The sequence below is a fragment of the Euprymna scolopes genome, chromosome 18 (genome assembly GCF_053919585.1).
Source record: "Euprymna scolopes isolate OS-2025 chromosome 18, ASM5391958v1, whole genome shotgun sequence".
NCBI lineage: Eukaryota > Metazoa > Mollusca > Cephalopoda > Sepiida > Sepiolidae > Euprymna > Euprymna scolopes.
Genome location: NC_136499.1, coordinates 27,348,280 through 27,420,368, shown reverse-complemented (window position 1 = coordinate 27,420,368; position 72,089 = coordinate 27,348,280). Strand labels below are relative to the sequence as shown.

The window sequence follows — 72,089 nt, the reverse complement described above, 5'->3', positions numbered from 1 at the left end:
TGTTGGAAAGAGGTTGCAGAGAATACAAAAAGGCATAGCCTACTAGATTACGAAGTCTGTTTTAATTCTGTCAAGGCAGGATAGTGTACTCCGAGCAGCTCCTGCCATATATGGCAACATTACTTCATTCTAGGACGTACTATCGTTCATATAATCCCATGGATGAAAATATAGGGATTAATGTCCAGTTAAGCCCATTCAAATTCGAACCTATTGATGAGACGATCATCAAACTTTCCTCGTATATGATTGAACAGTGATAAAAATAAAGACTGTTGGGAGGTATTTATTTGCTTCCCTACTGAGCAAATTAGGCACAAGGCTGTTTTTAATGGGGAAAGATTGGGGAAAGCGGGACCAGCTCCCTGGGGAGTGGGGGAGCTGGATAGTGACAATTGGTATTAAGGGTTTCCCCTACATTGACCAATAACTGATTGCTACAAGAGCAATGGTCTTATATGTGGGGTTGCCCCCACATAAGGTCTTTGATTGCAGCATCTGCCGGAACAGATACTATACTTTGATCTTGGCCTGAAGGCCAAACCCTTGTTGGGCATTCATGGACAAGTCGAGCATAGACTGAGGTTTGTTAAATTAAATAAGGTTGGATTTCCGAAATGAATGTGAATTTTATGAACGATTTCAAGGCTGGCATTTTTCGGGGTGGGGTAGTTACCGCTTTGTAATTATAGGCCTCGTATTTTCTGGTTCCTCTCAATTTAGTGGGAATGTTGAAGAGAAAGCTGAATCGTATTTGTAAATTACCATAACCATCGAAACGCGTGTTTTTTCCGCCCCCACATTAAATTGACCTTGTGTCAAATTTGAACTGAGTGGAAAGAGGGGGATTAAATATCGACAATTGACAATGGACAATCGTTTCTAAAATTGGAAATGACTCTATCATTAAGTTTCCCTTATTATGTTTTTCATTTCTGTTATTTTGTTTTTTAGTCATTTCTTTTTATGTCTCATCCTCATGGTTGGCTCGTTTAGTTGGCTGTCTGGAATGCGTTGCTTTCAGCTCGGTGTAGACATACGTGCAACCGGTTTTTAAATCTGATAGGTTTAATAATATTCGGTTAATATCAATCCCGGTAAACTGATAGGAAGAGGGAGAAATAGAATAGGAGAAAGAAAGAAAGAGAGATAATGTAAGAGAGAATAGAAGAGAAAGGGAGAGGAGAAAGAACTAGGGAGATAATGAGCGAGAAAGAGAGAGATTATGAAAGAGAAAGAGCGATAGAGAGGATAGAAGAGAAGGAGAGAAAAGAAGAGAAAGATAGAGACAATGAAAAGGGAAAGAAAGAGAAAGAAAGCGAGAGATGCTGAAAGAGAAAGAGAGAGCGAGAATAAGAGATAGAAAAAGAGAAAGAAATAGAGATGAAGTGTATGAGAGAATAAAAACGAAAATGAGGGAAAGAAGGGAGAAAAAAAAGAGAACGTATACGTGTGTGAGAGACAAAAAATAGAGAGGAGGAGGAAGAGGAGGGGGAGAAAGATACTTCAGCCTAACCTCAACCACATTTTCTTCTGTGTATATGAATAACATCTTCATTGTATTGATGCAAATAAACACCTTTGAAATTAAAACACAAAATACGAAGCCTTCTTCTGAGTTTACTTAACATTTACAAAGTAAAAACAGTAATCATATCTTCCCTCCAACATATTTCCGTGTGCATAAACACACCAGCATCATTGCATTGACATAAACAACTTAAAATCAAAACTGATTTAAATCTAATTGAAATGAGGGGTAAAAAAAAATATTTAGTTGAAAATATTCGGATATTCCATTGTTGACACATTTCATAAGAAAACACAAATAAATATGATCCCTTTCAGGCAATATACATATGTGATCTGTATTATATTCCTTTTAATCTGTCTGCCTGTTTGTCTGTCTGTCCGTTACACTGTTACTCGGAAACTACTGATCCGATCTAGCATAAATTTTGATTTAACCTTTATTATGATAAGGTGTAACGAACTTAGTATTATGGTATCCGTTCGATGCATAGTTAGGAATTATTAAAGACAAGGCTGGGTGCCCGGCGTTGCCCGGGTGTGTTGAGGTGTATGTAAGGGGGTTGATTGAGTAACCAAAGCCATAAAAAGTGAATTAAAACAAATCAAAATAGTAGCGAGTGCCCGTGCGAGCGCAAAAAAAAAAAAAAAATAGGAGTAGTAGGTAAGCTCGAACCCGTAATGCGAAAGAGAAAAGGGGGTGAAAAAAGAAAACGGTCTTATTGATGCGCCCACAGCGGTTGTGACGTCACGCGCGTTCAAAACAACCTCTTTTATGCGACGTCGTCCACGCGAGGCTTTAATAACTTGAAAAAATGTCGATGGAAAAACTGATCACTCTTTGTAAAAAATGATCCAGTTGAAGGTGAAAAAATGAATGTTTTTGGTCAAGTTTTGGATATTATTCACCCGAGAGACTGAGATTTCAAACGATACCAATTTTGTCAGTGTTGGTCGCGTGTGTTGAAAGTTTTAGCGAGACATACAAACATACATTCGAACAGATATTTGAGATTTATATAATAGACTAGCCTGGGTGCCGTGCGTTGCCCGAGTGTTTGGTAAGGACCCCCGGGCGGAGGAGGGGGGTAAAAACAACAGTAGCGGGAGTGCCCAGGTGCGTGTAGGTGGTGTAGTAAGGAACCCCGTAGGGTGTAAAAAAAGTGGTACTAGCTGGGCGAAGGGAATCAAACCAACAGAAGGCGGAGGTGTTCAAAAAGTGGTAGTAGACAGGCAGGCTTGAACCCGTAACGCGAAGGAGGAAAAAAAACTTGACGTCTTAGTCGATGTCTCCATGGTGCGACCGGAAGTCACGAATGTCAGAATTAAGCATAGTCAATCGAAAATGGAACGATGACTTGCCAAAAATGGCGACGCAAAAGTCGACCCCTCCTGTAATCAATATTTGGTACAAATATAATTCATACCTGACTTGTTCAACAAGTTCCTGTTATAAATATTCAACAGTCTTTATTGTCGCTCAATGATAAGCTCATCAGGAAATGACGTACAAAGTTTTTTCAATAATTCTGAGAAACTTCTCTCTTGTCACTGCCATGGTTTTAAGCTGTGATGTCCTCTTCACTTCAAATGTGAGGATTGTTTTGATAGACATTATTCATTATTTGAAATAATCCCGTCGATAAGATATAATTGTTAGTCTTATGGATGTGAAGTCCATAACAAATAAAACAACAGTCTTATATATATATATATATATATATATATATATATATATATATATATATATATATATATATATATAGGGTGTCCCAATAACATGCATATACTCTTTAAATGATCATAAAACCAACATTTATTATAAGATAGAAACGTTTCATATATCAAAATACTGTGAACAAATATAGAAACCAGTTAATTATCGAAAGTGTTCAAATTATTGGCCGTTGTGGTTCATGAACAGCTGACATTGCTCACTGATTGAACCGAAAACGTTCCTAATCAATTCAATTGGTACGTTGATTGATCTTCCTTCAATGTTGGTTTTCAACTCATTCATTGTAGCTCGTTTTGTGGTGTGAACCTTGTGTTTAGCATGACCCTACCCCACCCCCTAAAAAGAGAAAAATCTATTGGGGGGCCAAATCCGGTGAGCGTGGACAGTACTCGATACTTCCTCTTCGTCCTAACTATCTATTTCGCAGGTGACTATCAAGATATGTTCTTACGTCATGATGATAGTGGGGAAGTGCTCCATTCTGCTGGAAATGCCATTCTTTATTCCCAAACATCTCTTGGGAACGTGGTATAGCGTATTCAAGCAGCAAGTTGAGATAGTTTAAAGAGTGCAACCATTTTATTGAGACACCCTATATATATATATATACATATATATATATATATGTATATATATATATATATATATATATGTATATATATATATGTGTGTGTGTGTGTGTGTGTGTAAAGAGAGAGGGAGAGAGACAGATACCATGTAAAAGGTATTCAAAAGTGATAACATACGAATTTAACAAGGTTATTAAAAGTGCTAAATAAAAAAAAGAGCAAGGTATATTTTTATTAATATAAACAAATTTACATGGTCGCGACACTGAACATGCTAATGTTCCGGACAAATGGTCGATTAAAATCAGAAGTCCTCGTCGGGTTACTTAATAATATCATTTTTGTTTTAGAAGATTGGTTTCTTCAGCGGAAAGCAACCATTTATTAAGAGCCTGACGATGACTTCTCATTTTAATCAACAATTTGTTCGAAACATTAGCGTGTCCAGTTTCGCGATCATGTAAATTTGGACAGGCTCTTTCACTGTATCGCAGATTTTCAGTATGGCTAGACTAGCACCCATCCCGGACCGGAGTTCAAACTTACAACCATCACATTGATAGTCGACAGTTGTATCCTCTGGCCTATGGGATCTCTGCCCGCGAGCGACCTCCTCAAATATCTATATATTAAACATTTGACTTCCGCTCTTTAAAGTGCTGGATTTGTGTGTTTATTTACAAACAGCTTTTGCGTGATGCCAAGCAAGAAGCGGGTGAAATCGCTTACGACAGTGCTCTACCCAAGGAGGTGGAGCTTATATATAATACATAATAGTAGTCGTCAACAAACAGATTGTTTCACTGTATCTGAGTTCGAACCTACAACCATTGATAGCCGACAGTTTATATATATATATATATATATATATATATATATATATATATATGTATGTATATATATATATATATGTGTGTGTGTGTGTGTGTGTAATTCTTGATAAAAAATATTCAATAGCAACCAATGAATTTTACGAGGTACACACACACACACACATATATATATATTGAGTAATACGATTCCTAATTTTGTATTAAAAATCAGTTTCAAAAGGAAAAACAAAATCAAATAGATTGTACGATCGTTTCCGAAACGATGTTGATTTTATTTAAATTGACAATAAGTATTGAAAATAATTTGACAAAGTTTTGTCCTTTAAAAACAAAGTCTCCTCGTCAGCAAAAATGAGAGGGGGCAGTTAAAGACACCACAATAAAACTAGCATTTTAGTCGTGCGTAAGGCAGATATTCAGTTTTATCTCCATTATAAAATCTGTTTCAATTTGAGTCAGTCTATCATTTGGCATGCTGTTATATATATAACAGCATGCCAAAAGATAGACGAGAAGACTTCGTTTTTAAAGGACAAAACTTTTGTCAAATTATTTTCAATATTTATTGTCAATTTCAATAAAATGAACATCATTTCGGAAACGATCCTACAATCTAGTGGATTTTGTTTGTTGTCCTTTTAAAACTGATTTTTAATTCTTATATATACACACACACACACACACACACACACACACACATATATATATATATATATATATATATATATATATATATATATATATATATATATATATATATATATATATACTAGCAGGCCTCCTGGCGTTGTCTAGTCGTAAAATACGCATAAATATTATTTAATTTAATTATTTAATTCATGCAAAAATTTAGACATGTGCATGCGAGTATTGTGTTTTTTCTAAACAGTTTACTTTTTATAAGAAAAAAAGACTCGAGCTGAAGTCGAAACCCAAACCTTAAGCCATTAAGTCAAGTACAATAACAATTAGACCAGCTTGTCACGTCTTTAAAAAGTGTTTTTTAACCTACTTATTCTTAACATAAGTAAGCTGCCATGTGAACGATTCGTACATGCGCAGTCATGAAACAGTTGACAAACATAAAAATTTGGTTAACCCAAGAATCAATTTTTTAATTTTGACCCTTTGACAGACCTTTTTCCAGAGGGAAATATATTGAGAAGTTTTCCAGGTGCCTGAATACCCTATATACCAAATTTCAAGTCTGTACATCAAAAGTTCGTTGAGTATATAAGTTGAGAGTTGTTCTCATACACACACATTCTCACCTTATATATATATACACACACAAGTAAATGGTAGTTTGCTTGAAGTATTGTTGGTAAAGAAATATGAGGAAGTTTATAAAAACCAAGACCAGTGCAGAAATACCGAAAAGCAAAAGGAAAGAAAAGAAAAACAAACAAACAAACAAACAAATAAACGGGTATTAAAAAACGAACAAATAAATAAACAAAATACATTATCACAATAAGATAATAAATTTTACCATAATAATATTTTCTGGCAAAAAAAAGAAAGAAAATAAAGAAAAAATAACATTATAAATAATAAAATATAGCCAAAAAGTAATAATAAATAAAATTATCCCCAGTTACCTATACAAAAACTAATCACATCGGACTGCGGTACTAGCCTCTTACTGCGGTCCTAGTAACTTTCACCATTTTGGATAATACTCTTGATTTCTTTTCGAAAAGGAGAGGTGTTTTCTCCCTAAATTAATTTAAGTTCTACACCACTAACGGACTCTATATACTCCGGACGTGTCAGCAACTTGGTTTGCTAATGATTATATAGTGAGAGGAGGAATGATAAATGAATAAATATTTATAAATTCCTATACTCGAACATATCCGTCTATTTGTTTGTTTGTTTGTTTATTTTTCCTTTCTTTCCTTTTGCTTCTCCGGTATTTCCGCATTCTTCTCGGCTTTTATAAACTTGTCTTTTACATAGGAGTCACCATTTATTAAGGCCCAGAGACCAATCGAGGATAAGGGTTAGCGTGACCAGCAGTCAACGGGACAATATCATAGTAATCGTTAGTAGTGTAAATTTGCTAATTTGCAGTACTTAAGGGGAACGACTCATCAAGAACTTGTTTATATTGGACTTGAAAACGACTATAATGTAGCCAGCTGGAAAGCAGGCAAACGGAAGATAGTTCCACATGTGTGCAGTTCTAAGAAAAAAAGCATTGTTCATGGAATCTACGTCTAGGTTAAGGCACAGATAAAGAGTAAAGTAAACTATTTATAGTGTTTTCAGCGATATAAGTGTTCTTCGTGAAAGTTTGGTGAGGGGGGACCATAGATTGGAGCTCAGACTAGCATTTGCCATGAAAATAACGATAAAGCAGTGACAGGATCGCAACGTTTCATCTGTGAGATAGAGGTTGCAGGAAAGAGAGAAGAGCATCCCCTACGAGGCTACTAAATGTATTTTGAACTTTGTCAAGGCAATATAAGGTATTTCTAGCAGCTCCTGCCCAGATGTGGCAACCATACTCCATTCTTGGACGTATTTGGCTTTTATATAGATAGAGAATTTAATCAGCAGTGAGATATCTACTGAAGCGGTAAAAGGATCCACCATTTCTCCAGTGACCTTGGCAACGGATTTGATGCACGTGTTCCATTTCAGATCAGGAGTAATGATAAAACCATGGAGCCCCCCCCCCCCCAAGACGATAGTTATTCATCTCAATTGATGTGAGATGGGGATCAGAGCGTTGATGATGTAAAGACGGAAGCTTGGTTTTAGATGCATTAAAAGTAACCAACCACTTCTTTCCCCATCGTACCACGTGCTCAAGATCAGAGGAGAGAGAATCAGAGAGAACTTGGTCGTTTACGGACTTTGATATGCTGCCATAGATGGTAGTGTCGTCAGCATAAATGTCTGTGAACGATCTAAGGATGTGATTTAGAAGATCATTGATGTAGATTAGAAAGAGAGTTCCTATTTACAATGCCTCCCCACGGGACAGAGTTAGACACCAGGGTCGTTTTTTAACGTGGAGAAAAGGAACAAAAATAAAAATTGTCTCAGTCGTGAAGGATTTCTCCTTCACTGACAGAGAACAAGAAATTGAAGTGCAGCATCTGAAGAACAGATACTACACTTTGATCTTGTCCTGAAGGCAGATTAGAAAGAGAGTTGGACCCAACTATATATATATATATATATATATATATATATATATATATATATATATATATATATATATATATATATATATCGACGTTTAATCGACTTGTTATACACTTTTAACCCCCAGTCACTCGATACAATTCATCGTGTATTTTCTTTTTACTTTTCTACTTTCCATTTTTATTCAGCATTACCCTATCAACTCCGTGAATTCCACCTGAAGATGCTTCACAGTCGAATTGAAAACGCTCGTGATAACAGTAGAACTGTCATCTATATCATTTAATTGAATCCGCCCTTATTTCCTACTCTAGAAATACAATAAAACGAAAGAAATGCTTCTATCATATCTTACCCCACTTATCAAAAACTATCATTAATGAAAATAGTTTGAATACCGATTAATTCGAAATTTGTACCTAATATATATATATATTCAAGTCCAACATAAACAAACTCCTGACAAACCTCCTCCTTAAGTAAGACACTCTATCAAAACCCCCAATGCTAATGATTACTACGATACTATCTCATTGATTACTGTACACGCAATAACCCTTATCCCTGAGTGGCCTTCGGGCCTTGATAAGTGGTGACCCCCATGTAAAATATATATATATATATATATATATATGTGTGTGTGTGTGTGTGTGTGTATGTGTGTGTGCGTGTGTGTTGTATATATTGCAAATTCGAACATATTGTATATATTTACACTAATATACATAAATTGAGATATGTTATTCTCCCCTTTAGCATATTCCTAAAAATAATTGACTCTCGTCATGGATGATTTTTAATCGTAACACTCTTGAAAAATCCCGGGTAATATGAGCTAAACGTCGAGCATTTAGGTTTTCCATCTTTATTTTTAAATCACATCGTCGGATTTTTATCCTCCACACACACACACACACACACACACACACACACACACACACACACACACACACACACACACACACACACACACACACGCACACACACACACATGCATATATGTATATATATACGTATATATATATATATATATATATATATATATATATATATATATATACATACACTCACACAAATAAGCGAGTAATATTTATTTATAAATGTGTTCCAGAAAATCATCGGTACCGTCCAAATCGGTACCGTGGTTTCAAATCGAATCGCCTATGTCGGACTTTCTTTAGCCCATGTTTATATTTGATAAATAAGAAATGTTGAAGAAAGTCTGACACAAGCGACCAAATATAGGTATCCTTTGTTTGAATTTGAAACCGCCGGTACTGTTCGTTTTCTGATTTTCTGTAATTATATATATATACTAGCATTGGTACTCAGCGTTGCCTAGGTTGACATGAAGTTTTGTTTGAAACACCGGTATACTAATTATTTTCATCATGGGCAACGTGGATACCCCTACAACAAAAATAAAAAAAACGGATGAAAACATGTAAATATAATCGCTCTAAAATAGAAGTATGTGATACCCTCTCCACCAGATATTTCGGCAGAAGCGCTACAAAGAGAAGAAACTATTCTTCGGATATTGAGCACTGGAAAGACCCTCCCCCCAAAGAAAAGATAATTAAAAATAAATCATTACAACTTTTGTTTCAATAAAAATAGCAGTGAATGCCCGTGCGATCGCAAAAAAAAAGAAAGATCTACCAAAAATTAATTCCAAAAACAATTAAATGACATTTTTCGTCATTTTATATTTCTAATATAACGCCCCCCCCCCCCCCCGAAAAAATTGAATTTGTCATATTTTGGGGTTCGTTCTGCTTATAAAATTGTTAGGTGAAAGTACAGAATGGTTTCATAAAAATTAATTAAATTTATCATTGTTTTATGTTTCATATGTGATTCCCGCCCCTCACCACGACAAAAAAACTAAAAAAAATTTGTATTTGTCATGTTTTGTCCTCTCCCTCCCCTCGAGCGCCAAACTTGAAAAAAAATGGCATGTCTGACATGTCTAGTTGAATGCTTTGTGGCCAAACAGTGGGTGCTCATTTTACGTTAAATTTATATAGAAAAGTTATCCCCTACGCTAAAATTTTAATTTTTTTTCTTTCATATTATTTATAAAGACTATTTAAACGTATTAGGTCACAAAAAACAGGTCTTAATTTTTGGGGTCAATGTCAATTTTTTTCCAACTCCCTCAAAAACTTTAAACTGACGACTTTTAATGGTTTTCGGTGGTGCTGAAAACGAATATTACGTTTAAATTTGGGGCAGATAAGTAGTTTTCATGATATTTATATAAATTTAACGTAAAATGAGCACCCACTTTCTGGTCACCTTGTAATTTCTTCATATCATAAAACAAATTTAACTGTGATATTCGTTTTCAACATCCCCCGAAAATTGGTGTTTTTTTTTTTTAACTAAGGGATGCGTTCATTTTTTCATCTCATAATTTAGGACGCAAATTATGCTGTTAGTAAGATTACAAATGCATACTTTTGTTTTTCGTTCTTTTTTCATTATACAACTTGTATAGTTGTTAACAGGTTCCTCTACAGTTTAACATTTCACAAAAATTCTGTTTACTTTAGGAGGCGGTTAAGTAAACTACAGAAGCACCTGGTAAAAACTGTACAAATTCTATAATAGAATAACCACCTAAAAAAAAAATATATTTTTTTTTGTAAACCGACCGCTCATGTAAGCTTACTGACAGCATTATTTACGTCATAAATTATGAAAAAATAAACGAAACTCTTAGTAAAAAACAGCGCCGGTTTTCGGTAGTGCTGAAAACGAATATCACAGTTAAATTTGTTTTATGATATGAAGAAATTATTAGGTGGTTAGAAAGTGGGTGTCCATTTTACGTTAAATATATATAGGAAAGTGATATCCCACTTTTTGAAAAGTAATTTTTCATATTATGAAAACTACTTATCTTCCCCAAATTTAAGTGTGACATTCGTTTTCAGCTCCATCGAAAACCATTAGAAGTCGTCATTTTCAAGTTTTTTAAGGAGTTGGAAAGAAACTTTACTTTGACCATTTTTTTCTAGGGGTTAAACGACACTGGCTCACGTCGTAAAAATTGACCATTTTTAATTTAAGATATCGCAGGCAATTAAACACACTTGCTATGGTATAATTATTATAATAAATCCTGGCCAACACCGATTAAATTTTATAAACAAACAAAAATAAAAGAGCAGGGATGAGGGATTTTGTTCACATGTGTCTCTGACTAACTCTGCCCTCGTGAGGATGCAAGTAAATGAGGACATTAGTTTTATTTTTCTCTAACAAATAAAAAGGTTACTTAAAAATTAAGAATAAGCGAAAAAAATTTCCTCCGAATTAAAAATAAAAATAATAATTCAGCTTAGAATAATATTTCGAAATGAAAACAAAAACAGGAAATATTTAGTAACGTAATTTTTCAATTAAACAATCACAGTTATTTTACCTTTTGGTTGGATAATAAAACGGTTTCAGATTTCAGATATAATAAGTTAAATCAAATATAACTTTAAATTTAAATAAACTAAATAATGAAAAATGTTTTATTTAGTACAGTTGAAACAAAGCTATTATGTCGAATAAGTAATGTCATCGAGGTAATTATTTAAATAGATTTCACTTAATGTGATATGTTAATGACCGTAACTCAATAATGTAAAATTGGTTTGAAGAATCCTATATATTGAAAGTACATATAGAATATAATGTCTCCTAACAGAGGCATTAATATTTAATCACAAGGAGAGGTGTACACACACACTTTATATTCCTTTGGTCATTGGTAGTTGTACACACAGACGCTACTACTTTATATATATATATATATATATATATATATATATATATATATAATTTATTTATACAACCATTGATGGCTACATATGTGCATACATGTTTCTGTAATCACCCGTTATTGAGGAGATTACGTCTTCAGGCCAAGAATTACCTTCGAAAACTGAGGTAAGTTTTCGAGGGAAATTCTTGGCCTGAAGACGTAATCTCCCCAACGCGGGTGATTACAGAAACATGTATGCACATATGTAGTCATTAATGTTTGTATAAATAAATTTAATATACCTACTCTGTTTACTCATTGAGCACTTTTTGGTAGACACATGTTGTTTCACTGTATGTACTTCTAGGAAAATTAAACTCTACTGCCATAATATATATAAATATATTTGTAGTCATCGACATACACTCCTGTTTCGTTGTATCACAAATCAGTGCCGCTAGACTATATATATATATATATATACATATATATATATAAGCAATCGTTAAATGCTACCGTGTTTTAGTATAACAGACAAAGGTCGATGTTTGTCCTTGATTAACGTACAATATTTTAAAAAATGTGATATATTACATGTTAAGCCAGACTTATAGTGACGTGTCGAAAAGTTTATTTTATAGGATACAAAGCGTATATTTCTATTATATATTTACATTGATCATTGAAACAAAAACTGTGTTACTTTACTTCTTGAAACCTCGTACTGTTATTACAATCAAAGTTATTTATATGAAACAAGCACTAGAATTCTTGAAATTATCCCTTATTTTGAATACAACCAGTGTAAATTTTTGTGTAAGATTTTAGAGGAAACTGGTTAGCTGTTTAATGTTAATCAACGATAAAACAAACAAACGAGTATTAAATAGTTTAAATGTATTTAATATCATTCAATTATATAAAATAATAGCATTTGATTAAATAAAATAATATCATTCAATGAAATAAAATATCATTCATTAAATAAAAATGGTGGTTGAAACACGAAATATTAAAGGGAGATAACCACAGCCAATTTTTGTAGATTTTTTTTTTTTAGATTCCAAAATGAATATTAAAAAAAAATGAACGCTCTCGATGATAAACATTTTGCAATTAAGAAAATCGGATATGGTAACGTAACATGCAAAAATATTGTTTGAAGATCCGGTGCAGTTAAAAATCTGATCAACATTTTAGATGCACAATTGATTTTATATATATATATATATATATATATATATATATATATATATATATATATATATATATATATATATATATATATATATATGAGTTAATCTAGATTATAATGAAGACACCTTCTACAATTTTGTAATTCTAAATTATAACATCGAAGTTAGAATTAAAAATCCTATTCACCTTTGAAGTCTGATCTGTCATAGAGGTTTACACAAAAGCGTTATTTTGAAATGCATCTACGTTTTTGAAAAAAAAATGTTGGTATTTTCTGAACCGGGTCTTTAAATAATACAGAAAAATCAAAATCAAAAACAAAAATAAAAAAATTAAAAATTAAAACAACAAAACAAAACATGGTCGCCATAGTAGGTTTGTATAGTAAAATCCATCGTCCAAATTCTTCTGGTCGCATTGCCGGTTATGTTATGAGCCTAAAATCATTAATGGTTTCAGGTCTAACATATTGCCATTCTTCATAGCCAATCAAACGTTAAAAAAAGAAGAAAATGGCCGCCGTAGTAGCGTAGTCATTTGTTAGATACCGCTGTGGTTTCGTTTTTTTTTTTTACAAGGAAAGTGAAGGCACTTATAAAAAGTTCTTTTAGATTTGTTCTTTGTTGTTCTTGTGGGCGAAGTTCGTACTAGAAAAGAGATCAACGGTCAAAATGGCTTTTTTTATGAAGAAATGGCAAAGAGACAGATTTTTTCCTGAAGTGGAACCACTTCAAAAAGGATTTCTTGTTTTTAAGATGCGCCCAAGCATCTAAAAGAGTCCCTGTCCGTCAACCGCTAGGTCACGCTAAAGTTTGAAATAGCATGTTTAGATGCATCCACACTTTTCTATAAGAGGTTCTGTCCGTCTATTTGTCTATCCGTTGGTCCGACACATTTAAGTTTGTAAGTAAAATTTTCGTCAGCCTGTCACACTTAAGTATGAAATTACATTTATAGATCTGTCTAAGTATGTCTGTAAGAGGTTATGTCTGTCGGTCGGTCATTGGTCGTTCGTTCACGCTCAATTTACGATAGCATTTTTCATCACCAAACGCGCAAATTAAGTGGACGCAGATCATCATCATCATCATTATTATTATTATTATTATTATTATTATTATTATTATTATTATTATTATTATTATACTGTTGTTCTGGGCGATTTCAAGTTCATCCACACATGGCTTGACCTTTGAAAGAGGTCAAAGGTCAAAGTGATGTTTCACGAACAGATAATGAAAAAAAAAAAAAATAATGACTGGGAGATTAAAGATGACACACATATATATCGATCAAATCTACCATGATAATCAAACATCCACATTATTCAGCGTTTTTTCTTGTTACACATGTAGAGAAAGTAAGCAGTCGAAAAAAGCAAACAGCTTGATAATTACCTATTTTAGTTTGATGAACAGGAAAGGGGGGCGCTATGTAGGCGATATCTACAGAGAGGCCTGGACTCAAGTCCACGACTAGAGGCGGCCATGTTGGAAACCCTCAATTACGACTAAGTACCGAGAACATTTTTAGCAAGTGACTTGTTAGTATTATCTAGCAATCAGTTGATTGGCAACTATACCTATTATTAGGAAACACCTTACAAATGTAACAGTTAATGCCTTATTTTCATAAAGCAAAATGTACAAATAAAATTAAAAAAAACTAACCTAGTTTAATTAAAAAAAACTAAATAAACAGAAATCACATTGTTCATTATGAATTAGAGACATCATCTTTTTTTCAGATGGCATTACCAAAATAAGTTTGTTTATATTGGCAAATATATTAGAAGTATTACATTGAGCAATATCGGACACGTGATGGTGGTGAAATCATATTAAAAACTGGAAATTTCCACATCAGGTTAGATTAAGCAGAAAAATGGAAAATTTCTCTAAAAGTTAAAAATCAGGATTAATAATACGTGTCTGAATATGACGTCATGGATCAGTAACAGCTTTCTCTTTGGTCAACGAACTGGCGGGTTCGGATGTCTTTTTCAAAGCTCTTTCTCCGATCCCAAGGGAAGCGAATGAGAAACAACTTATGGGATACTTTAGAATATCTTAAACAGACTTATATTATTACTCAATAATGAATTTGTTCTATGATCATTTAATAGCTGTATAATAATAGACTTGTTTCAATGTTTGTATGTACATTATTATTTTTCAGACACATTTAAAATGATATGGTTATTAGAGTATTTGGTTTGGTTATTTTGTTTTACGGCATATCAACCTTTTTTTTTAGCTATTTAATGTCGAATCCGATAATTTTGGTAAAAAGTTTTATACAAGTCCTTTATATCGTCAAATATTTACTCCTGGTGTTTGGTTTAGTTTTTTTGTAGAATAAAATTGTTTTCTTTTCTGCTTTGTTTGTTTTTCGCTTTGCAGAACACGATTAAGTTGTGCAATGAGAAAAATAAAATCAATGGTTAGTGCATTTTAGGTCAGGAAGCCGGTATCTTCAGACGGCCTGATCTGGTAGCACCAGAACTCATCAGAGTAAAGTAATTGAAAAATATTTGATGTCGTCGTTTAGATTTTGCCTATTCTAAAATGAGTTGTTACAAAATTGAATACGTCAATTTTGTTGTTCCATTGACTTAAAAAGCTTTTGTTGTTGTTAATCTGCTCCTTACATTTTTTTATTCGAACAAAATTATAATAAACTTGTTACAGTTTTAAATAAATTAATTTTTAAAAGTGAATTTGCTGTATTTGTTTTGTCTTGCTTCATTTTTACGATCATCTTTGCAAATTCTGTGATTTTTGTTACATGCAAAGATGTTTGCCATTTTCGCACAAAAGATGAAGAAAATATGTACTTCACTATTATAGAATAATCCTGTACGCATAGTTGCCAGGCCTCTTATAGGCATCGCCTTGAGTTGTATACACTCTACTGTATATATTCGAGTTTGTCGATGTCATATGTTGGCTAGGCTTCTATTTTATAGGGAGATATGATCAAATAGGGAAATAGTTTCATTGTTTTTTTGTTTTTTTTATTTCAAAGTTCGTATGCATAAGTTGAACTCTACCAAATTTAAGGCTGACAGTCTTTCTTTTTTTAAGACGATATTTTGGTTCAGGAACATAAATGAACAATAATACTTGACTTGTGTATATATAAACATTAATTCAATCTAGAAATTAATTTCCGTTTTATCACTTTATTAATGGTATTCGAATTTTAGAGAGTCAGAAAGTAAACGGATATCACTCATTTTAAATTTATTTAATAATAAAGAAAAATGGCTGACTTGTGCATATACCATCGTGGTTCTTTTGCATTGCTTTTTATTTTTCAGATGAATGAGAAATTTGTCGAATAGAGCATTAACAGTAAAACAGCTTCGCTTATGCGCGTACATAATAGTATGTTGCGATTTATGGGAAATATTGTTGAAATTTGAAAATGGATCTTTCAGTTAGTTTAAATTAATGTTTAATGTTTAAATTGAATGGCTATGGTTCATTTGTGACCTTAAATCGAAAAAAAAACACGGAATGTCGTAATTTCTCTTGTCATATGAAAAACATATTCTCAAATATCTACCTATACATGTGTAAACACTGATATACTCGATATTTTATGTCACTCTGCACGCAGTGTCTAACACTGCCCGTAATCAGTATTCACAAACAAAACGAACACACACAAAAGCCCAGATGATTCGAATTTTGATAAAACTGCAACGTTTAATGTTGGTGCTTGTATAGATTGTTACTAATGGCTGTCATTAGTATCTCAATAATAGCCAGTAACGATGTATAATAACAACAACAGCAACAACAACAACAGCAACAATAACAACGGCAAAGCAATGACAAAAATTAAAAAAAATGTGGTTCAAGAAATGGAACGCAAAGAACAATGTTTGATTTACTTACACATTTAAATTTAATTATATATATATATATATATATATATATATATATATATATATATATATTAATTAGCAATTAGTACTTAAATGTAAGAAAATCAGTATTTATTTTATTTGCTCCGTTGCTTTCTGTTTTATGATGTCTTTCGATTGTTGTCGTAACTCGTTACCGGATTTTACTGATTCAATATTGTCTACCAACCATAGATATGTACAAGTCTCTGGTGTTAATATTGGTAAAGTAGAGGCGTTGTAGCAGACGTTCTGCAAAGATTGTGATACATAAGGAGTTATGGTATATTATTCAGATGAAATCTCTTGTGATGATTTTAATACCGGTATACACACGGATTGATAGATAAGATTGTTTACCATAATCCAATCAACATGTTTCTAGGGCGATGCAATTTTCTTTTAGTCATTCTATCTATCTATCTATCTATCTATCTATCAAAATAACTGAGCACTTTCTCAAGAGAACAAGACGAAATAGGATTTGAAGTACTTTGTGACTACATTGCTGAACATAGATTTATAATAATAATGATAATAATAATAATAATAATAATAATAATAATAATAATAATTGCAGTCAAGGAGGATGGAAAGACCGAGGAGAGAAAGCACTAACCAGACCTACACTTGATGAGTATAAAGAGAACTGGAACCTTTGGGAGACTTATTGCCACCCAAATTTCAGTGAAGGCCAATAATCGGTACGCGCGAGGAATCAATGGTAAACGGCTGTTGCGATAAAGTAAAATCATTTGTATAGGTTGTCGAAAGGCGGGCAAAGCATTGGAAATCTGTGGAGACTTGTTGTCACCTAGACTCCAAAGAACACAACAGGTTGTTGACAGAGATAAATCTTTGATGATAAACCGTGTGAAAACTCCAAGCAAGTATAACATAATGATGATGATAATGATGTAGAACAATTCTACTTAACATAGAACTACTTTCCACTTCGGATTCATACAATTCTCGAAGATCTATCGTATTTTGATTTTCAAAATTCATTATTATTTGACTAATCATATTTAGGCACATTATTGAAATTTTCTTAGCCAATCAGCTTCTTTAACTGGTCGATTGTGTTACTATACATACGCAAGAAGCATGAGTTGACTTTTAAATTTAGACAGAAACAGAGTTGGAGATTCACCCCCCCCGCTCGCTCTCTCTTTCTCTCTCTCTGTAATATATATATATATATATATATATATATATATATATATATATATATATATATATATATATATCCAAGCAACACCGCAATTCACACAAACCATGGCAATTACAGACCGGAAGTCCTAGACTACGTTTAGCCCTCCTTTGGGTTTATCACTAGAACATATCATAACTCAGGATTAGAAACTCTAGTCACTTGCATGCGAGGCGGGTACTCTAGCATCTGAGTGACCAGTTTTTAATTTCCGGTTTGCGACTTCCATGTTTTGTGTGAATTGCGGTGTTGTCTGATTGTGGAAATAATATATATATATCATCTCATATTAAAAAGAAATATATATACATAGTATATTTTAGTTTGTAAATAGTCTGTATCCCATTCCAAAGAGCTCGATACTCTAAGGAGTAGAGCAATTGTAGAAACAACATTATCAATCTTATATCAATATGTCAATGTCTTATCAAGAACAAAACGAATTTACCAAGTATTATTACACAGCATCGCAAACGATCATATATATATATATATATATATATATATATATATACTTTTTATACACTCGCACTATCCATATATATATATATATATATATATATATATATATATATATATATATATATATATAAGCAGTACATTCCAATAGAAACAAATATCTTTGTTATTCGTTTCCGTGATAACCAATTCCACATCAGCAGTTGGTAAGTAATCCTGGTTGGTTTCTAAGTTTGAGATTTGAAGGATGATCGTTGGTTTTCTTTCCGTCTTTATGTTCGAGGACGACGTCTCCTGGCAAAATAGTTTGATTGCAGCATTCATAAACAAATCTCCCCAACTTCCTACGTCTTTTACGTCCATTTAATTTCAAGTTGATGCATTTGAAACCGTTGTATTTGTAGTCTTTGATTTCTTCATACTTTCGGGAACCGACCTGCTCTTGCTTGCTAAGGCGGATGGCTTGAAGGTGACCTTTCTTCAATATCACACCATAGCTTTCATGCTTAGGATGCATGTAGCGTTTGTCCTTGTATACAACGTCACTTTCCTTGCTTGGCTGGGACAATTGTTTCTTCGCACTTAGAACTGTCTTTTTAACAGCAGTGCTTTCCAAGGATTTTGGAGCTGACCTATCTACTGGAATGGATTTTGAAACCTTATCTTTGCCTGGTTGTGGTGATTTTACAGGTTCTGTTATCTTGGTGGGTTTGGAAATTTTAGTCGGTTCTGTGGTCTTGATGGGTTGTGGAATCTTGGCGGGTTGTGAAGGTTTGATAGGTTGTGGAGCCTTAGTGGGTGTTGGAACCTTCGTGGATGCTTTAGCCTTGACTAATTCTGGAACCTTGGCAGGTTCTTCAGCCTTTACTGGTACTGGTGGTGTAACAGGTTCTGGAGTCAATGGCGATTCGGGTGTTTTAACGGGCTCTATAACTTTAACTGTTTCTGAAACATTCAAAGGTTCTGATGGTTTAATCTGATTCGAGACCATGGCTGGTATCGTTGTGCTGGTCGGTTTTGGTGTTTTGATTGGTCCTTTTGCTTTGATGGGTTCTGGAACATTCACAGTTTCTGGAGTCTTCACAGGATTTGGAGTTTTTACAGGTTCTGGGGATTTAACTGGTTCTAGAGTTGTAATTAAGTCTGGAGTCTTGTCTGGTTTTGGAGACTTAATAGGCTCTGGTGTAATTAGAGACACTGGTGATTTAATGGGATCAGAAGATTTAATAGGCTCCATTACTACGATGGGCTCTGGTACTTTTTTCGATTCTGAAGATTTGATTGGTTCCGGAGAATTAACAAGCTCTGGTGTCATGACAGGTTCAGGTGATTTAATGGGACCAGGAGACTCCACAGGCTCTGTGACTTCGATGAGCTCTGGTACCTTGTTCGCTTCTGGAGACTTGACTGGTTCTGGAGACTTGACTGGTTCCGGAGACTTGACTGGTTCTGGAGACTTGGCAGGCTCTGGTGGCATGACAAGTTCTGGTGATTTGACAGAATCAGGAGACTTCACAGGCTCTGTTACTATGATGGGTTCTGGTATCTTGCTTGCTTCCGGAGACTTGACTGGTTCTGGAGACTTGACTGGTTCTGGAGACTTGACTGGTTCCAGAGACTTGACTGGTTCTGGAGACTTGACTGGTTCCGGAGACTTGACTGGTTCCAGAGACTTGACTGGTTCTGGAGACTTGACTGGTTCCGGAGACTTGACTGGTTCTGGAGACTTGACTGATTCCGGAGACTTGACAGGTTCCGGAGACTTGACTGGTTCCGGAGACTTGACTGGTTCTGGAGACTTGACTGGTTCCGGAGACTTGACTGGTTCTGGAGACTTGACTGGTTCCGGAGACTTGACTGGTTCTGGAGACTTAACAGGCTCTGGTGTCATGACAAGTTCAGGTGATTTGACAGAATCAGGAGACTTCACAGGCTCTGTTTTTATGATGGGCTCTGGTATCTTGTTTGCTTCCGGAGACTTGACTGGTTCTGGAGACTTGACTGGTTCCGGAGACTTGACTGGTTCTGGAGACTTGACAGACTCTGGTGTCATGACAAGTTCCGGTGATTTGATGGGACCAGGAGACTTCACAGGCTCTGTTATTACAATGGGCTCTGGTACCTTGTTTGCTTCCGGAGACTTGACAGGTTCTGGAGACTTGACTGGTTCTGGAGACTTGACTGGTTCTGGAGACTTGACAGGTTCTGGAGACTTGACAGGTTCTGGTGTCATTAGAGGATCTGGTGATTTTATCGGACCAGGAGACTTTATCAGATCTGGTACTACGGTGGGTTCTGGTACTTTGTTCGCTTCTGAGATTTCAATCAGTTCCGGTACCTTGGTGTACTCTGGAAACTTAAACATTTGTGTAGGTTTAACTGATTCTGGAGATTTAACAGGCTCAAGAGATTTGAGCTCTGGGTTTTTGATAGACTGTATATCCTCGGCTGGTTTTGGAGATTTGTCAGGTTCGTGACCATTGATTGGTTCAGATATTTTTATAGGGTCTAGAGAAATGTTAGAGTTTGGAGTTTCAGTGGGCGAGAGGCACGTGACTGGCTCTGCTGATTTAATTGGCTCTGAGGCCCTAACTGGTTCTGGAGATTTAATGCATTCTGATTCTGTGATAGATCCTTCATCCTGAACTGAGTCAAGAGTCTTCATGGGCTCCGGAGATTTCTGTAATTCTGAAGCCTTTGTCCGCTCTAGATCTTTAACAGGCTCAGGAACTTTGATAGGATCTGGGGCGTTAATTGGCCCTAACGTTTTGATTGGCTCTGGAAACATGAGTGCTTCTGAGGTTTTTATAACCTCTGGAGCCTTTATTATTATTGGCGGTATTTTTTCCTCTAAGGCATTAGATACTGGAAATTCCATTGGCGCTGGAGGCATTACTGTTTCTGGTACATTCACAACTTCTGGTGATTGACAGGACTCAAATACAGTAGTGCTGTAATTGTTCACTGTTGGCATTTTTATTTCACGTTCATCGTTTAAGTTTTCATTCGTTTCCAATACAAGCGCGGCCCCTTCAATAGTCACTTCTTCTGCTAAATCATCGCTAACTTTTGAGACAATTCCTACAACTTCCGGTTCTGTAGAGCCTGTGTTTGGGGCAAACCCAGTCAATGCGCTTCCGTTCTGCATCGCCATTTTCGTAATCATTCCTGGGAGTTTGGTGATTCCTGTCTCCGGTGTTGGAAGCAGAAGAGGCTCCGACTTTGCAACGCCATCGTTTATACTCCCTGCCGATGAAACCGGTGCCGTATGATCGAAATCGTCATCAATTAAAATATTCTTCTTTGGCATCAAAACATTTCCATCCAAAATGTCATGTCCTGTTCGTGGTGGAATGTTCGACTTTGATTCTCCGAAACTTGGGATTCTTGGTCTTGGCATTACGGGCATGGCGGGAGAAGGAGGCGGAGGAGGAGTTGCAGCTTCCGTGGGTATTTCTGGTTCTGAAGGATTGTTGGTCGGAGAGTTAAGAATAACGGTGTTAGTCGAAGTATCGACGCTTAATCCTTGGGGCAAGTGCGTGTTATTGTTCAATCCAGCTGCAAGTAGTCGATCCATTATTGGTAGATTGCTTAAAGAATTTTTTTATGAGTACACATTTATTTAAATTTTCCAAAAGAATAGATGAAACCTTTTATTGTTGTTTTTATCAGCGCATGTAACTTTTTTCTTATATATCTTCTGATCTGCAGATCCTAAAATAAAAATAAAAAATAGGCACAAGATTAACTAAAGTTACAATAAAATTGAATTGAAAGCAAATTCATTTTTTAATATAAACTTCACAAATGAGGACACATGCATAAATACATACATTTTCAAATAATAAGAACATATAATTAAAAAACGGTTTGATGCTTATAGATATACAACTGTTAACAACAAAATATGGGACTAAATGATCTAATGAGATTTGTGATGGAAACGCGATTAGGTTAATGTCATAATTCAAAATACATATTAATTAGCATTATAATTAGACGTTTCGCCCTTTAAAAACAAAAGTTGTAGTCAGTTAACTTAGAATGAGTGCTATATGCCAAATTGATGCTTGAATATGGTAAAATTTATGCTCATTTTACATTAAATACTAATCCCTATTAATCCTATTAATACTGAACTGTGTATCGAACGTATACCATAATGCATAGTTCGCTACACTTAATCATAACAAAAGCACTACAAAATTTCAACCAAATCGGCTCATTAGTTTTTGAGAAAACTTCTAGAGTAAATGAGGTGACTAATTTCTATTAATCCCTAACTGTTCATCGAACGGATACCATAATACTTAGTTCGCTGCAACTTCTCGTGACAAAGATCTATACAAAATTTAAGCCAGATCAGACCAGTAATTTTCGAAAAAAGTGGATCAGACAGACACATAGACAGACAAAGAGAACTATAATATAGATGTTCTACTATGCATTATGCAAAATTGTTTGGAATGCATAAGTGTTTTTATTTTATGGAGGTGGAAGCAATAGAAAAATATTAAAGTACATAAAATACGAGAACTTATACATAAATGCAGACATATAAAATATGAGCTGGCAACCCGGCGTTGCCCGGTCGTATAATACGTTTAAACATGATATTTTAATTTATGCAGATTGCGTATGAATTATTGTGGAATCAATCCTCTATTGATTATTATATATTACAAGAAATAATTTGCCCGGTGGACTAATTCGGAAAAAAAATTAAAATTAAAAATAATAATGATAATGTCGTTCATCAAATTCCGTCTGTGTTTGTTTACAATATGACGTCAGCTAATATTTAGGTTTGATGATGAATGCCCTGGAAAAGTCATTTCTGATTAATGTTTAGTTTTAAAATATGCAAACTAAGAAATGATTTGCGGCGATTTTAAATAGTTCCTCTTCTATCGTAAATTGATTTCATTAATAAGAAAAAATTAAAATAAAATATAACCTGAACATAGGGGTCATTCGATCTGCAGTCGATTGCTCTACCACTAATCAATATTTCCAAATTGCAAACAATTTGGGTTTTTTTTAAGAAGAAATTAGTTTGCTACGATTTTATTGTCTTCTTTTGCCGGTGTAAGGGAAAATATTCCCCTGTCAAATTATTCTTTTTTATCTATAAAAGAGAAAAGTTATTTGTAAGATCGCATTTTTTTTTTTTGTTAAATTTCCGATAGTTATCAGATGAATTTCTGTACAAAACATATCTAAAAACACTGCCAGACATATAAATTACCTTTGTGTGAAATTTGCTAAGGATAGGCTTAGTTGTTTCGGAACCTACGAGGAAAGAACTCACACACACATTCACACACACATTCACACACACATTCACACACACAAAGTGACTTATATATAATAGTAGAGATATTTGCTTTTGGATTTAAGGTCCAATTAAATAAACAAATCTTCTACGCTGCATCTAACATGTTGCATAGCTTCCGTAAAATATGACCGTACTTGTAGTCGTACGTATAAATAAAAATCTGTCGTCACGTGAATAAGTATTGTTCATTTTTCAAATTTACATTTCTGTTGATATCAGTTGAAAAAATGTCCGCAGGATGTGCAGAAAAGAATACATATATATTAGATACCATCTTTTAAGTTACTGCGCTATTTTATCCCAATTCAATTATTTCTAATTTAAAAATTAAAAAAAAACAAAAAAAAAACGATTCTTTCGTAATCTCGTGTCATTTTATTTATTTAATCTATCACCGCTATACTTCCAAACACAATTTTTAATCTCTACGATATTTTATCTTTTAGACGTAATCCACTACACTAGTTTACTCTAATTAGTTCTTCTCTCATAAAATGTATATACATGTATATATGACATCTAATTTACATAAGGAAAACACGCTGCTCTCCCCCATCATTATATATAGCCCCAATCCTCCGACTCTCTCGTCAATGACCATCCCTCTTGAAGAAGCCCGCATAAATCGGGCGAAACGTTGAGTATCCAGGTCCTTCCACCTCCATTTTATTTCATACATATATATATATATATATATATATATATATATATATATATATATTTAGTGGAAATGGTAATTAATAAAAACTGAAGAAAGTGCTCAATACTGTTGTAGAGCAAATATGCGTTTTATTTTTTATTACCGCATCTTTCTGTTAAGTTACATTATTGTTTCAGCTACCCGGCCGGTGTTTTTTTTTTGCCGTCTGTAGCTTCCTCAGACTTTTACAGAAATGTTCGTTATTATGGCATATATCTGCACGCCAGGGCGGGGATGTATGTGTACATGTGACCGTTTCTTTTAAGTATATATGTGAGTGCGTGCGCATGTGTGTACCCGTGCCCGCGGCCGCTAGCTAACCCTCTCCAAACAATTAACAACAAAATAAAAACTAAAGAGATAAATAAACCTAATCATAGCCTCCCCCGCCTCCAAACATAAGCGAACACCCAACAGGTCAAGACATACTTACCAAGAAATCATCTCACCAACGAGACGCAAAAAACTTAACATTAAGACTCGAATTTTAAAGTAACCCCCTCCTCTGCCCCCACATATTCCCCTTCCCCTCCATGTACCCTATGCCTTCAGCCACACCAGAAATGAACTTCCCAGACCCTCCCCCACAAGTTCCTTAAACCCCAAAACTAAAACATTACCGACATACCAAGCGCTCCCTCCCACCTTCCCCCTTGTTCCCTTCCTCTCTTTCTTCTGCCCTCCTCGCACCCCCCTGACCTCATTAACTCTTTCACTCTTTCATCCCATAATAACGAATATTTCTGTAAAAGTCTGAGGAAGCTACAGACGGCCAAAAAAAACGGCCGGGTAGCTGAAACAATAATGTAACTTAACAGAAAGATACGGTAATAAAAAATAAGACGTATATATATATATATATATATATATATATATATATATATATATATATATATATATATATATAGGGGGGTCGTTCAATCTGTGATAGACTATGGATACGCACGAAGGGGTGCTTGCGCGTGAAATTGCTGTGACAGGAGGTGCGCAATCTCCAACCACACCTCTCCTTAGTCAACATTGTTTATATATATATATATATATATATATATATATATATATATATATATATATATATATATAATCAAACACGTCTGATTGAACACGACATAATTCTTCTTTTTTCCGATTTTGTTGGATATCTTTTCGATTCGCCGAGTAGTCTTTTTTTTTTAATTTCGGCGTGCATGTTGCATATTATGGCAATCTTTTAATGGCATATTGCATATTATACCAATATTTTAATGGTATGTTGCATATTATGGCAATCATTTAATGGCATGTTGCATATTATACCAATCTTTTAATTTATGAAGCTCGATGTAACTACAGAGCATATACAAGTAAATGACAAAAGCGTCTATTCCAAATTTCAAAGTGTTGTCCATCTTACCATTTATATCTTAAGCAAGGACGTAAGATGGAGTAACTAAAAGAAAACAAAATTGCAACTTCATTTCAGATTTTCGGATTTTGTAATACTGTTCATATTCCCTTAGTTTCTTTGAAAGCTGATACGTTTCTTTTCTTCTGATAAGTAAAGTGCGCAATAAATTTAAAAATTTGACATTATTATTACATGAATGATGTTGCGCAACGTCAAGCATTGAGCATTTCAACATGATTAAAAAATAAACGGTAAGATGTGGGCAAGATCTTGAAATCTGGAATATAGACTTTTGTATATATATATATATATATATATATATATATATATATATATATATATATATATATATATATATGCATATAATCATCCACATACAGTACTGTTTCGCTGTTTGACAGCTCATCAGTGCGGCTAGACTGGCAACTACCACAAGCCAGGATTGAACCCCGACCCCCTGTATGACAGTCAAGGTTCCTAACCATTATGCTAATCGGCGGCTGTTGTGCGGGGCGTGAATTAACGATGTTTTGATATCGTCCGAAATACCTAAGCTCGATTTGTTTACACAAAGAGCATCGCTTTATACGCTAAAATAATTCGTGTATTACTTCTCAATATGTTCAACTCAAGCTATATATATATATATATATATATATATATATATATATATATATATATTTTTTTTTTTTTTTTACATTTTCACCCCAAACAAGGCAAATTGCCACTTTGGTGTATGGGGCTACTATCAGGGGCAACAACTACTGGGGTACTATGTAGGGATTTGGGCAGCAAGGTGTCGGTTCACGTTACACTTGAACTTCTGCACGTCAGTACTGTTGGGGAAGCAGGGTACTGGAATGGAATTCCAGAGTCTAGCGGTTCTGGTGAAGAAACTATTGGAGTAAAAAGATCTTTTACATCTAGGGATCTCTACAGTGTGGGGGTGGGATTTAGCAGCCTGTCGAGTTTGTCGAGGGTGCTCACGTCGTGGGGGCACAAGTGATTGCAGTTCGTCAGAGCATTCACCACTAAAATACTTGTAGAAAAGGCAGAGGGATGCAACATTTCGTCGATGGGACAGAGGCTGAAGCTTAGATGCCAGTTCAGGGCCTATCAGGTTTGCGACTCTCTTTTGAACCTTGTCAAGGAGCAAGAGACTAGTAGCAGATGCACCAGCCCAGATGTGGCAGCAATACTCCATACATGGGCGAATGGTTGCCTTATAGAGGTACAGGATACTTTCGGGTGTTAGTAGTTTTCTAGCACGGTAGAGAGAGCCCACCTTTCTTGCAGCGGCCCTGGCAATGCCTTCAATGTAATTGTTCCAACTCATGTTTCCTGTGAACGTTAGGCCAAGGAGTTTGAAAGATGTACTCTCAGATAAAGAGTCGTTGGCCATTGCTATGGGTGGTAGAGAGGGTTTCTTGTAATTATTGAATGAAACTAGTTTAGTCTTGGCAGCATTGAATGCGACCAACCATTTTTGTCCCCATTCCACTACAGATTGGAGGTCTTCCTCTAGTGTTTCTGCCATTTCTTTAGAAATGTGTTCATTCGTCTTCCTGTCGTGCCTGCCATAGAGTGTAGTGTCATCAGCATATATACCCATCTCAGAGGCAATGTTGTCGGGGAGGTCATTTATGAATATCAGGAACAATAGAGGTCCAAGGATAGAACCCTGGGGCACCCCCGCATTTATATCATATTGTTTAGATGTACGACCGTCGAGGACAACCTGGATTTTTCTCTTATCTAAGAAGGATTTAATTATGTTAAGTATTCTACCAGTGATACCGTATGATCTGATTTTACTGAGGAGACCCTCATGCCATACCCTGTCAAAAGCCTTAGATATATCTAGAGCTACCGCTCTGCCCTCCCCCGCTTTGTCCAGTGAATGGTATATACGTTCAATACTAGCGGAGGAGGTGGAAGCGCACTGCTTTGCCAAGTCTCCAAAATACGCTTAAATATAATATTTTAAATTGTCCAGATTTCGTATATATTATTATAGAATCTTGACTTCAAAAGTACAAAAAAAAAGTATTTGGGTGTCATCAGCTACAATCGAAACCGAAAGCAAAACTGTAGCATTTAAAGCTGGTGACGTTACCACTGTAGCAAAGTGATACTGATATGAACTGATTAAAACTAAACTAAGATGAATTTACAAAATGTATACCGATTTTTTTAAATTTTGACCCCTTTTTGACCATTTAAAACCTATTTTAACCGGCTATAGACCCATAATAGAACAGCCCATAAAAAATCCAATCAATTGAGGTCCCTAGCGTCGCTCTGCGACTTCTACTTTCGGGAAAGATAGAGTTTGAAAATATGGAGACAGACAGACAGACAGACAGCCATATAGCCTTTTATATATTAGACTAGCTCGGTAGAAAATACGCTTAAATATGATATATAAATTTGTCTGGATTTCTTATATATATTGTTATAGTGTTGTGATTTCAAAAGTAAAAATAGCATTTGAGTGCCATCAGTGCTTCCATATTTTTAAACTCTGTCTCTCTTTAGCTTTCAGGGCCTCAAATGATTTGATGTTTTATGGACCGTTCTTTTAAGGTTCTTTAGCCGGTTAAAATAGTTCTTAAGAGGTCAAAAAATGGTCAAAATTGAAAAAAACTGTAATACATTTTATACATTAATCTTAGTTTATTTTTAATCAGTTCATATACGTGTCACGTTGTACAGTGGTAACGTCATGAGCTTTGGATGCTACAGTTTTACTTTCGGTTTCGATTCCAGCTGATGGCAACCAAATACTTTTTTGTTTTTGAAATCAGGACTCTATAATAATATATACGTAATCTGGACAAATTAAAATATCATATTTAAGCGTATTTTACGATAATCGCCCCCAACTAGTATAATCTATCTATCTATCTATCTATCTATCTATCTTTCTATCTATCTAGCGCTATATATATATATATATATATATATATATATATATATATATATATATATATATATATATATATATATATATATATATATTGGCAGCAAGTAATTATTCAAGAACGTCTGATTGAACACGACGGAGTTATTCTTTTTTCCGATTTTGTTGGATATCTTTTCAATTCGCCGAGTGTTTTTTTTTTTTTATTTCAGCTGGCATATTATATATATTATGGCGCCTAAAAGTTGTTTGTTCAGCCATATTCGTCTTAAGCGCTTTCTATTGGTTCAACCGATCATCGTCAAATTGCTGTTATTGGCGTTTTCTTTTCCTTTTTCTTTTTCTTTGATGCTTGGTGTATTTATAGTTCGTTTTTTTTATTTTTATTTATTTATTTATTTATTTATTTTCATTGGTGATAAAGGTGGGTGCAGGATGGGTAGGGGCGAATTATTTTATTTTTAATTTCGATTTTCTTATTTTATATTTTACTAGCAAAAGTATCGGTCGTTGACTGAGTTCAAAAACAGCCTACACAAAATGAACTCTGATTTATGAAAGTATGATAGATTATGAAAAGGAAGGGTTGTAAATTTGCGTTGAATTTGGGGGTATTAAAACCAAAACAAAATATGATGAAAGTAAAAATAAAATAGATAAACCCCATAATTTATTATACCATATCTGTTCACACTGAAACCCTTATCACAATATTCTGTGGATCAATCTTAAAAATCCTTGTTAAACTTTGTGACATATTTCCATTCTATGGAGGCCAGGCTTATAATAAATTAACATATCTTGCCCCCATAAACACATATGTAATAACAATGTGTGGCACTCGTCTGCTTTCAATAAAATCCTCCCAATTATTTCCCTTTCATGCTTTCATTCTCTCTGTTTAACTTGTTACTTCTCTTTCTGCGACAGCATTGAATTAGTAGCAACAGTAGTCGCTGAAGCGACGTGGTTTCTATAGAAACAAGTCATTAAAAGCGTCGCTCACATCCTTACATATTTTTTACGAATTTGAACACCAGAAAATTTATCATAACTTTACTGAACGAAAAATTTTTTTTTCATAATATAGATGAGAAGGTGATCTATAAACTAATAATTATTTGAAATTTGGTCGAAAAATGTGTAAGCTGTTCTAAATGACTAAAACTGCCACTTAACCATATATTCAAAACACAGTAGTGTTTTAATGATATATGTATATAATTATGAGGTTCCACGTATAACTAGTTAGCCGATAATTATGAAATTTTGAACACAACTACTGAGCCTAAGGGGTTTAAATCTGGGTTATAGTTCGTTTGATTTAGTTTTATGCAAAAGGAAATAAGTGGGGTGGAAGCCCTTTGTAAAAATTCCAATACCTCTAATATATTTTACAGTAGGTATTATAGATAAACTAGTAAATATTTTACAAATTTCAGTTTTTGTTGTTTTGTTTTTTTTTTTGTTTTTTTTTATTAAAAATTAAAATAACTCAGATTTGCATTATATTTTATCTATAAATGGTATGAATTGCGATTTATTTTGAAAAACATTAAGCTAAAATTTTCAATTCTAGACATCTTCTAAAATTAAAATCATGTTTTGGATTTTCGTCACAATTGGAATAAGAATTCTAGACATAAATTTTAATATCATATTTTTATTCTAATATTAGTATGGGACATAAAAGTGGTGCAAAACTATTCTGCTTGGGAATTACTTTTCTAATCTTTCTCCTTCCCTTCCTCCGCTCGTTATGTCTCTCTCTGTCTATCTATATCTTTCTCCCCTCTCTTTCTCTGTCTGTCTGTCTGTCTGTCTGTCTGTCTCTCTCTCTCTCTCTCTCTCTCTCTCTCTCTCTCTCTCTCTATATATATATATATATATATATATATATATATATATACTAAGTTCTATTTAAATATAATGGTAACTAAAAGCTTCATTGGCATAAATATATTACCATAACTTAGTACCTAACTCTACTTACGTATTCAGCACTGTTGAAATTCATACTGAAAATCTATACATGAAATATATCTCCTTACAACATTTTATGCGGATAGCTGAAATAATGATTACTAGCAGGACCCGTGGAAATTCTATGGCAGTTGAAAATTTTTTAAACACATAAATAAAATTATAAAAAATAAAATAAAATAACGACGAATTTAAAACAATTTTTTTTGCAAAGTCTTTAACCTTAAAAGGTTAAAAAGAATTGATTTTAAAAATTTAGAATGTTTTAAATAAAAATTCAACATACGATGCATTGTTTTTCTAAAAATATTTTTTTATGTAAATCAAGAAGGAACAGATGTCAATTCACTTTTTTTTAATTTTAAAAAGAAAGTAAAAAAAAAAAAAACTCAGTCTCCTCTCAACGTGACCTTTTAATTATAAAATAGAATAGCCTATTTGAAATCGTAAGCAGTCAGCCATGTCTTTAATTTTTTGTTGAATATTTTTGGAGAAGAAATAGTTTTAATGATTTTAAACTGGTAAAGAGCGACTATAAAGGGAGGTAATTCGTTTCTCGTTTATTAATGTTTGCGATGGTCGTAGTTTTTTGTGATACTGGACAAGTAAATTAATATTTAGATTATTCATGGCAATTAGTCTACACAGAGGCATCTGTGTTTCATTCCCACTGGGAATCGTCAGGTTAAATGTTGTGTAGCTTAATTGCTATGAATCTATATTCATACTTTATTCACGTATTGAGCATCGATGAAATAAATTATCAAGCTAAGAAATATTTATGCCGAATCCAGAGACCTATACGACATATAGAGGTTAGCGTCGATATTCGTTACCACTTCCATTGTCTTCCTCGGATAATTTATATACGGAATCAAAATAATATGAATTATGTTAATTCGTATTATTTTGATTCTTCAGACTACCGTTCTCACCTTGAGTGTTATTTGCACAACGTTTCGCTTAATGTACATTCCGACCTTCTAAAGTGTATTTTCTTAAACTCGGAAACCTTCTTATCGAACTCGGGAATCTTTCTATCAAACTCAGGAATCCGCACAAAATTTCGAGTCGAACTCTTTATTTAATCTACAGGGATAGCATGCTCTCGTTTCGTCAGCCATTATTGAGTAAAAGTCCTAAGGAATTCGCTATTGTATTTTGGAGTCGTGCGCTGAAGAATGAACCTTCAATCTCCAGAAATGCAATGCTACACTTAAGTTAATTCGTCCTTAGTAAATGTTTGTTCTATACTAAGACAATTTTAATTTTTTGCCTACTCGGAAAGTGCCCCTTTTTGGGTATCTAGTTTTCTCCCACATTAAAAACGACGTTTACCAATAGAAATAGTAGGATTTTAGTATCAATGTCGGAACCAGAAACAAAATTCAACTTTATAGATAGATATATAAAAAGATGTCCATGTGTAGAACGTTTTCATCCTAAATTCTACGCAGTGTTAGGACTATGTTTAAAAATTAAGCGTAATAATGAAATGAAACAAATCATATAATAAGAAAGCATAAACTCTATCTATACTCGTATAAATTCGTTTTTCTTTTGTGTGTATTGATATTCATATTAAAAACCCTCTTTCCTATTTATTTAAAAAGAAAATTCAATTTTCGTATATATGGGTTGTGGGATTGCATTCACTAGCAAAAGATCTAGCTAATTTGCATATTCTTTTAAACATTCATTTTAATTAATTTCCTATTAGTTTTTTTTCGGTTTTCTTATGGGATGATCATCTTTAAGTAACTATTACGTGTAATTATATTCATGATTTATACTTGCATAATATTTGCGTAAAAAGCTTACAGGAAACACAAAATTTTTTCCATATATATTTATGTATACGTATATATTTTTGTTTAATCTATCTATCTATCTATCTATCTATCTATCTATAAAACTGAACGTGTCTGTGCATCTGTGTGTTTGTGTGTCTCTGTGTGTATATGTGTGTACATTTCCATACGCAATAAGTTTGTCAATTTTAAGTCTAAAAATTCGAAATTTGATATACAGGGTACTGAGATTTGGGAAAATCTTTGTGATCGGTTTTCGGCCAGAAATTTGGCTGTTAAGGAGTCAAAGTTCAACGATTTGACCCTTGAGAACTCTACCAAACTCCTCCGACAATTTTGGGTCTAAACACTTGAAATTTTAAATATATATAAACGTATGTATGTATGTATGTATGTATGTATGTTTGTATGTGTGCCTAAAACTTTCGACAAAGGCGACGGATTTTACCAAGATCAAAATTGTTTTAAAGTTCGATCTGTCACACGACAAATATCGAAAAATTGGCTAAACACATTAATATCTTCACCTTCAACTAGGCACTTTTCTACAGGGGGGGGTCGCCTTTTTCGCCGATTTTTTGAAAGTTATCCTCTCCTTTCGATTGTCTAGCCTTAATTTAAATATGGAGCGTTTCAGGTTTGGCGGTGGTCGTAACCGTAAAGACGTCAGGTTTTTTCCCCGTTCTTTTCCTCCTTCGCGGTACGGGTTCGAGACTGCCTTCCTACTACCACTTTATTATTATTTTTTATTTTTTGCTCAATATACACATCAAAACATCCGGGCAACGCCGGACTGAAATGCTAGTATATCTATAAATGTGAACGTGTCTGTGTATCTGTGTGACTGTATGTGTGTGTGTGCGTGTGTGTGCGTACATTTCCCTACGCAATAACTCTGTCAATTTTAAGTCTACAGATGCAAAATTTAATATACAGGGTACTGAGATTTGTGAAAATGTTTGTGAGTGGTTTTCGGACAGAAATTTGTTAAGGAGTCAAAGTTCAACGATTTGTCCTTTGAGAACTCTACCAAACTCCTCCGACAATTTTGGGTCTAAACACTTGAAATTTTAGATATAGGTTCCTTGGGCATGGATGTAACTTAATAACTTGATTTGAGCCCAAAATAATAAATGTTAAGGGGTCATAATAGGAGTCAAAGTTTTTAAAAAAAATTAACCTCTGCGGTCTCTACCAAATTACTCAGACGATTTCTGGTCTAAACATTTGAAATTTTACATAAAGGGTATTCAGAGATAGGGCAACCTTTTTAATCGGTTTGGGTGGAAAATTTTTAGTTACCAATATATAAATGTATGTATGTATTTTTGCATGTGTGCCTAAAACTTTCGACAGAGGCGACAGATTTTTCCAAGATTAGTATCGTTTTAAAGTTCGACCTTTCAGACGACAAATATCGAAAAATTGGCTAAAAACATTAATTTCTTCACCTTCAACAGGGAAATATTCCAAGGGTGGGGGGCGTTTTTTTTTTTCGCCGATATTTTTTAAAGTTATCCTCTCCTTTCGATTGTCTAGCCTTAATTAAAAAAAAAAAAATTGAATTCCAGTTTGACAGTTCTTTTCCTCCTTCGCGGTACGGGTTCGAGCCTACCTTCCTACTACCACTATTTTTTTTTTCTCAACATGCACATCCAAACACCCGGGCAACGCCGGGATGAAATACTAGTGAACAATAAATTAATGAATTGGAAATGAGGACCAAATGGCAATACAGCAGCCTCAGTACTTTGCACCTGCTGATAGGACAGCCTTCTTAGTGGTTAATCCAAAGTTCGGGACTCTGACTATCAGGTGGGTAACGTCAGCCCAGATAAAACGGCTTGGTCCCACCAGTTTTGGAAAATAGCAAATACGATTCTGAACAGAAGCGTGCGTTCTATCCCAACCATTATCAATGCACCTGAGGCCATCTCGTCAGCATCAGACAAGGCCAAACTATTTGCCAAGAACCTTGCAGATTTACCTTTACTCCTGGCCTGAAATGGAACACATACATCAAGTCTGTTGCCAAGGTCGCTGGAAAAATGGTAGAATCCTTCTACCGCTCCAGAAGATATCCCACTGCTGATGCAATTCTCTATCTATATAAAAGACAAGTACGTCCAAGGATGGAGTACTTCTGCCACATCTGGGTAGGAACTGCTAAAAATAGCCTATCCTGCCTTGACAGAGTACAAAATAGACTTCGTGGCTTATTGGGGGGATGCCCTTTTCTCTTCCCTGCAACCTTTCTCCCACAGAAGAGACGTTGCGAGCCTGCCGTTGTTTTATCGTTATTTCCATGACAAGTGCTCGTCTGAGCTCCAATCTCTGGTCCCTCCTCACCAATCTTTAAAAAAAAACACCCGTCCAGCTGAAAGCGCTGTCAATAATTTTCCCCTATTCTTTATCTGTGCCTAAATCAAAACGTAGATTCCATGAACAAAGCTTCTTTCTTAGAAGTGCACGCCTGTGGAACTCTCTTCCGTTTGCCTGTTTCCCACCTGACTACAACTTGGATGTCTTCAAGTCCAACATAAACAAATTCCTGATAAACCGCCCCTTAAGTAATGACACTTTATCAAATCTCCATTACTAACGATTACTACACACACACAATAACCCTTATCCCCGAGTGGCTTCATGATCTTTATAAGTGGTGACTACCATGTAACAAAAAGAATGCGTGTTTTTAAAAGGAATATGCAAATTAGTTAACCTTCATGAAGTAGCTCGCATATCCATGACCGAGTAAATTAAGAAGTTCGTTTTAATAATTTTTGAAGAGAAAAGTAGGTTTTTAATATCAATGTCAGAGAGAGAAGAAACACAACTTTATAGATATATAGATAAGATAGATATTAATAGGTATACATAATCGGATCTCTATTTTTAGGAAGGAAAAAATTGTATGATGATGAACGTGCTACATATATTGACCACCAAAGGATGCGTTGAGGAGTAAGATGCTCATATCACGGGCATACACGACAATACTCTTTTCAAGAGGAGGTAATGCTAAGTAATATTGTACAACATTTAAAAAAAAATGAGACACCACTACAATGCATCTACAAAATAGAGGTGGAAGGTAATTCCTGGGAAAATCCCCTCATTAAAACGAGAAAGTAATCCTTGCGAGTATGATATCATTGCAACATAAAAACATTACGCTACCACCCCGCAATCTCTTCCCCCCACTCCTCACGCCCCCCACCACCATCCTTGAATCACGTCCTCCCCACCACTAAAAGATGGAGAAATTGGTCACTGTGAACAAAGAACAGATACTACACTACCCCTCTTTCCACAAAAAGGAGGTAATACTTAAAACGAGGAGGTAATCCCTGGGAAGACGGTTTTATGACAATAGAACCGATACTACACTACCTGCTCCATTAAAAAGATAATGCGATAATAGATTAAAGCAGACATTAAAAAATGCCTAGTCCTAAAAGCATTTTTTGTAGTTTGGCTTTTTATCTAAGATCAAAATTCAACACGATAACGAAATCTCCAACGTAATAAAAACGATTTTTTTAAAATTATATTTTACACACACACACACACACACACACACACATACACACACACACACACACACATATATATATATATATATATATATATATATATATATATAGATAGATAGATAGAAACGCGGAATATTCAATGTAGCTTAATCGCCATATATATTTTATAACTTACTAACTAGCTCTACCTAAGTATTGAGCACTGTTGAAGTAAATACTTAAAGTTTACCCATAAATTTATACTTTCGTATATTAATTTTATGTGAGTAAATGAAGTAGTTATATATATATATATATATATATATATATATATATATATATATATATATATATATATATACTAGCAAAATTACCCGTCGTTGACTGGGTTCAAAAACAGCCTACAGAAAATGGACTCTTATTTATGAAAGTATGATAGGTTATGAAAAGGAAGGGTTGTAAATTTGGGTTGAATTTGGGGGTATCAAAACCAAAGCAAAATATGATGAAAGTAAAAATAAAATAGATAAATCTCATGATTTATTATCCCATACCTGTTCACACTGAAACAATTATCACAATATTCTGTGAATCTATATTAAAAAACCTTGTTAAACTTTGTGACATTAATTCATGTTTGGCAGTATTCTTAGATATATTTTATACAGAGATTCGTCCGATAAGTATCGAAAATCGAACAAATCTGATCCGAAAAATAGTCTTATTTTCTTATAGACAAAATGAGTTTTCACAGGGGAATATTTTACGTTGCACCGGCAAGGGAGATAATAAACTCTCAACAAATAATTTGTTCTTAGAAAAAAAAAAAAAAAAAAAAAAAAAAAAAAGCAGGCTTGTTGACATCTGAAAGTCGTTGTAGAACATTCGATTACAAATCAAATGATCACGTGTTCAAGCCCAGGTATACGTCAACCTTTATATTTAAAACTATTCTTATTACTTGGGACCTAAGAAAGACTTAAATGTTGGTCTATGTTGCGTTTGAACTTTTGCATATCAGTACAGCTTGGGAAGCAGGTAACAGAAAGGGAATTCCAAAGTCTAGTTGTTTGAAGGAAGAAGCTATTAGATAGAAAACTTTCTGACATTTGGGGACCTCGACAGTGAAGGGGTGTGATTTTGTTGCTAAGCGGGTTTGTCGGGGATATGTACGTCGAGGGGGCACAAGCGCAATGAGTTCATTAGAGCACATCCTATTAAAATACTTGTAAATAGGCACAGGGATGCAATATTGTAGCGATGGGACAGGGGTTTGGGCCTAGTTGACGGACATATTAGATTGAGGACCCTTTTTTTGGGCCCTATCAGAGAGGGAGAGACTAGTGGTAGATGCATCAGCCCAGATGTGGCAATAATACTCCATGCATGGGCGAATAATAGCCTTGTAAAGGTACAGGATATTCTCGGATGTGAGCAGGTTTCTAGCACGATAAAGGGAACCCACCTTCCTAGCAGCAGCCGTCGCAATGTCTTCAATATATTTGTTCCAGTTCATATTTCCTGTGAATGTTAATCCGAGAAGTTTGAAGGAAGATTCTCATGTAGGGTGGTTGGAGAGGTTTATAAATGATAACAGCTTAGTCTTACTAGCATTAAATGTTACCTTCCATTCACTTTTCCAGTCAACTACGGTCTGGAGGTCATTTTCTAAGGATTCAGACATTGTCTTGGATTTGTGTTCATCCGTTCTTCCATCATGCAGATTATAGAACATTGTATCATAAACACATATACCCATCTTGGACTCAATATTATAGGGGAGGTCATTGATGAATACCAGGAATAATAGTGGTCCAAGGATCGACCTCTGAGGTACTCCCGCATTAATGTTATGCTGCTTGGATAAACATCGATCACTGACAACGTGGATGGTTCTATTGTCTAAGTAGAATCTAATTATATTTAGTATATGTCCAGTTATAACGTAAAACTTGATTTTCATTAGTAGCCCTTCGTGCTAGATTTTGTCCAAGATTTAGATATATCGATGGCTATAGCCCTAGCTTCATCCGTCTTATCTAATGCATGGTATATGTATTTAGAGATGACTGTTTAAGTATCTGCAGTAGAACATTTCCTAAATCCGTACTGTTTATCAAAAAGATTAGCTTTTGCAAAATGGTGAACTAATGCTTGATTGATTAGCATCTCAAAGATTTTAGTGAAGACTGATAGGGCGATAATTGAAAAGTTTGGTCCTTTCGCCAGAATTCTCGTACACTGGTACCACAGAGGCCAACTTCTAGCTATTGGGGAAGCAATATTCAACAAGGCATTTGTTGTAGAATTTGGAATGTATGAGGGTTAGCTCATGCTGAGCATTTCTTAATTAGTATAATCAGGCCCACACGCCTTGGAGGTGTCTAAGTTTTTTATGATATCGTGGACCTAAAGGGGATGATTTTCAGGTCATCAATTGTGGCTTCTGTCCGCATAGGGAAATTTGGGAGAAAGTTGTTCGTTGGTTCGAGAGATTGGTTCGATGGGAATCGTCGAGTAAGCACTTTCGCCTTTTCTGTTGCCGTGCATGTAACCTTCTAACTGTTGGTTAGTGGGGGAATTATTGATTGCCCTTTATTCACTACACTATTATAAAATTTCCAGAAATCGCAAATTCTTATCATGTGATTCTATACCTTCCCTGGCTATTCCAGCATATCTTCTTTTGTCTGTGGTTATTACTCTCTTATAATGATGTCGAGCATCTATAATTTTTTGCCTATTTGCATTTGACTTATGATGCATGAGCCGGCGAAGTCATGCTGTTTTTGTGCAATGACAGCTGCACAATCTGTAGTGAACCATGGGGGGGGGGCTTGCTATAATACTTCCGTGCGGGAACATGTGCTTCAATGCCCGCTTTACACCATTCAGTTGTCTCATTGGTACATTGTTCAGCAGGGAGAGAGAAAATATTGGTCCATGGAACATCTTTGATATGTTCTTTAGTGGTTTCCCAGTCAGCCTTTTTGTAGTTACGATAAAATAAGAGGTACCATTTAAAATCGCCGTAAATCATTTCTTCATTGGCATATTTTAAAACTAAACCTTAATAAGAAGTAACTTTGTCGGGGAATTTAACGTCAAGCCCAAATATCAGCTGACGTGATATTGTAAACAAACACAGACGGAATTTGATGAACTACATTATCATTATATATATATATGTGTGTATATATATATATGTACACACACACACACACACACACACACACACACACACATATATATATATATCTATATATCTATATCTATATCTATCTATCTATATATATATATATATATATATATATATATATATATATATATATATATATATATATATATATATATATACGAATTAGTCCACCGGGCAAATTATTGCTCGTAATATATAAAAATTAATAGAGGATTGATTCTATAATAATACATACACAATCTGCATAAATTAAAATATGTTTAAACGTATTGCACGACCGAGCACCGCCTGGCGACTAGCTAATATATATATATATATATATATATATATATATATATATATATATATATATATATATATAGTCTAATGAAGCTTTGCGCTTCATATTAGAGGAAATATGTTGTCGCTGGGATGCGTACTATATTTTGATTTATATATTTTATTCGCAAAGCAAGTTTAACAAAACAAAATTGAGTGTGGAGAGGGTCATCCTTGTCACTGTACCTTTAATTTGTCTACGCCAGTGTTTCCTAACCTTTTTCGGGAAATACCTTCCCCCAGGACACTCGGATACCTACTACTGCCTCTTTCTCTACATGCATCCTTACACGTTAATGTTAGTAGTAGTAGTAGTAGTAGTAGTAGTAGTAGCAGTAGTGCATAATTAAAGTGAAAATAAATAATTGAATATTGATAAAGCTTTGTTAACATGACAGGTTGTGATTTTTTTAATTCATTTTTCCCATTAAAAATAAGTGTGATGCAATTAATTTCAACATGAATTGTGAATCCCAAAGAAAATGCGATCAGAAACACCTAGTAATGTAACTAGAAGCTGTCAGTTTTCCCTTCTCCTAAAGAATCTAGGGGACCCCCCGTACGATAAATTTTACCACTACCCACCTGAAATCTCGTAACGCCCACGTTGGGCGGTACGGATATCGTTAAGAAATTCTGGTCTATGCTAAACCTAGCTAGAGTTCTCATTCACCATAATACAACATTCACACAAGAGGTGGTCCTACTTAAGATCCCCAAATCAAATCGTTATATATATATATATAATATAAAGCTGAATATGTGTGTGTGTGTGTGTGTGTGTGTGTGTGTGTGTGTGTGTGGTCACGAATAGGCTCCTATATAATTGACTATTTTAAAAAACTGATTACATATAATGATAGAAGATGTATCGAGACACAGGAATGGGTGTGTTTGATCGGGCAGAACGGTGGTTCATTAAAATTGTTGGGTCTGCGTTCGCGCCTGGTACACAAAGTATGGAAATAAACAATTTAAAAATAAAAAAAAACGTTTACAAGTGTTTTTGATATAGATGTACATAAGAATACTTTGATAAGTATGTTTTAATTCAAATAGGGATGGTATAATAAAATTGTGGGGTCTGCGTTTGCGCCTGGCCTCCATAGAATGGAAATAGGCACAAACTTTAATAAAGACTTTTCATATGTATCTGCGTAAGTATACTCTGATAATTATGTTTCAGTTTGAAGAAATATGGCATAATAAAATTATGGGGTGTTCGTTCGCACCTGACCTTCATAGAATGGAAATTTGTCACAAAGTTTAACAAGTTTTTTTAATATAGATTCACAGAATATTGTGATAATTGTTTCATTGTGAACAGGTATGGGATAATAAATTATGGGGTTTATCTATTTTATCTATTTTATTTTTACTTTCATCATATTTTGCTTTGGTTTTGATACCTCCAAATTCAACCCAAATTTACAACCCTTCCTTTTCATAACCTATCATACTTTCATAAATCAGAGTCTATTTTCTGTAGGCTGTTTTTGAACCCAGTCAACGACGGGTACTTTTGCTAGTATATATATATATATATATATATATATATATATATATATATATATATATATATATATATATGTGTGTGTGTGTGTGTGTGTGTGTGTGTGTGTGTGTGTGTGTGGACTTTCCCGTCGAATGCCGAGGTTTTAAGGTTTAGACAACTAATTTGTCCGAAGTCCACACATGATTTGTTTTATAGTGGTGAAGGCTTTGTGTAGAACCATCCACACTTTTTGGAACCACTGCTAATCTTAGGCAGTACAAATTATTGCTACAAGACAGAGAACACGGGATACCTTAGAATTCTCCTTCACCTAGACGCATATCTTAACAAAGAGGGTCTAAAGCTGAGGGTTTAAATGCATCTCCGTGGATACTAACCTGAAAATTTCTATGCCATGTATGCATATATGGAAATCGCTACCGACGATGCATGAAGCTACTTGATGTAAGAAGCGACAGAATAATAATCTTACTTCAAGGTAAAAACCGCTAACCATAAATGTGAGGTGGTTAAATACCGGTCCAAAAAACGGCAATTCTTATCCCTTTGTACGAAACATCACTTATAGCGTTTGAGGACTAATAGCCAAAATGAAGAATCATGAGGTTGCAGACATTAAACTCCAAGTCAACTGTGTGTATTAGATTTACCAAGTATGGCCAACAAATCTATTCAGTCTCAACAGGTTTACTGTGGTTTGAGGAATCCGGGATTTGGATAGTTACAGCAAAAATATGTGTACATATATGCAGCCAAAAATGTTTGTATGGATCAAAAAAATTTAACAGTCGGTGTAGTATGTGTGAGTGTCTATGTGTGTAAATATTTAACCGATAAACTCATAAACTACTGGTAACATAACAGTGAAATTTACTGGAAATAGCAATCGTATACCAAGGATTGTTTATAAAATCTCAGTTTGGATGGATGAAAACGCGTTCGGATATATGTCGACAAGTTGAAATGCAAAATGTTCATTTCAACTTGCCGACATATTTCTATTACTTTTGCGCGTGCACAAATTCATTCATTGCTTGAAGTAGTTAAATTTTAAATCTTTTATATCAATGTGTTGGGTTAGCTCAAAAGGTAGGAAACGCGACTGGAGCGCTAAATGTTTTGGCTTCGATTCTAGCTGATGGTACCCAAGCCATTTTGTTTATCTTTTGAAATTAGTACGACATACATACTAACTGAACGCCCGGCGTTGCCCGGTCGTACATTACGATTAAACGTGATTTTTTTACTTTAAGCAGATTGCGTATGTATTATTTTGGAATTAGTCCTCTGTTGAATATTATATATTACGAGGAATAATTTACCCGGTGAACTAATTCGAAAAAATAAATGAATAATGATAGTGTCGTTCATCAAATTCCGTCTGTGTTTGTTTACAATATCATGTAAACTGATATTTGGGCTTGACGATGAATACCCTGGAAATATCACTTCTGATTAATCTTTAGTTTTAAAATATGCAAACGAAAAAATAATTTGCGGCAATTTTAAATGGTACCTCTTCTAGTATCGCCAATTGAACTCATTAATAAGAAAAAATTAAAATAAAATGTTGAGGTATACACGGGATCATTCGATCTGTAGTCGAATGCGCTACTACTTAGCTAAGTCTCCGGATGACAATAAAACTGTTTTTTTTTTTGTTTTAAGAAGAAATAATTTGCTGAGATTTTATTATTTCCATTGACCGGTGTAACTTAAAATATTCCCTGTAAAAATTATTCTTTTTTATCTATAAAAGAGAAGGACTATTTTATTAGATCGGATTTTGTCGATTTTCGATACTTGTCGGATGAATTTCTGTTCAAAACATATCTAAGAACGCTGCCAGACATATAAATTACCTTTGTGTGAAATTTGCAAAAGATAGACTCAGTCTAGAACGAAAATGAAAATTGCGATTTTTGTTTTAGCCATTGTTCTATATCCTCGATAATCGCTCAAAAATCGAAAATTAAACAAAATACTGGTAGAAAACCATCCAATAACTGTCATTAATTGTGCAAAAATGCAATGTTCTAGTCGTATTTTGTTGTTTTTTAAACGATTATCGAGAACCCAAATGACTATAACAAAATTAACATTTTTTTTGTTATAACTCAACAGACTTGACGCTACTTTTGTTTCAAGTCTATAAACTCGTTTAAATAAGTTGAAAAAACACAAAAAAATTGGTACGTAAAAGATACATATCTTATCTTGCCTTTTCGGTAACATTTATTTTTCACCTCTTCTTTTTTGGGGCTGTTGAAAAAAATGCCGTAATTAAAAGATATCTAAAGAAAATCCATTTAACTTTCATAAAGTAATAATAATCTATATAAATAAACAGTAGATGTATGTGTGTGTGTCTGTGTGAAAATATTTAACCGATAAACTCTTAAATTACTGGTTACATAACATTCAAGTTAATAGGAAATAGTGATAGAAATCTTCGTTTGGATGGTGAAAAACGCGTTCAGAAATTGAAATGCAAAATGTTCATTTCAATTTGTCGACATATTTTTAATACTTGAGTGCATTTGCAAATTCATTCATAGCTTGAAGTGGTCTAATTTTAAATCTTTCTTAACTATCTGTTGATAGATCAAACGATAGTGAACTCAGCTAGAGCTGTAATATTTGATGCGGAGTTGCAGTAAAACTGTTTACATGGTTTAGTCAGATATTGCGCAGAAATGTTAATATTGATACTATGTAATTAATGTAGATTACCTATTGATAATTAATTTACACTAACTGTATACTTTTTTTCAGATTGCTATATTTAAAATAGTGTAAAACAACCCATCACAATGGGTCTAGAAAAAATTCTTGAAACCAAACGGTTACCGACCAACAACGCTGTTTTTAAATCACTTAATGCAAATGATGTTGAAATGTGGGTGCAACAAGATGAGGAAACTACTGATCAATATCCTGAAGGCAGTAATGGTGATGAAAATAGCGACAGCTCCCATTCTCTTGACCCTAATGTAAATAACCAAGAACACTCTGATGAAGCAATATCATGGGGTGATGCCGAAAATCTATGGAGACGGTTATAAAATTTCTAGAAAAAAGTCCTTACTTTAGTGACAACTATGTTTTGCAAGCAATATCACTCCGAAGAGATATAATCACAAAGAAGCTACAGAATCAAAAAATTGTAGATTTTCGTGATTGCTTACGGAATACAATGGCAGCGCCCGAGAGCTCAATCGATGAAAATAGAAACTGCAATAAGACTCATTCAATGAATAAATTAACAAAAAAACTGTATTTTACATAAATGTATGATTTCTGTAGATGATAACTTAGGTAATAAATACCTAACAAGTAAGAGTAGATTTAATTTATTTTCAATGTTTTTGTTCCTGGTTATAATATTTAACAATTCTTACTTGCAATATATCGTAAACTCAACTTAATATATACTTGAAATATCATATAGCAATGAATTTCATGTATCATTTCTTAATCATTAGAAAATTAAAGTTAACTGCAGCACATTTTTTATCACGAAACTTGAACAGCATCCTCTAATTTGAACGAAGCGGATGTTCAAATTACAGGAGTTATACTATATATATATATATATATATATATATATATATATATGTATAAATATATATATATATAAATTTGTTTTTTGTTGTGTGTTGATATTCGTATTAAAACCCCTTTTTTTCTATTTATTTAAAAAGAAAATGCAACTTTGTTATATATATATATATATATATATATATATATATATATATATATATAGGTCGTGGAATTTCATTCACCTGCAAAAGATCTAGCTAATTTGCATATTCTTTTAATCATTCATTTTAATCAATTCTCTATTAGTTTTTTTTTTCGGTTTTCTTATGGGATGATCATCTTTAGTTAACTATTACGTGTAATTATATTCATGCAAGTATTCTACATGATTTATACTTGCATAATATTTGCGTAAAAATTTATAGTAAATTCAAAATTGTTCCCATATATATTTATGTATGTGTATATATATATTTGTTTAAAAAATTTTGCCTGCCAAACTCCTCTGTCAGTTTTTGGTCGACAGACATGAAACTTAATGTATGCGAACCCATGCGAAACTTTATATTTGGGTTTTAGCCAGGAAAAATCGGTGCAAAAGTGTGAAAATTAAAAAAAATGGAATTTTCCAAGTAAAAGTCGAACGATGGAATTACGAAGGCGCTTATGTCAACGGATCATTAAATCTAAGGGAGATAACCAGCATAGACATAGCAAAAATAAGCATATTTTGCAAGATATAATTTAGGACGCTGAATTATCAGTAGAACAATGAAAGTATGTTAAATGAAAAAAAAATGATTACATGATTACTGTAGCTAAGTTCCGGAATTGCTGAAGCAATTTATGAAAAAGAAAAGTTAGCGAAGTTAATCAACAAACTTAAAATATAACAAAGTTAAGTAACAAAATAAACTTATTAATTAATATACACAAAACAAAAGTAAACAACCTTTTACAATGTAACGATGTTAATTAATCCACAACAAAAATTAAATAAACTTGTTTGAAACGATGGTAATTAATCAAAAACAAAAATTAAATAAACTTGTTAATTAACGAAATTAACAAAACTTTTTTGAAGGAGTATTTAGATCGTCATTTTAATTTTTTTTAAACGAAAATAAAAAATGAAAAAATAAGAAATTTGTTTCTCTTTATTTTAGGTAATCCGTCAACGTCAGGATGATGAAAACTTTTTAAAGGAGATTTTGAAGTATTTAAACCGTCAATTTCTAGCTATGATTAAAGTTTATTTTCTTTTCTTTTTTTTTTTTTTTGGTACTATTCTGTAGTTTCATTTGGCAAGGTATAATTTGGGTGCATAATAACTAACGTACACAAAACAATTAAAATAGAAAACGTTTTTGAAGGAGATTTTGACGTATTAAAACCGTCAATGTATTTTTTTTTTAAATAAAAAAAAATGTGTTTTTCTGTATTTTAGGTAATCATTCGTTTCTGTCTATGATTAAAGTTTGTTTTGTTTTTGTTTTGTTTTTTACTATTATGTACAAATGTATTTTTTAAGGAAAAAAAATAACAACGTTCAAATATTCTGCACAAGGGTTTTTTTATTCTCTCTCTTAAATAAGGAAATCATTTTATATTGGCTAATTGGACAACTTTTTGCAGGTATAGTATTCGTGTACTATTTTTTCTCTTTTTTTTTTTTTTTTTTTCATTTAACATTCTCTCATTGTTTTACCCGTTATTCAGCGTCCCAAATTATATCTTGCAAAATATGTTCATTTTTGCTATGTCTATACTAATTATCTCCCTTACATTTTCGTTGACATAAGCGCCATTACGAATATGCATACGTTACGTACTAACTATTGATTCATATTTTAATTTTTAACCTTGCAGCAAACATGTCTTCATAGCTCAAGCATTAACGTCAAAAGAAAAAGTAAATCGTAAGCTAAAGTTTTTAAAAACTTTTTTTGAAATCACAACTATATATTGGGTCTAATATGATATAATAATAAATCACAACTATATATTGGGTCTAATATGATATAATAATAAATACAATATCTGTATTAATCAACATTTCATATTTAAGGATATTTTAAGAAACGGCTATGCCGGGCGGTAACTGCTGACTGTCAATGCGATGGTTTTAGGTTCAATCCTCGGCTTGGGAGAGGTGCTAGTCTAGCGGCACTGATGAGTTGTGATACAACGAAACAGGACTGTATGTCGATGACTATATATATATATATATATAGTAGAAATGGTAATTAATAAAAACCTGAAGAAAGTGCTCAATACAGTTGTAGAGCAAATATGCGTTTTATTTTTTATTACCGTATTTTTCTATTAAGTTACATTATCTCCGTCCATATTTTCGGAATCAACTTGGCTTTTTGGTCAAGATCAAAGTGTAGTATCTGTTCTTCAGATGCTGCACTTCAATTTCTTGTTCTCTTTCGGTGGAGGATCAGTACTTCACGACTGAGACAATTTTTTTTATTTTTGTACCTTTTCTCCACGTGAAAAAACGACCCTGGTGTCTAACTCTGTCTCGTGGGGAGGCATAGTAAATAGGTACATTATTGTTTACATGACGGCAAAAAAAAAAAAAAAAAAAAAACGGCCGTGTAGCCGAAACGATAATGTAACTTAACAGAAAAATACAGTAATAAAAAATAAAATATATATATATATATATATATATATATATATATATATATATATATATATATATATATGTGTGGGGGGGGGGCGTGTGTATGTGGAGAGAGAGAGAGCGTGAGGGAAAGAGAAAGAAAGAGAGAGAATTGACTCTATAACAATAAATATGAGATCTGCATAAACTGAAATATATTTAAGCGTATTTTACGACCGGGTAAGACTATGCGCCTCCGCTCCGCTAGTAAAAAATAACTTGGTAAAAAAATAAAAATAAATAAAAGACAGCCTGAACATAACGAAGTATAAAATTACAAGAAGAGTTACATGTAAATCGGAAATAATTTTTCGTTTAAATTGCAACTTTCGTAAAATATGCGAGCGATTTTCACCGCAAAATCAATGCCTTTTTAATGACATATTGAATTATCATTTTAAAAACAACCACTGAGATACAGCGCGCGCGCGGCTCTTTACAAACAGACTTTACTTTCTCCAACTTTACAACATGGCAAGAAAGAAGAAAAGAAAAAAAAAGAAAGAAGAAAAGAAAAAGAAAAAAGAAAACAACATAGAATGAGTATAGCTCTGAAATATATTTGTGTTATAAATTTCAAACAAGTAAAATATTTGTTTATTTTCCCAATATTATGTTATGGTTTGGCGGGTTTGTATTACTGTACACATAGATTCGAAAAAGTTGTCAAAAAAAACAAATATATAACAAATAAATGTTATCAAAGGCAAGATAAGTTAATTTTCTACACAACTGGATAATTTTTTTAGTGTTTTTATTTAATGCAACATGTTTATTCAGCTCGAAAAACATACACTGTTTACCGATATATTGGAAAATTAAAAATGGCGTCCGACTCTCTCTTTGACACGGTAAGTTTGGGAAAAGGAGTTAAAAATAAATAATATACAAAATACTGTTAAAAACCCCACTGAATGTCAGCGTATGTCACGGTAACATAGATTGAGCGAGTGTCTAAGAGTATTTTGTCTAGTTTTTTTTATTTTTAACTCCTTTTCCCAAACTTACCCTGTCAAAGAGAGAGTTGGGCGCTATTTTTAATTTTCCAATACATCAGTAATCACTGTATGTTTTTCGAGCTAAATAAACATGTTACATTAAATAAAAGACTAAAAACATATCCAGTTAGGTAGAAAAGTAACTTATCTTGCCTTTGATAACATTTATTTGTTATAATTATATACTTGTTTTTTAAGAACTTTTTCGAATCTATGTGTACGTAATAGAAACCCGATTTGGCTTTCAAGCGCACTTGATAAGTATTTTTTTATTCAAATTAAATCAAAGTTTCTGTATGGAACACACACTCTTGACATAAATATTTTTGTTTTTTGTTCAGAATTCATCCTATGTTAAAAAGCAAAAATAAAGGAAAATCTGTTCTATGTATATACCGAATATATCATATTCCAAAAATCACGTAAATTGATCAAGTAGTTGTATTTTTAATTAGGAAAAATCAAATTATATGAAACTTAAACGATATCCCCAGAAAATTAATTTAATCTTCATATAATAATAATAATAATAATAATAATAATAATAATAATAAATAATTTGGTAGACAAAACGCCGCCATCTTGAAAATAAGGTTTAGAAGCAAGGGAGATAACTCAACAATAATTCAAATGTGCGAGATTTTTGTTGTAATGTCTACGAGTTCTCGTTAATTGCTTAAAAATGATTTTCTTTATGAAAATGAAACTACTTGATATGAGTTTTGGAATATGATATTTTTGTTTCGTCACTGGCACGTATATCACGCACATATGATTTATTTATTTATTGTTTTGAAATGTAGGGGTAATTCTGGACAAAAACTTTGTTTACAAGAAATTCATTAAGAGAAAAGATGGGAGGTGTGGATCAACGAGCAAAACTAAAATGAAAGTAAAAACAAAAAAAAAAGAACACCCGGACAACGCCGAGTGAATGTACCTATTTACAATGCCTCCCCACGGGACAGAGTTAGACACCAGGGTCGTTTTTTAACGTGGAGAAAAGGTACAAAAAATAAAAAAATTGTCTCAGTCGTGAAAGACTGATCCTCCACCGAAAGAGAACAAGAAATGGAAATGCAGCATCTGAAGAACAGATACTACACTTTGATCTTGATTAAAAAGGCCAAGTTGATTCCGAAAATATGGACGGAGAGAATTCGTCTCTAAAAAAAAAAAAGAAGAATAAAAAAAAAATGAAAGAAAGAAAGAGAAATTTACCCTTTTTCTTTTGTATATGTCTCGAATAGTTTGAGGATATTTCAAAAATATTTCAGGACGGAAGGTAACAATGGGTTATTCCGTGGAATGGATGCCGGAAAATTCACACCTCAGTTTGTGACCGTCAACACCTCTGGATCTTGTCGATAACCGACAGAATAACAAAAGCGGAGGAAACAAAATAGTTTTACATTAGGCAAGTAACATCTAACAATAAAAAATGTTTTCCTTTTTTTTTTTGTTTTTGTTTTTTGTTCTTTTTTCTCGGAATCTGTCTTCTTTTTTATTTTATCTTTTTTTTTATTTTTTGTTCTGTTTTCTCGGAATCTGTCTTCTTTTTTTGTTTTATCTTTTTTCTTTTTTTTTTTTTTTAAGAAAACAAATTTAACTAAAAAACAACCAGTCCCGTAAAAAGAAAAAAATCTTGAGAGGCGCGGTAGTCGGAAAACTGGGTAGTGAGTTTAGATAGAGTTTGGAAGTGTTTAGTGTTTCTTTTAGTTTTGTTTTATTACTAATACTCTCTGTCTTTATCTCTATCTCTCTATCATTTTACCTATCTATTTACACCTCTCCCTCCCCTCTCTCTCTCTCTCTCTCTCTCTTTCTCTTTTTATCCCCCTTTCTCACTCTCACTCTATAACAAAGTAAAAAAGAAAAAGAAACGAAAAAGTCGACATACACCCTGATAAGAATAAAAGGCTGCCAAATTGCAGGTCGCAAAGGCACACAGAATGGCTAAGTAACTGGTGCGCCTCCTCTCCGTCATTGGTCCTTCCCCCTCCCCCGGGCCTCCGGGAGTGACGTAATAACAGAGATAGTAAGGCAACAGAAAATTTAGTTAAATAATAAGCCAGGCTTGGAGAAGAAGAAGAAGAAGAAGAAGAAGAAGAAGAAGAAGAAGAACAACAACAACAACAACAACAACGACAATAACAACAACACGACCTCCTCACCCACTCCATCCGCTTTGGTTACGCATTGTCACTTAATTGCAACATATAAAAAGGAAGAAGAAGAAAAAAGAAATGAAGAAGCAAGAAATGTATCGAAATCAAAGGCGACCCCCACCCACACTCATACACACTCACCTGAATTCACAAACACACTCACTCTCTTTCACTCTTCCACACAACCCACAAACTTACACACATACAACCTTACCTCTACCTACTATTATATACTTTCATACCCCACACATACACATCACAAACATCACACACGGCTACACATGCACACGAACGGACACATACACCCTCTCTTTCAGACACACGCATACACACACATGGGCACACGGGCGTACATGCACAGACACTAATATTTATCATAAGCAAAACTATGCTCTCCCCGGTCGCATAGTTTTGCTAGCCTGGGAGGATGATACGATGGTGAACAAACATATACTAAATCGACTCTCAGGAAAAGGCAATGCATGATGGGATGGCATCACAACGAACATTAACAAGTACTACCTTCCCCCAAGGTGGAGTTAATTTTATCGTGACAATAGAACAGATACGACACTGCCTCCCACCCGAAAAGCAAAAAGTAATACCGGTAGAATGATATAATAAGAGACGAACATATATTATAGTCTCCCTTCACAGAAAGAGGAAATAATACCTGGGATGGCTATATCGTGACGAGTAGAAAAATACTAGAGTACCCCCGCCCAAAAGAGAAGGTGAGTCCTTGAAGAGTTTTCCTTTCTCTTTTCCTATAAAAAGGAGTTGGCAATGCCTAGAATGAGAGTATCATGATGATCGAACATATAATACAATACCCTATCCTCAAAGGTAGTAGAATGTTATCATGATAATAAGACATATACTATGCTACTCTCTCCAAAAAGATAGGAGATAATACCTGGGAGGATAAATAGAGAAGATAATGTCTGTAAGTCTAGTACCATCGCGATAGAACATATACTACACTGGAAATGGAAGCCTCCGTTCAGTCTTGACAGACAATGGATACTCCTTGTGAGTGTAACTGCGCATGAAATTGTGAGGCAAGGGTTGCGCAATCACCAACCACACCTCTCCTGAATCGGCACTGCTTGAGTCCAACGGCAAAGAGAAGTTCAGAACGACTGGAAACATTGCCGAGATAAGCAGAGAGCACATACAGCACCTGGAATTTCCAAATGGTTACCCATTTTTAATACTAACCAGGCTCAACGTTGCTTAACTTCGGTGATCTGATAGGAAGCGGTATTTCAACGTGATTATTACATATACTACTGCACTACTTTCTCCAAAAAAAGATAGGAGGCAATAGCTGGAATGATAAATGGAGAAGGTAATGCCTGCAAGTCGTATTATGGCAACAGAACAGATACTACTACTACTATACTACTCCCCTCCCCCCAAAAGTCGGGCGAGGTATACCCTGAGAAGATGGTCTCATGAAAATAGGACATATACTACATTACCTCCTCCACAAAGGAGGCTGTAACAAATACCTAGGTGGATTTCACCACCACTATAAAAAAAAAAATTGGAAGTAATTCTCCAAGAAATAACAGAACAGATGCTACACTATTTACACTCATAGAAGATAATACAATAAATTTCTGAATAAAATCCTAACATATTTTCGTTCAATTAAAAATGCCTTGCCATAAAAAACTATTTTTCAACAAAACAGCGTCATCAAGCGTTTTTCTACCAACGAAACTGCTTCGTATATAAGAAAATATGAAAACGCGAATTACAAATACAAATATTATTAACTAGCATGGGTGGCGGCGTTGCTCGGGTGTTTGGAGGTGTAAAAAAAAAGTGGTAGTAGGCAGGCAGGCTCGAACCTGTGATGCGAAAGCGGAAAAGAAAGTGAAAGAAAATCTGACGTCTTACCGCTACTCCATTACACGACTGGAAGCTCGGGCGTAAAAATTGCCAAAATGGCTCGCGAATAATCGATCCTTTCTTGTAGAAAACTACCTAGTTGAGGGCGAAAGAATTAATGTTTTCGACCAATTTTTCGATATTTGTCGTCCGAGATGTCGAGCTTAAAAATGATACCGATCTCGTGAAAATCCGTTGCCTATGTCGAACATTTTAGGTATACATACATACATACATACATACATACATACATACATATATTTAAACAGACATGTGAGATTTATATAATAGATTAATTAATCTATTAGAAACTGTTAAAAAATAAATATGCTAATTAAGAAATCACTGAAATTACAAGTGAATATTTGCAGATTATTATATATACGGTATTTCAAAAATGTTATGGTGCATTATAGAATTAAATAAACATAGATTGATTTTATGTCACGAGAGGCGAAAACATCACCCCCTCTTTTATTCATAGTCATCCACAAACAGCCGTTTTGTTAGTTCACGATTTAATAGTGTAACTAGACATAGCAAGCACTCCAACCCCAATATTTGAAACCCGAACGCCACGCAACAACTAATCGTAACTATTGTTTCCCAATGACTTACTCCGAGCTAATTAACCCGTTATTTAAAGCGGAAGAAATTACATCGTTTGAACGAATTTATTCATTAGTTAACAGAGAGGATTCAATTCACATAAAATTTTGTAGATACACAGAACTATGATATATATATATATATATATATATATACTAGCATAGAAACCCGATGTTACCCGGGATTTAATAAGAATCCACGAATGTTTCACAGTACCGCATTTTATTGTCATTGAAATTGGTGAAATCGCCCATTTCCAATCAAATGGATTGATTGCTATCTTTATTTAACGACCCATCGCGATGCACCGGGATTAAACTTCACATTTCTCTTCTTAGTCCATAATACATTGCACTGTACAGAACCTAGTGTTGATTTTATAAAATTATTTTATATATAATACCTAGAATCAAAGTTTAAACTGCAAAAGTCAAGTATCATGTTTCAGTTGTGCTCTAAACAGAAACATTCATTTCGAATACGCACCTGCCATATAAAGAACCTGCTATTGATTTTATACGTCGGATACATTTGTTTGTGCGGTGATACAACTTTTCAAATGCACTTGTGATGTTAGGCTATGTAAAACTTTAGTCAAAATCAGACTTCCAGTTTTAATATTTTTTTCGATTATCGATTCTCGATAATTATCGGAAGCATTCCGGTACAAAACATCTAAGAGCGTTTTCAGACACATGAGGTACATTTGTGTGAAATTTCAAAAAAAAAAAAAAAAAAAAATGGACCCAGCCGTTTTGAAGTCCATAGGGAACGAACTCACAAACAACAAGACACAGTTCCTTATATATATATATATATATATAGATTATTTGGTCCATACAACCATTAATATAAAAAAGAGCCGAAATCGAACTATTATTTGCCAACATTGTCAAACAAGAAAACGAACAAAAATACCACACGTCACGAAATTAAATATCTGCTCATAGCTGAAACCATAAAAAGAACAGGTTTGACAAAAAAAAAGCAACGATCCACTACAATCTTAACTTAAAAAAGTTCACCGCAAATGAACTTCTAAACCACCTATACATAACAATGATCTTCTCCAAAATATTGGCGCTTGCCAACCTGGATGTTATATGGCACCGTAAAAATCTATAAACCTACACCATTCGTCCAATAATATTGCAAGTGACAACCCCTATATACCAATGAACTAAAATAATTAATGAACAATTGGATCCAAGATGAAGAACTTCCTTTCGATCTTCAGTGACTTTTTGGTAATATAAGTTAATATAATTCTATTTTTTAGGAAGTTGGAGCCTTTGTATATAGAGCGAATCGTTATTTTTTGATAGTCGTTTTATATGAATATTCAAAGTTATTTAATTCAGTGGCTTCAATCAGTATTATGATATTTTCAGTTTGTTTTCAAGTTCCTGAATTGGTCCTTTTTTTCTGGGAATCATGTGATTTCCAAAAAATGATTATGGATATCAGAGCACTATGTTCTTTACTCGCTAAACACACCCGAAGATGAATCCAGATAAATCTGAAAGTACTAGGAATATTAGTGAATATGGAAGCTACACCAGCCAGTTCCCGCTTGAAACAAGTTTCCTACTTCTTTGGTTCAAGTATTTGAGTTCTTCCTTTGCTAAGCCTATGCAGAATCTAAAATCTCTAATTAGAGCACTATCCGGATATTTATTCCTTTTGTTATGTTTTTACTAATAGTTTTCACGCGAGTTATTATCAGCAAGTATTCACTGGTAATAACCATTGGTTTTTCATGGGGACTCAGTGGCAACAAGTTTCCGTATCTTTCTAGCATTTTTTGCGTCTTTCGATGGCTGTTGCAAATCATTTTGCGTTATCGCAATAGCCGTTTACCATTGATTCCTGGCTGATACCGACTGTTCGCTTTATCTAGAATTTTGGTGTAATAAGCCTTCTTTTACTTAGAAATACTCTTTCGTTCTATTCCATGGTTGGTGCTCCATTTCATCTGTGTTTCCATCCTCCTTGACTCTTCACGTCTATTTTATTATGATACCGACCGAGTCTGGCGTCACCATTAAACAAAATGGGAGAGAAGGTATCGGATTATAGGATTTGAGGCCATTCTATTTTCTTGCGGTTTATGTAACGTTAGCGTTCATTCGATGATGTTTGTTCGGTACAGTTGCTTAATCGACACCCAAGAAAATATCAGTAAAAAAATATCAGTAAAAAAATATCAGCAAAAAAATATCATTAAAAAATACCAGTAAAAAAAATATCAGTAAAAAAAAACAGTAAAAAAATATCAGTAAAAAAATATCAGTAAAAAGAATATCAGTAAAAAAAATCAGTAAAAAAATATCAGTAAAAAAAATATCAGTAAAAAAATATCAGTAAAAAAAAATCAGCAAAAAAATATCAGTAAAAAAATATCAGTAAAAAAAATATCAGTAAAAAAAATCAGCAAAAAAATATCAGTAAAAAAAATATCAGTAAAAAATATCAGCAAAAAAATATCAGTAAAAAAATATCAGTAAAAAAAATATCAGTAAAAAAAATCAGCAAAAAAATATCAGTAAAAAAATATCAGTAAAAAAATATCAGTAAAAAAAATCAGCAAAAAAATATCAGTAAAAAATATCAGCAAAAAAATATCAGTAAAAAAATATCAGTAAAAAAAATATCAGTAAAAAAAAATCTCATCAACGGCGAGTTTAACCGAACACTTCCGAAACTTGTGAACGGTCACAAATTTTCCCTAATATAGAAAGTAATTTTTTAGTAGTACGGCAGTTTACAGACCGTGTTGAAATAATAAAGTCATCTATAATATAAATCTCACCTGTCTGTCTGTCTGTCTGTCTGTCTGTCTGTCTGTCTGTCTGTCTGTATGTATGTATGTATGTATGTATGTCTGCCTAAAACTTTCGACAGAGGCGACGGATTTTCACAATATCGATATCATATTCGACAAATATCGAAAAATTGGCTAAATGCATCAATTCCTTCGCCTTTAACTGGGCAGTTTTCTACAAAAAAGATCGTTTTTTTTTGTTTTTGTTTTTTTTTGTTTTTTGTTTTTTTTTTGCGTCGCCATTTTTGCAAGTTATCGTATCGGTTGGAATGACTTTACTAATTTCAAGGTTCTGAACTTCCAGTCGTATCATGGATTAGGGGTAAGACGTCAGATTTCATTCGCTTTCTTTTCCGCTTTCGCATCACGGGTTCGAACATGCCTGCTTAATACCACTTTTCTTTTCTTTTTTTTTTTGTTGCTCAAAACATACCTCCAAACACACGGGCAACGCCGGGCACCCAGGCTATTTCTTTATAAAACTATTCTTAACATGGGGGGAGGGGGTGTTAACTATCTGGTAAAATACGTCAGGTGCATTTTATTTGATTTTCTTTATTAGCAGTAAGAAATGCTTACGTCCCACGTTGGGTGGTTATTAAGTAACTTCACCGTTTGTTCAATTTCTATCTGAACTTTTTGATTCAAGTTCGATGTTTAGATGGGTTCGTTTTCTTTAATATTCTAGCTGATTTTATCTGTGCCGAACGTTGTCAATCCTCTCTTTGATTCCAATTCTTCCTCATCATTTTTATAGTTTCTCTTTAATTTCAGAACTGCTTCTAGTAATCATACAATTATCAGTATTACAATAAGTTTCCTCAGTTTTAGTAAAATCCACGTATTTTTTAACCGTGATTGTACGTTCGTTCTCCTATGATCCAGAGGATTTTATGATTTTCATTTCCCAGTAATGTCTCCGGTTTGTGTCTACGCCATTTATCCGTGTGTTCAAATGTTGACGTTTGCACAGTTTCCAGTGAACTACCTTTCATACAAAGTCGTATCTTTATCCAGTGGAGGTCTGAATAATAATAATAATAATAATAATAATAATAATAATAATAATAATAATAATAATAATATGGCATGTGTGACTACTCTTAGTGAGTAAATAATAATAATAATAATAATAATAAGAAGAAGAATATATTATTATTGTTATTATTATTATTATTATTATTATTATTATTATTATTATTATTATTATTATTATTTATTTATTTATTTATTTTTCCTTAACTTCACTATGTTGTGATGTTTTACACCATTTTTCTTTTCACTCAAGAGCGGGCTTTCACACCAAAGCTAGTGAGCATAGTCAAAGAGTAAATTAGATGGAAAGCACTTCGCGTATGATGTTTGTTGTGCCAAGCAGAACTGACTTCTGGAGTACGGTGATGTTGTACTTGATTCCTAAAGAGTTCAACTGTTTCTTAAGATCATTTGGAATTGAACCAAGTGCATTTATGATGATTAGCATGATGGAAGTTTCTTTATTCCACAACCTACCAATCTCTACTCTCAGTTTCTGATAGTTATTATTATTATTATTATTATTATTATTATTATTATTATTATTATTGTTATTGTTATTATTATTATTATTATTATTATTGTTGTTGTTGTTGTTGTTGCTGTTGCTATTATTGTTGTTATCATTATTTATTCACTAGGAGTAGCAACACAAGCCATCAAAGATTGCTCTTTGAAAACAACTTGTGGTTTTCCCTGGAGTTTGAGTGACAACAAGTCTCTCCAGATTTCCAGTACTCTCCGCCTCTTTGGATAACCTTTGCAAAAGAATTTACGTTATCGTAACAGCCACTTATTATTGATTTCTCGTTGGCAGTGACCATTGGTCTTCACTGGAATTTCGGTAGAAATAAACCTCCCCAAGGTCCCAGTCCTCTTTGCACTCATCCAGTGGAGGTCTGGCTAGTGCTTTCTTTCCTTGGTCTTTCCATCCTCTTTGATCCTCATTATTTGGTGTGCTGCCTGTTTATGATGATACTTACAGAGAAAATAAAGGAAGGGATCAGTATGTTACAATTATACAGTTTTCATAATTCCATGTGATGTTCTTTTGTGTTATGCATATGTAGCCGTTTCTGTGTCCAGTTTGCGTATAGTTTATGTGTGGTGTTAGCCTCCACATTCAAGGATTTTTCTTAATATTTCTACAGTTTTCATTATTGAAATTCGCTGTATCTCCTCTGCCATCTCTCTGATTCCAATGTCTCCCATTCTTTTTTTCAAAGATTTTCAGTATCATCTATAGCGCTCTGACTTAGTAGTGTTATCTTTATTTTCTTCATTTTCCAGATCCGTTTGAGCTCTCTGGCAAGTTCTGTGTATTTACTCTGCTTTTCAGTCTCCTTGATCTCCAATCAGTGGTCTGCCGGACGGCAAAATCTACAATATGGCAGGACTTTTCCTTCTTGTTAACTATTATGACATTCGGTATTCTTACTTGGATGGGTTTTGTATATCCATATTCCGTAGAACCTTGAGACTTTCGTTTTCCAGTACTGCTACCGGTTTGTGTTTGTACTATTTGTCTGTGTTTTCATAATTGCCAATGTACTGCCTTCTCCATTTGATCGTGTCTATGTTTATATTCTGTTTTAGCTAGTTTGCTACATTCACTTATTGTTTCGTCTCTTTGTCCACAGTGTCTGCATTTGCTGTTTTCTTGGTCCTTGCTTTGATGTGGTTGGTTGTAATTGCATTATCTTATGCAGTTGTTATTAGTGATTCAGTTTCCTTGTTAAGGTTTCCTTTTTGTAGCCATTTCCAAGTGTTTTCGTTTGTCTCTTCTTTTGTAGTCCTTATGAATCGTTCATGTAGTTGTTTCTCTTTCCATTTTTCTTTTTATCTTGTTTGTTTCTTTCTTGTTTATTGGTGCACTAATTATTCTTTCGGTTATTATTATTATTATTATTATTATTATTATTATTGTTGTTATTATTATTGTCATTATTATTGTTATTATTATTATAGTTATTATTATTGTTGTTGTTACTATTGTTATTATTGTTGTTGTTATAATTTTTATTATAATTATCATTATTATTATTGTTGTTGTTATTATTATTATTATTGTCATTATTATTGTAATTATTATTATAGTTATTATTACTGTTATTATTGTTGTTATTGTTGTTATTATTATTACTGTTATTATTAGTATTATTGTCAATATAATTATAACAATTATTATTATTATTATTACTTTGATTTATTCATTTCTAATAGAATTAGGAAATCAATTATTTATAAGCGTTTGTTTAATATTTTTGTAATTCAAATGTGTATCGATAAAACATAGAAGTGAAAATATACAAAATATAAAAAAGCAAAAACCTTACAAGACAAACGACGATAACAACCAATCCTGTAATGTCTTACTCGGCCGCACAAGCCACCCAAAATCAATAAAACACACACACACACAACCACACACACACACACACACACACACACACACACACACACACACACACACACACACACAAACAAAACAAAACAAAACAAAACAAAAAACATACACACGCTATGAATGAATATCTAAAAAAAATGCCCGAGGGCAATTCAGGAATAATTCAAACTATTTTAAGGAAAGTGAATAAAACCAAATATATTTGACGCAGTAAATGATTGTTAAAAATTACACAAAATGATCAACAACGGACAAACAGCCACGGATCGTTGTTGTTGGTTATTTAATTATCATAAGTAATATTGTTAATTGTATTAAAGCCAACGTCCCAGGGGTTCTTTATGCGAACTATTGTGAATTCTAACAAACAGATTTTAATCCTATAAGTGTTAAGAATTGTTATTTATTTTGTTTGCTTGAAGGTTGTTGCACTAATTGTTATCAGTGACGTGTCACTGGTAACAACAGGCGCTTTTCCCTGTAGTTTAGGTGACAGCAAGTCTTCTTAGATTTCAATTTTTCTCTTTTTCGCTTCATTAGTATTGTAATTCACTTGGAGTGCTCGTATCAGTCTTTTCGCAATGATCTATTGCTGATAATGGTCAAATTTTCTCTTTTCATCTCCTCGGATTCTCCATAGACCCTTTTGATGAGGTTATTCGGAGGGGTTATTATTATTATTATTATTATTATTATTATTATTATTATTATTATTATTATTATTATTATTATTGGCTCACAAGGAGCTTTCACACAGGTCTTCAGAGATCTTCCCTGAAAACAGCCTGTGGTGTTCCCTAGAAGCTGAGTGACAATAAGTCTCCCCAAGTTTCCAGTACTCTCCACCTCTTTCGATAACATTTGCAAATAAATTTGCGTTATTGCAACAGCTGCCCACCTTTGTTTTCTCGTTGGCAGCAGCTATTGGTTTTCGCTGGAATTTCAGTGGCAATAAGCCTCCCCAAGGTCCCAGTTCTCTTCGCACTTATCCGACAGAGGTCTTGTCAGTTCCTCGGTCTTTCCTTCCTCCTTGACTCTACTTGGTTATTTGGTCTCAATCTTTTTTTTGGGGGGGGGCAGTGATATGGTAATGGGAGGTTGGGGGTAAGGTTAGAGAAGTTATAGATATGCAGCTTCTGTGTTCTTGGGTCCATGTATCGCTTCATATTTTGCTTTTGCAGCAGTTTGTCTGGATCGCGCTTATTGCTCATATGTTAGTTTCCACATTCAAGGGTTTTCCTTGATATTTCAGCTGTTTTCATTATTGTTGTTCGTTGTATTTTTCCAGTCATTCCTCTGATTTCAATTTCTTCCATTCTTTTTTCAAAGTTTTTCGGGATTGTTCCTCATGCAACTATTATTATAGGTATTATTTTGATTTTCTTCATCATCCAAATCCCTTTCAGCTCTCTGGCTAGCTGTGTATTTGCTCTGTTTCTCCTTTTCTTTGATATTCACCATGTGGTCAGCTGGAACAGCAAAGTCTATGATTTGTTAGGATTTTTCTTTGTTGTTAATTATCACGACATCCGGTCTTCTTGCTTCTTGATAGGTTTATCAGTTTGTATGTCCATGCCCCATGTGATTCTCGTTTTCAAATACTGTTGCCGGCTTATGTTTGTACCACTTGTCTGTGCGTTTGTGATGCAGTTGTTTGCATAATTCTCAGTGTACTGCCCTTCTCACTTCGTCGTGTCTGTTCTTGTATTCCTTTTAGGCCAGTTTGCTGCATTCACTTATTATATGATTTATCGTCTCGTCTCTTTGTCCACAGAGTCTGCATTTGCTGTTTTCTTGTGTTTTGTCGATCTTTACTTTGATGTGGTTGGGCATCATGGCTATGATGAACAGTAATAGTGATAGTGAAATTCCTTGGAAGATGCCTATTTGTATGTTAGTTTCTGTTATGTGTTGTCCATCAGCTGTCAGTTCTATGTTCTCATTGCATTTTCAATCATGTTGATAATTCTGTTTGGTATTTCATACATTTTTAAGCATTCCATTATCCATAATTGAGGGATCGTGTCGTGTATTATTATTATTATTATTATTATTATTATTATTATTATTATTATTATTATTATTATTAGCAATTGTAGTAGTAGAGCTTAATTCTTTTTGAAAATATTTTTTCTCCTTCTTCTCCTTCTTCTTAGTAGTAGTAGTAGTAGTAGTAGTAGTATTAGTAGCAGCAGCAGCAGCAGCAGTGTTAGTAGTTATATATATCTTTAATGCTCGTAATGCAATGCAAAGGGTTTATGATATTAGTTTTGTTTCTTCTTAATAATTTTGGAACATATTAGTGGTCATCGCTATTAGCATGAACAGTATGAGTATCGTGATTTTATCCCTAACCCTCTCCAGGATTCGTCAATTAAGATTTATCATGTCAAATTACCTCCAATTCAGCAGAGCAGTTTTATAAGCTACGTCTGGAGCAATAGAGAGAATAAGTAAAAAAAAAAAACGTTATTTGAGCATTCTGCAACCATGAAAGCCTGTTAAACAAATAAATGAACTCATGTAAGTATACGTTTGTATAGTTATTTCCGCGAAAAGAAAACAGGAAATAAAAAACGAAACAATCCTGTTCTCACTTATGAAATAAACACAAGCAACGCAATATCTTTCTCACGTGATTTACTGAATACTTTTACTGCCTCGCCTTATATGAAGTGCACCAGTGCAAACTCACGTACGTTTTTATTGTAATAAAAGTATATTAAAAACTCACGTACGTTTTTATTGTAATAAAAGTATATTAAAAAGGTGTATTATTATTTATTTTTAATGATATATATATATATATATATATATATATATATATATATATATATATATATATATATATATAACATAATCACGTTGACACACTTATTCGAAGTTAAGCAACATTGAGCCCGGTCAGTACTGAATGCTAACCTTTTAGGCATATCAGGTGCTTTACGCGATCATCTCATATTTTGGCATTATCTCCAGTCATCCAAGTTGCACCATTCTACTTCTCCAGAAGGTATCTCACTGAAGACGCAAATCTCTACCTGTATAAAAGCCAGACACATCCTGAAATGGAGTACTGTTGCCATATTCCATGAACAAAGCTTCTTTCTTAGAACTGCACGCCTGTGGAACTCTGTTCCGTCTGCCTGCTTCCCACCTGACTACAACTTGGATGTGTTCAAGTCCAACGTTAACAAATTCCTAATGAACCGCCCCCTTAAGTAAACACTTCATCAAATCTCCACACTAACGTAATGTACGTACTTGCAATAACCCTTATCCCTGAGTGGCTTACGGGCCTTGATAAGTGGTGACCACTGTGTAAAAAAAATATATATATATCTGTGCAAGAGCTGCAGGGGAGAGGATGCTCTTTTTTTCTTCCCTGCAACCTCTTTCCTCCAGCAAAAGACGCTGCGAGCCTGTCTTTGCTCTATTATAATTTTCATGGCAACTGCTAATTTGAGCTTCACTGTATGATTCCACCTTGCCAATTTTTCACAAAAAAACACTCGTCTATCTATAACCAACATCAAAAGTTTCCCCCATTCTCTATCTGTGCCGAAATCTAAATGTGGATTCCATGACCAAAACTTCTTTCCTAGAACTGCCCGCCTGTGGAACTCTGTTCCTGCTGATTTGCTTTCCAGATGACTACAATATGGTCGTCTTCAAGTCCAATGTAAACAAGTTCTTGTTGAACGGTCCCCCTTAAATAATCAAATTATGTCCAATTTCCACCGCTAACGATTACTACGTCGTTGACCTGGTGACCCTTATCCACAAGTGATTTTCGGGCCATTGATAAGTGGTGGCACCCTTGTAAAAAAAACAACAAAAACTTTTTTCTTTCCACTAGAATTAGGCAGTGCTGACTCAGAAGAAAAGGCGTAGTTGAAGATTGCGCAGTCCTTGATTTACAATTACACGCAAGGATATCCATTCTCTTTCGTAACTGAATGAATGGTATGATTATTTAACCCATAGCTGGAAAGGGAAATAATGTGTGTGAGAGAAAGAGGGAGTTGGGGAAGAGAGTTTGTTTGTTTGTTTGTTTGTTTGTTTGTTGCCTTTTTATGTTTTAAAATTTCACTGGTTGTTTTGTCGTTTTGTTTTACGGCATATCAACCCTTTTTCGGGTTATTTAATGCTGACTCCAGTAATTTTGTAAATAAAGTAAAGTTTTATGCTTTAAGTTCTTTATATTTTTAGACACCAATATGGATGTATTTAATACTTCGCTAGATCCAACATGCGGCCACTTTTCGTAACAAGTTAAGATATTCTGTGTATCTTAAATAGTATGTGACTAATCCCTCGATTAATATGTTTCAGCAGGGCAAGTCTGAGTATATACAGCTAGTTAAAATTTTACTAGATTTGATAACTCGCATTTTCCACATTTCAACTATCTAACCTTGAGCGCAATGGCTGACTGGATAGTTAGGTGTGTTGCTTTTTTATGCTACTGTATAAAATATGACACATGCTTACGTAAGTTAGACTACCAATTTATTTAATGAAATATGGCTGAATGAAGACATGATTCATAAGTACACAATATAAGTCACTGTATAAGTTATGTACGGATATTATAACAATAATAATAACAATAATAATAATTATAAATAAACACGTGACTTATTTTAACACTTTACTGCTGTTTCATGGATCATCCAATCATGAGAAGAGCATTAATAAAATCTGACACTTTGTGTATTTCTGTTATTTTGGACAATTTTGTTTTGGTTTTTATTTTTAAGAACTCCTTTCAGAACAAGGGGAGACAATTGAAGAAGACCCGATCCGAATTTTTAAAGTTCCGCGTAACTTTTAGTTAAATACAAAACAAATAAACTAGAGTAATACAATAACGCAAGATAAAACATTAGCTGAACATTTATTGAATCAAAATAAAATTAAGAAAATTCTGAACATAATTAAAAGTGCCATTATATAAAAATGTATGACTTAATATTTATAAGTAGTTTTGAACAGTCATTATTGAAATGCGTGTGACTTTTTTTTTTTTTTTTGGAAAGATAACAGTCTCATAAACTAAAATTTTTTTTTTTCTGGTCCAAAATTAAAAAAGAAAATATTTCGCACATATTTAATGTAATCACATCCATTTTCGGAGAGAATGTTTAGTTTTTTTTATTATTATTATTTGTCTCCCTTGTTCTGAAATGAGTTCGTAAACATGAAAACAAACAAAAAATTTTACAAGATAACAGAAATGCAGAAGTGCCTAACATCTTTATATATATAGTCATCCACACACAGTACTGTTCCGTTGTCTCACAACTCATCAGTGCAGCTAGACTAGAACCTTTCCCTAGCCGTGGATTGAACCTACAACCATCGCGTTGATAGTCGACAGTTCTAACCGCTGGACCTTGGATCGGTGCGTGCAAGCGTTTCATCAAATGTCTTTTAAAATAAACATTTGCCGATCTCTTTTACAGTGCTCGATCTGCTAGCTTCTTTACAAAAAAATAAACAGCTCGTTTCCAGAAAACTCGTACCCGGAAAACTCGTACTCAGAAAACTCCTACCCGGAAAACTCGTTCAGTTTTGCTAGTTGGGAGAACTGGCCCATATCAATTGAAAACATTTTATGGCCGTTATTGAAGGAGATATTGTTTTTAAAAGAGAATACACATCGCATAATATATATATATATATATATATATATATATATATATAAAACATTTTTACTTGTTTATTGTTGTTTTAAAAATATAAAATTCATTTTTCTAAGTGTTTATTTCCTACTTTGCTTTGTAAGTTTTTATTGGTGCAACTTATTTTAAAGATTTTATTTAGTTACAAAAAAAACAAAAAACAAGTAGTGTCGAATGTTACTTTTGAACAAAAAATGTCCTACATTAATGGATCACGTCTTTGGAGTCTCGATAATCGCTCAAAAATAGAAAATTTAAGAAAATAATAAGGTAGATATAGTTTTAAAACGACCCTCCCACTCCCCAAAAGAAAATAACTTTGTCCAAGATCACTGGTTGGAAAAAAATCAAGTTACTAGAAGTGGATACGATTGATTATGCAATGAAACCGAACGGAAAATACGAAAAACGAAACCATATATTTATTAAAAAATACTTTAGTTTTTAACACTTCTTGCGTTTTATGGGGGTGGGGGTGGAGAAGAGAACACTTCTTGTAGTATCAAGTATCTTGTAGTATATATATATATATATATATATATATATATATATATATATATATATATATATATATATATATATATATATATACATCGTTTCTAAACTATGTTATTTATTAAATATAGAATGTATTGGATAGTTTAAATAGGTATAATTTATGACGCCCGATGGCTATCTTAAAAAGCGTAAATCACTTGCTGAAAATAAATTTAGCAAGTCATTTATAAAAGTGTGTTGCCTTTCTTCGTCTGTTGAACGTTTTAAAAATACATTCAACAAGACTGACAACTGGCAACCGGCTCGGCTAACTAGTAGAAGCCATTTAACATAAAGCAGGTTTCCTATTAGAATGTTGCAAACAGAACACGCTCGCTTTGATAGCACATAAATCACATGTTAACGAACACAAAAAATATATACATATTTTTAAATAAGTTTCTTGTCCGTATTTTTGCCTCCAAATGAAGGAAAAATTAGACACTTTTTTTTGAATACTGAAATTATTCAATTCCTCAATAGGGATACTCAAGATTTAAGCAAAAAAAAAAAAAAATGGCTTCAATCTAAGAGAGTTTCTCGTTCGATGACTAAGATCAGAATAGCTACTACACTTAGTAATTACTATCTTACGGCTCAAGTAGTACTTAAACGTAATTGTATTAATGGAGGCCATTTTTAATGTTCATATAATGCATATTTATGAAATTCTACCCTGTATTGAGCACTTTTGAAGAATATACAGTTTTTTAGTTTATTTTATCCATATATCTAAACATTTTTAATTAATTTATATGTATACAATAATGAATTCAAGTAAATAATTTTTATTTCCACAATCAAACAAAAACACAAAAACAAAAAAAAATGTGGCCATCACAATCTATGTCAGCCATAGGTTTGCTCCTGATTTAGGCTTTCGGTTGCGTTGTTTGTCTGTTTGTAAAATAAACATAATTCACTCACATCCATATTCTATGTTTGTGTGTTCGTTGGATAACACTACAGGAAGTACCTAAATACTCCCCTCTATGAAATATTGGCATGTGTTCTAAAAATTGGATAACTACTCTTTCTTGAGAAAGAAGGTCCCACCCATAATCGGCAATTCACCATAGTTGTATTCCGCGTGTAACACTGGCTGGCATTTGTCTTCATTAGTTGTTGGAATAATAAAAATAATACAAATGTTAACCTTTAAAAGGAAAGAACTTTATTTGCCTTTTTACACTTTGAAGTGAGTATACCTCTTGTCAATAATGTTCACCGGCAACATACATCTCGTTGGTTTCGGGGCTAAGAGTGTACTGCCTACTCGCCTGTCATACTGGCTAGGGATTGGTTAAGGAGAAAGAGAGAGAGAGAGAGAGAGAGAGCGGGTCAGAGGGAGATGATGAGGGACTCTGGATAGCAGTTCCTGGTTGGTGCTCGGTTTATGAGAAGGAGAAAGAGATGGGCTAAGAAGCTATTATTATTTCGGGAATGGTATTATTTTCGTCTTAATTCTTGGCTTTTAGGGGTGACTCAGGTCAGTCCTACACGTGATATGTCAATCGACTGTCCAGTGTGCAACACAATAACTTAGTTGGTAAAGTTGTCACTTCATATACAGGTGGTCGGGTTTCTGAATTTTTAGTTTCGGAAGAGCCCAAAAGAGGACAAAAGTTGAACTATGGCTTCTAGTCTATGGATGATCTGAATTTCGATAGTTGCGTTGCTTCGCTATTGTATATATATATATAGTTTGAACTAACTACATTAAAACTAAAATAGATAAAACACAACAAAATAGTAAATGTAAACTCTGTGAACAATGAAATAATAAACCACATAATAAGTGTATTTCATAGGAACTCTGCAAACGATTGCACTTCGAACACGCACACAAACGGTATATACACTAATCGGAGACGGTACTGGAAAATAAAACTCGCAAAATTCTTTGAGATGTGGTGATAAAAGCAGATGAACTCACCTATGTCAGAAGATCGGAATCATAATAACAAGAAGGAAAGAAACTGTCAAATCGTAGATTTTGTCATTCCAGCAGCCCACAGGATAGCAAATCAAAGACTGAAAAAAAAAAAAAAAAAACGAAACTTGACAGAGAACTGAAAGAAATATGAGGAAAATCAATATGATACCAATAATTGTAGGAGCACTAGGAACAGTCTCAGAGAACTTGAACAAACTAGGAGAAATTGGAATCAAGGGGAATACAGAGATTATATAATTGACTGTAATGTTGAAAACAGCCGAAATTTTAAAGTAAATCCTCGAATGCAACAGAAGTAAAACACAAAAAAAATAGAGGAACACCACATGAACCAAAAAAACTTGTAAGTCAACTACCCCCCCCCCAATAATTGTAGTGTCGACATCAACTACTATTGCTTTTATTTCAGAATCGTGTTGTGCTTTTGTCTGTATTATTTACTAACTAGGAGTAGTTACACAAGCCATCATCACGGATTTCTCTTTGAGAACAACTTGTGATGTTCTCTGGAATCTGAGTGACGACACGTCTCCCTAGATTTCCAATACTCTCCACCTCTTTTGATAACCATTGTAGATGAATTTGCATGATCGCAACAACCGCTTGTCACACTAAATAGTCGAGAAGAATCAAAGAGGATGGAATAACCGAGAAAAGAAAGCATTCCCTAGGTGAGTGTGAAGAAGACTAGGACCTTAGGGAAGCGTGTTGCCAACCAACGTCCAGTGATGGCCAATGGTCATTACCAGCAAGAAAATAGCAAGCGCCTGTTGCAATGACGCAAATTCATTTGCAAAATGTTATAAAAAGAGATATAGAGTACGGGAAATCTTGTTGTCACACAATCTCCAGAGAACACCATCGGTTGTTTTCAGTGAATAATCTCTGATAAGGGCTTGTGTGAGAACTCTTAGTGATAATAATAATAATAATAATAATAATAATAATAATAATAATAATAATGATGATGTAGAAAGCTACTGACCCCTGAAATTATCCTGTACCTCTATAAGGCCACCATTCGCCCATGTATGGAGTATTGTTGTCATATTTGGGCTGGTGCATCTGCTACTAGTCTCTTGCTCCTAGACAAGGTTCAAAAGAGAGTCGCCAACCTAATAGGTCCTGAACTATCATCCAAGCTTCAGCCTCTGTCCCATCGACGCAATGTAGCATCCCTCTGCCTGTTCTACAAGTACTTTAACGGTGTATGTTCCGACGAACTGCAAGCACTTGTACCCACTCTACGTAAATACCCCCGACAAACCCGACAAGCAGTACAATCCCACCCCTTCACAGTATCTAGTGTAGTTTCTTCCCCAGAACCGCTAGACTTTGGAACTCCCTGCCAGTTTCCTGCTTCCCCAACTGTACTGACATGCAGAAGTTTAAGTGTAACGTGAACCGACATATTTCTGCCCAACTCCCCACCTAGTATCCCTGTAGCCTGTGTCCCTAATAGTAGCCCCCTACATCAAAGTGGCAATGTGACTTGTTTGGGGTGAAAATGTGATAGAAAAAAATGATGATGATGATGATGATGATGATGATGATGATGATGATGATTTGCTCCTCGAATTTTATAAACAAGAAGACAACGAAAAAAAAGTAGAAACAAAACCTCACTAAAAGAAAGTAACGAAAAAAGTCTGAATGCGAAATCAGACTAGAAACTCAGATCAGCAAACTTTAGAAGAAAGCTAAAGTCGCAAATAGACGAAAAATCACAGAAAGTGTTGGCTCACACAGAAGACAAACTAAATAAGTAACACGAAGAACTGCAAACAAATAATAGCATCAAAAGAAGACGATGCAGAAATAAATCGGTACAATGCAAACAAAATCGGATGTTTGAAAACAATAAAAGCTAGTTTTATTGACCATAAACGAAGGAAGAACAAAAGCAGAAAAAAGCAGACAGAAAAAAAAACACTTCTGGAGCAAGATATGGGGAAAGCAACAAGCCCATAACAAAAATATTGAATGAGAGAAAAGCATGAAAAAAGAGCGTCAGGAAATTGAAGAAAGAACAGAAGCCAAAATTATTGCAGAAACTCTCAAGAACCACAAGAAAAAATGCCAAGCCGGAAAGCACCAGCCCCGATGGAATACATGCATATTGTTTTTTTTTTAAATCTACGGTCCTACAGGAAAAAACTACAACAAAACCTTAAAAGATATATCCAAGAATCAAAATCCTAGAATAGATGATTAAATGAATAATTATATTACCTCAAAGGCACCAAAAATTGAAGAATTCCGTACAACAACAGACCAAAAACGTGTTTAGCAAATACGTTAAATATCCTAAAGGCACAACTGAGAGGACAAATTGACAATTTTTTAAATAATTGGGGAACAGACAGATTACCAGAAATGGTAATTATAGAGACGCATGAGCTAATATGATGCCACTCAATAATACGGGAAATATGATTTTGGATACTAGTTTACGGATACAGAATAAAGAATAAAACACCTCATGTACATGGACCTGAAGCGATTTGTAACAAGCAGAAGAGAACGGGAAACGCAGATAAACGTTACCAGAATTTCCAGCTAGTACATTCAAATGGAATTCGAAATGTAAAATCGTACACTTCTAGAGTTGAAAAGGAGAAAACTGTGAACAGCGGATACATAAAATGTGTCTAACCAAGAGGAGATTAGGGTAGCTGGCTAACATAATACCTACAAATATTTAGGAGTTCTGAAAGCAGAAACATTCAAATCAACGGAAGTTAAAGGGAAGATTGAAAAAGTACCTGGAATGTACGAGAAAACTCTTAGAAACTAAGTTATATAATAGAAATAAAGCAAAAATGAATAAATACATGGGCAGTAAGATATTCTTAAAATATTCTTGTAAGATATTCTAGTCCATTCATAGGTTAGGTAAAGGAAGAACATAATCAGAAGACTAATGGAAACTAATGACTCTGCACAATGCATTACACACAAAGGATATTTACTGACTCTACGTGAAAAGTAAAGGAGAGTGATAAAGGATTGGTAAATATTGATGATTGTGTGGAAGACACCCCCCCCCAAAAAAAAAACTGAAAAATTCATAACCCAGTACAAAAAACAGGTTCATTATCGCAGCAAGAGACACTATCAAAATCAATACAGGGAATTAGCAAAACCAGAGATTAAAAGACAAGAAAAGTAGGGAGAGAAACAACTACGTGAACGAGTCATTAGAATGATAAGAGAAAATATCTGAACATGGCTACGAAAATTTCACTTGAACAGATAAACGAAATCGCTACTGACACCTGCACAGAACAATGCGCTTAGAACTAACCACATCGAAACTAAAGTATATGAAACTCATGAAAAAAGTAAATGTAAACTCCGGAAATGGTAAATCAAATAATAAGTGAATGCAGTAACCTAGCCTCAAAAGAAAGAAAAACTAAAAACACGCCTGCATGGGGAAAGGAGTACACTTGTAACTATTCAAATGACTACATTTTGAACACGCAGGCAAATGGTAAGTACACAAACTGGAGGCAGTACTGGAAAATAAAAATCACAAAATCCTATGGAACATGGCGGTACAAGCAGATAAACTTATCCGAGCAAGGAGATCGTACGCCATAATAGTTAACAAGAATGAAAACAACTGCCAAATCGTTGATTTTGCAGTCCCAGCTGACCACAGGGTAAAGATCAAATAGACGAAAAAACGAAGCAAATGGATGGAACTTGTCCGAGAAGTGAAAGAAATGTTGAACATGAAGAAATTCAGTATAATATCAATAATCCAAGTAACACTAGGAAGAGTTCAGAAAGTCCTCGAATGCGGAAACCAACCTACATGAAATAAAAATACTAATCAACTGTACGGAAGTTTCAACAGAAGTAACACAAAGACAGGGAACAGCACGTGTATCTGCGGAAACTGCTGCAAGAAATCTCATAACTTGCTCCCCCCACCCGCGCGCAAGTCCTGAAGAGTTGGGAAGGATGGAAAGACCGAGGAGGGTAAACATTAACCAGACATCCACTGAGAAGGTGCAGAAAGTACTGAGATATGACGAAGGTTTATTGCCACCCACACCCCAGAAAAGAATAGTGGTCGTTGCCAGCGGGTAATCAATGGTAAATTGCTGTTATAATAACGCAAATGTAATTGCAATTGTGGTCGAAAAAGGTAGAGATTATTGGAATGATAGAAAACATGTTGTTACTCCGATTCAAGGGAACACCAGCAGCAATCACTGATGATGACCTGTGTAAGAACCCCTAGTTAATTGGTAATAATAATAATAATAATAATAATAATAATAATAATAATAATAATAATAATAATAATAACGATAATAATAATAATAACGATAATAATGATAATAATAATAATAATAATAATAATAATAATAATAATAATAATAATACAGGGAATGAAGAACACCAAAGCTGCACATCTAGAAGTTCTACACCTCCATCACGCATCCCCTCCCATTGTCCCATCACCGTTCCCCCAATAGAAAAGTGATACCAAGGAGGATGGAAAGAGCTGACCAGACCTCCGCTGGACAAGCGCGAAGAGAACTGGAACCTTGGAGAGGCTTAGTGCCACTCAAATTCCAGTATAGACCAATGGCCACTGCCAGCGAGAAATCAATGGTAAGAGGCTGCTGCGATGACGCAAATTTATTTGCAAATGCTATCGAAGGAGGTG

General features: G+C 33.9%; 1 protein-coding gene across 1 annotated transcript; it reads right to left on the bottom strand.

The window, feature by feature from the left end:
- Positions 1 to 18,485: 18,485 nt before the first annotated feature.
- On the bottom strand, positions 18,486 to 50,010 carry LOC145297549 (uncharacterized). Its single transcript, XM_080143517.1, has 2 exons — positions 49,501 to 50,010; positions 18,486 to 22,088 (listed from the first exon to the last, which is right to left on the bottom strand). The coding sequence occupies exon 2, from the start codon at positions 21,949 to 21,951 to the stop codon at positions 18,571 to 18,573; it is 3,381 nt and encodes a 1,126-aa protein (XP_079999643.1). The 5' UTR covers positions 21,952 to 22,088; positions 49,501 to 50,010; the 3' UTR covers positions 18,486 to 18,570.
- Between the last annotated feature and the right edge of the window lie 22,079 nt (positions 50,011 to 72,089).

Coding starts and splice junctions, on each gene's coding strand:
- LOC145297549 (XM_080143517.1), bottom strand. CDS start 21,951: ATGGATCGACTACTTGCAGCTGGATTGAACAATAACACGCACTTGCCC.